The sequence below is a fragment of the Microcaecilia unicolor genome, chromosome 9, assembly GCF_901765095.1.
Source record: "Microcaecilia unicolor chromosome 9, aMicUni1.1, whole genome shotgun sequence".
NCBI classification, from domain to species: domain Eukaryota; kingdom Metazoa; phylum Chordata; class Amphibia; order Gymnophiona; family Siphonopidae; genus Microcaecilia; species Microcaecilia unicolor.
In genome coordinates this window covers 7,116,285-7,177,232 of record NC_044039.1, presented here as the reverse complement: position 1 = coordinate 7,177,232, position 60,948 = coordinate 7,116,285, and the positions used below count along the sequence as shown (strand labels likewise).

The following is a 60,948-nucleotide window of genomic DNA, read 5'->3' as shown; positions in this document are numbered from 1 at the left end:
TTGAACTTGAAGTTATTACTGTACCTGAAGCCTGTCAGATATTCCACCTACATGCTTTCTTGCATTTTTTAAATATTTCATATTACTGATTTTGTTATTAGTTCCAGCAGCTCCAGCACTTGCTAAATCACTTGCGTAAGGCACTTAAAGCTCTTCAAGATGTGCCACCAGACTGTGTGGCCCATCAACAGTTATGAAGTCCTCTCATTTTGCACTTCATCAAATGTGGTTTGTGAAACTTTATTTTGGCCTTTCTGATTTGAAGGTTCATGAGTTTGGTCTGATATTAAGTAGAGTTCAGTACTAGAATTCCTTATAGAATGGACTCCTCGATTATAGTATTTGTCGTCTGTGGTTTATCAAGAATGCTGTGGCACATCTTCTCACATGAGGTAACACCAGCACTTTTGTCATTACATTGGCTGGCACTGAAATATCACATACAATACAAAATCCTTTTACATGTACAAAAGGAGGGTCATTCTATAAAATTTGCCTAAATTTAGGTGCTAAAATGCTGGACACTAAGCATAAATTCTATATTGGCCCTATCAATCAGGTCAGCTCGTTTACTTTTTTGGCTGTGTAACGATCATAGAAATATAACTTTTTATCTACATAACGACTCCTGATGCAGGCACTCTGGCTGAAAAATGGTGTCATATCAAGCCAATATATTTAATGGAATAAACTGTTTGCAACTACTATCGTCTTCCTGGTGTGTCTGGACATCTCCTGTTGACCATGCTACTCAACTTGTTAGCACCTAATTTCAGTCACAAGCACTTACACCATGTCAAAGGCTAGGGTAAACGCTCACGTTTGACCTGTCCATGCCTCCCTCCCAAGTCCAAACCCCATAGTAGTTGCATGCTAAAGGAATTACATGACACAGTTATACAACACCAACTAAGGGCAGCAAATTAATGCCACTTATTATCTGAATGTGCAATTTTTCAAGCCATCTTCAAAAATGTGCACACAAGATAGTAAAATCAGGGGTAAGGCATTTCACTCGTATATTTCATTGTATTTATCTGCTATGATAACTCCGGCCTCTGCTTCACGTGTGGCTTGCTCAAAATATAGGGACCAATTAGCCTTGTCCTCTTCTTCAGTACATCAACTTGAAGGTACAAGACGATCTTGCTTCTCATAGCTAGGTCCTCATTATTGGAATCTTCTTCCACTCGAATTTATGAGGAAATTAAATGGAAATAAATGAAAGTTGCACTGAAGGTCTTATTTATTTCATATGGCATTTGGAACACTGTTGCCTTGATGGTTCAGGTAGTGTGGGGAAGTATTTCTTCTTTTTCTTAAATTTTTTTTTTTTTTTGCTTTATTCTTTCCTTTTTTGATGGATGTAACTCTTTTCTATTTTCTTCTGGTTTTTTAAGTAGAAATTATTGATTATAAACTGCTTTGTTGACCTGATGACACAAAGGGCAGTATATCACAAAATTAAACTATGTTTCTGCTGTATCTTCACCGTGCAAGTGTGGCTCCATTCAAGGCCTTTTGAAAGTATGTTACCGTTTCAGCCCTCATCCCCTACCCTTTTATCACATTTCTCTTGAGCCTGCTTTCTTGAAGTCTCATATTATCACTCTTTGTTCTAGAAGGTCTCTTCCACTGCAAAAGGCTCAACTTCTGTGCATCGTTAATACCTTGTAGGCATTTGAATATCTTGATCATATATCCACAGGTTGTCTAATTTATGACCCATGAGGTAAGCAGCACCAGGTTCTGCTGGAGATAATACTGCTAGAATTAACTGGAATCAGGAAATGATGGGAACTGTTTGTTGGGGTTTCTAATTACTGCTAGATTAATTTATTGCTTGTGAGATAGTGAACATTTTTCCTCCCCCATGCTCACAAGTTTAACAGGTCAAGCAACAGTCACAGCTCAGGTGCAAGATAAGATCAAAGCTTAGCAGCCAACCTCAGTTTGATTTCTATTTTCTTTTAGAGGTTACGGACTCCCCTCATGTGCAGGGCTGGATTAACACTATATCGGGCTCTCGACAAACGTATATTTTTGGACTCCCACTCACTTTTACATCCCCTTATGGGGACATAAACATCTCCATTCACAGTCTTCCTTCCTCTTTTCAGGCTGCACTCCTAAATCACTTCTGCTGAGTGACTTGAGGGAAACTCTAGTGGCTGGTTTTGGGGTGTTGTGGCAGCGACAGGTTGGGATTGAGAGTAGACACTGAGTAAATACATGCTCACAGGCCCTGCCTCCCTCACAGAAGCCAGAAGGAGGATCCACTGTGACCAGGTGACTTGAGAGTCCTTGTACTCAGCGCTGCGTACGCCTTGTAGCGCTATAGAAATGCTAAATAGTAGTAGTAGTAGTACGCATCATCTGCAACCAACCTCTGCAACTTTCCTAGGCTGTTTTAGAGAGATGACTTGGGAGCAGATGATGAGGGAGTGGAGGTCTGTGAAAAAAGGGGAGGGAGAAGAAACAGGTAGTTAGACAGGTAGTGAGGGAAGATCTGGATTAATGGCAACTGGGGAGGGATTGGAGTCATACAGAAAGAGATGAGTTGTGCACATCAACTGCTAAGACTGTAGCCTGTCAGCAGATTACTGGTAATTATAGTGCCAAGGTTCTGTCAGTCCCTCATCTCCCTTAACTGTTCGACAAACCTACCCTGGCTAGGGTTACCATATCTGCCCTAAGAAAAAAGAGGACACATACCCCGTCCCCTGTCACATCCCTTCCTCGCCCCTGCCCCACCCCGTCCCACCCCCTGTGCAAGACTTCAATGGAAGTCTCGTGAGGCTGCCACTTGGACTGTTAGCAGCAATTTTGAAGCAGCACAGGGAGCAAGACAGTCTGTAGGTGTTCCAGTCCCCATCCTTCCCAGTTCCAGGCGTCCCCTCCCTCGAGTTCCAGGACCCCTTCCTCCCTCCCTTCCTTCCTTCGAGTTCCAGGGTCCCCCTCCCTCCCTCCCTTCGAGTTCCAGGGTCCCCCTCCCTTTGAGTTCCGTCCCTGGCCCCAAGAAGCCAAAAGTTGATCATTCTCAGGTGGAGACTAGGCCTCATTTTGACTTGGAGCCATAGAGATGGACCTAGTTTGGCAGGTTTAGTTTAGTTTATTTATATGTGTTCTTGACTTCATTCATAATAAAACAAACAAACCCCCCCCCCCCCCCCCCCCAGCAAAGCACTTCTCTTTCCAAAGGGCCCAGAACAACTGACTGCGGAAGCCTCACAGTAGCCAGGCAGACATTTAATAAAACATTGATTCCACTTATGTAATTTGGCGTTTCAACAGCAACGTTCATCTGGATAGAAAGCTGTCACCCGTGTTCTTCTGAACCATGCATGCCATCCTTCTAAAAGACAACTCTGCATAGGGGAAGCGAAGCCTTTTTCTCCAGTATCAAATATCGGCCATCTTGTGGAATTTTCAAACGCGATAATATCATATTCTCTCACAGAGTCTTCAAAAGAAAATGCAAGTATCTACTGTACCTGGAGTAGATAAAGCATGAAGTCTAAGGCAGAGCAACTCAACATGATTTCCTAAAGAACAATGTGCATTCAGCAGCCCTTAAGGACTCCAGCATCTCATTGGGGATTGTACCTCATGTGCTCCGGTTCCACAAAGCTCTCCCTCTCTCCAGTCGTACCCCTCCCCTACTGGATTGTTGTGTTGTTATGCTGATATGAGTGCTCTCCTGATGTGACTGGTATGTTTTCCTGTAATTTTTATTGTACTTCCTTTCCTTTTTCAATGATGTATTTTTGGATTTTTGTATACCACCTAGATCTGCCAGTTAGCCTGGGCGGTATAGCAAATTTTAATAAATTATAAAATATACTAGAATTTTTTTGTCTACACTGTACACGGACCAACAATTCTTATGTCTTACTTAGGTAATTCCAGTGACACCATCACACATATAAACGGCGAGTGACCGAAATCACTCGCAAATGCGCAGTAAAGACCCTCTCTGTCCTGCCCCCGCGTCAATACATGATGACGGGGGCGGGACAGAGAGGGTCTCTACTGCGCAAGGGGAGGGACGAAACCGCCGTCGCTACCGCTTCCCCCCCCCCCCAAGGTTGCCGCCACCACTCCCCCCATCCGGAGTCGCCGCCGCCACCCACCCTCCACCCGGGCCGGGCCCTCGCTCCGCTATAGAAACAGTGCGGGAATGCAGCACACAGCTGAGCTGAGCTGCCGTTGGCCTTCCTTCCCTGCCTGTGTCCCGGCCTCACCCACAAGAGCGGGACACAGGCAGAAAAGAAGGACAGCAGCTCATCTGAGCTGTGTGCCGCGTTCCCGCGCTGTTTCAATAGCGAAGCGAGGGCCCGGCCCGGGTAGAGGGGTGGCGTCGACTCCAGGGGGGGGCGTAGTGGTGACTTCGGAGGGGCAGCGGCGAGCTCGGCGCCGGCGGGGGCCTTGCAGCAGCGAGGAGAAGGGGCCTTTCAACCCCCCCCCCCGTCCTTTGCTAGCCCGTTTTTACGAGCTCAACGGCTAGTCATATTAAATATGATGTAATGGTGTTTCACGTGAATGATCATCTTTCTCTTCCCAAAGACTGCTTCATAATAACCCATCATGACTTCTACTTCCTAGTATCATCCTTTATCCTTTCCTTTAATGTTTTTAGTCTCATGCATTACACCAACGATCTCTAATACTTCTCATACCTCACATTAACGCTATCTGCTTTTGTCTCACCTAGAATGTAACCCGCACTGAACCCTGGAAAGGGGATATTAGCGGTATACAAGAATTGAATTGAACTGTGCCTTGCCTAAAACCCAGAAAGAGCAGAAATGTCTCATTGTGTTAAACCCTGATGACTTCTTTCAAGTTTAACTTGGGTATGGCTACCATGTTCTCGTCAATCCTTACGACTTAGTAGCTTGGATGTTGTTCACTGTCCTAAGATGGCATCACCTATAGTATACCCATAAAATCAAGAAGCCCTTTCTAAAATGGCCCATTTTGGGTCCCAAATAATACCGGCGGTATAAAATGAGCCAATTACAGAAATCTATGGTGGCTCAGTCAGAACTACAGCAGAGAAGGCTGTTCTAACGTCTGATGGCTGGGCCAGAGGACTCTTCAGCTTGCTTGGTAGAACGGTTGTTGAGAGCACAAGGATCCCTCATTCTAGCCTCAGTTGTGTAGCTAATCGCATCACATTACCAGCTGGAAGATTACGTTCATTTTCCATCATCTTCTGTGAGCACAGCCGCAGACTTGATGGACAGAATACTTTGCTAGGTTGGCATTGCACAGATGCTGCTCCATGTAGTCTTCAGATGCAGTGGCAGAAAGCAGTCAAAGGAAATTTGGGGCATGGGGTAAGTTAGTGACTCCAAATGGGTTGGAGTGAATGCCAATGTCTCTGGCACTGGTATCGATGTTAGCTGTGCTTTGATAGGAGAATAGTATCTCACAGATGGATCTGGACTGGCAAGTTTTCTGGGCATGAAACTATAGTCCTGCAAAGGATTGAGACAAGATAACTGTTAGTCAAATTCAACAAAAGCTCACATCTTCACACGTTGGTTTCCCCTTTAGACATTCTTTTATTTGACCTGTCTCAGCTGTGTGCATTTCTTTCATAAAACAGGGAAACGTCCAAGACACAAACCTCATATGACCATCTTCTCTTTTTCCCGATACAGTTTCATCACCCAGATCTTTTAGTTGTGGACCCCATCAATACTATGGCTACAGAGTGAGACCTTACATCTCCCTTCCCTAGGAACTGGGAATGCTGCCCCTATGCCAAACTCAATCCTAGTTAGAATGAGCCTAGATCAGGAACCCCAGCCCACCTTTGACCACCTCATGGAACTGCCCTTCAGCCTATGTTATGTAAAAATTAGAAACAACTGAAGAATTTCCTTCTAGATTTGAATGTTTAATATGTAAATTACACAATCTCATGCTTTCTAGCCATGACATAACTGTGTTTCAGTCACTTCTAGCTCAACGTAATGCACCTTGGGTTTTTTTCATCATGATGTCATGTTCTTCACACTTACCCTAACATCCGGTTTTGGAGCTGGGACCAAATCTAGTTCTGTGAGGTGCTGAAGGCCTCCAAAACTTCCGAGTTTTTCATATTTCCTCCATTTTGCTCGTCGATTCTGGAACCAAATCTGTTGAGTATGGAGGAGAAAATCCTAAATGAATATATGTGTTTCTGAAAATGTCCCCAGTGGAAATACACCCTGGTACTTGTGGTGGGTAATACTATAACAGAGCCCTGACATGTGCTTAACTTACATAGCAAGTATTTGCAAAGGCAGCGTCCACGGGGCAAAGAACTGGTGGGACATATGTGGGCTCCCACTTACGTGTGTAACTTACAGAACACCGCACCTTCTGCTTTCTTTACAACATTCAACCAACCTGGACCCTGGTTTCTGGGAGGTTGACTTTTGCTGCCAGCCGGTCCCTGGTGTGGATGTCTGGGTAGCGTGTCATCATGAAGACTCTCTCTAGCTCCTGAAGCTGTTCTGTGGTAAACGTTGTGCGAATTCTTCTCTTTGCCTTGTGATCACCTGCAAAGAAAGACAAGAGGCAGTCAGATACAGCAGTTCTAGAAGATGTGGGATCCATATCTCCACACAGGTAAAGAAAGGTATGAGGCAGCCAAGCCCAGTAGCTCTGTAAGAGGCAGTCAGACACAGAGGTTTCATAAGATATGGGGAGCAACATCTGCAATATAAGTAGAGAAAGACTCAAGTCCATAATTCTATAATCTGTCACACAATTTGCACACCCAGTTGGCATGTAGGGAGGTACAATGGCTGCAGTTATGCAGCGCATGGTGCCTATGGAGTAGAGGGTTAACCTAATGGTTAATGCAGCAGCCTGAGGCCCTGGCAAATTGGGTTTGATACCCACTGCAGCTCTTTCTGTTGCTGGGCAAGTCCTTAACCCTCCATTGCCCCAAGTATAAAATAAGTATCTGTATATAATATGTAAAATGCATTATATCAAGTCCCATCCCCTTTTCTCTTTCCTATATGTGCAGTTACATGCACATCATTGCACTTAGACCTTCTCTTATGAAGAATAGCTTCTAAGTGCTCTATCGTGTTACTGCAAGGGGGGTGCACACGGGCGGGGCATTGTCAGGCCATGGGCAAGTCCCAAACTTACACGGGAAGCTTCTAGAATAATGGAAGTTACACACTGTAAGTGCCAATGTTTAGGTTTATGTATTTATGCCTTTTTGAGACCAGGTATAAGTGGTAACGACTAAATGTTGGCGCATAACTGAGGACTTGCGTTACTATTTTAGAACTAAATCTAGCCATGCAGATGCCATCAAAGATTAGCGCCTAGTGCCCACCATTTTGCCACCTACATTTTAGTGACCTCTACTGGTATTTCTACACATAAATTAATAGAATAAGATATGCTCAGAAAAGCGCCGTTCTGTAAAGGCGTCTGACTGCAGTAGCGTGTAGTTGGAAGGTGGGTACACACGTGTATCATTCCTCCCCTCCCCCAGTACGGTAGCCTGTGAGTTGGGCTTCAGGGGAAAAGGGAATGGAGGGGAGTTGGAAGAAGAAGAAGTCCTGACTGCCTATATTTGTAATAAACTCAGTGTCAGACCTTTGAGTTCTTGTACCAAGTAGAGCGCCGCCGAGCCCGGTACTCGGACCTGGTTCTGCTTGGCGGCTGGACAACCCCGGGTTTCACCTGCGCTGACCGCCATTCCCCAGAAGTTGAGCCCCTAGGTGCGGACGTCCTGCAGGGCTTACGAGATGGAGCAGGAAGTGGGGTGATGAACGTGATGGCCAGACAGGCAGCAGGCAAGAGAGTGATCCAGGTACAGGCAGAGTCAGTAGGCAGGCAGCAGACACGAGAGTAATCCAGGTACAGGCAGAGTCAGTAGGCAGGCAGCAGGTCAAGAGAGTAATCCAGGTACAGGCAAGGTCAGGAGGCAGGCAGCAGACACAAGAGTAATCCAGGTACAGGCAGTCAGTAACGAAGAACAAAGTAGAGGAGAAGCACACTACTGAGCAAGTAACACCTACCAAAGTAGAAGCCGAAGCAAGGAGTCTAGGGAGAGCTCAGCTGATAAAGTGCTGGCGTCTGACATCAGCAGGGAGAAGGGGCACAGCCATAGGACAAGAGCAGGGGAAGGAGGAACCGGAAGACCAATAGGAGAGAAGCAAGGGAAGCCAGGCAGAGGAAGAGCAGACCCAGGTGGGTGGAAGCAAAGCAATCAAGGAGCCTGGAAGCCAGGCAGAGAGAGAGAGGGCAGAGCCAGGTGCATGGAAGCAAAGCAATCAAGGAGCCTGCAGCCAGAGAAGAACCACACACACATGGCTCAGGGCTGTGCCAGTCAAGTGTGAGTGTCGACGGGACCCTGCGCAGCCCGAGGACGCCGCTTGTGTTGAGGTAGGGGACATGACACTCAGCTACACATAGTTGAAGAAATTCAACTAAAGGGCCCCATTTCGAGAGGGTCCACTTCAGAAGATCTGGAAGTGGCTACAAGTGGACCCCTTCTTCTGCACTGCACTGCAGGAACTGCCTGGGCAGAATTTAGACCACTAGCTGCAAATCTGCCACCTGAGGTCTTCGTGGGACTGAACTGTTTGTCAATCACCGTGAAGTTGGTCCTAGGTCTTCCTCCTAGTTCTCTGACACTGACAGAATGGATCAGTGTTTGTCTATATTGTGCTACTGAACTCACTTCTATTTCTCACACTTCTTTCTCTCTCCTTCCCAGGTCCACTGCCTTCCCTTTCTCTGTCCCAAACACATCTCCCTTTTTCTCTCCCAGTTTCACTCCATGCATACTCCTTCTCTCGCCCGAGGTTATTTTGCACACTCTCCTGTAGATACTCCATTCACTCTCTCTTTCTATCTTTTCCAGGCTGACTCCATACACTCGAGTAGACATTGCAAACACTGAAGTGTGAACAGATCAAATGATGACTTGTACTTACTACATAGGGGACTGCCTGTCATGAGGTCACTCATCTGCTCTTCCTCCTCTTGTGGTCTCTTCCCATCCAGAGCCTCCCCCATGTCCAGGCAGGGGGTTGACCTTCCTGCCCTTGACCTCTCACAGTAAGGTGGTTGTTTGAGACTAGTCTCATTGATCGAAAGTGCAGGGGCTGCTGGGTGAAACACGTCTGCTGTTAAGCCAACTGGGAATTCCCTCTTGACATCCGAGTCTGTGAAAAAAAGTGTTTGTGCTCAAACTTGAAGGGCAGTTATATCAGGTAAGTATGAAGTTAGGCAGCAATCACAGGTACGCATTTTATAGAATAATAGCACGCACACAGGCGATTGGTACTTATGCGTTAAGCGTTAGGCGGTGTTTTATACTGCATCATTATATTAATTCTTTATCTGCATCCTCTTTCTGCTTGGAAGCCCAGGAGTTCCTAATATAAATCTAATATAAATTGATTTAAATATAAATCAATATATGCATCTAGCTTCTCCTACGTCAGCTCGCAACTGTGGAATGCGCTACCAAAGGCCTTAAAAACAATGCACGACTTAACAGCCTTCTGGAAGTTACTAAAGACCAACCTGTTCAAGAAGACATACTACTACTACTTAACATTTCTAGAGTGCTACTAGGGTTACGCAGCGCTGTACAAATTAACAAATAAGGACGGTCCCTGCTCAGAAGAGCTTACAATCTAAAGGACGAAATGTCAAGTTGGGGTAGTTGAGATTTCCTGAGAAGAGGTGTAGTGATTAGGTGCCGAAGGCGACATTGAAGAGGTGGGCTTTGAGCAATGATTTGAAGATGGGTAGGGAGGGGCCCCGGCGTATGGGCTCAGGGAGTTTGTTCCAAGCATGGAACATATCATATTGAGCCATCATAAATGACCTAACATCAAAACTCTATTAGAACCAGATGAAACCGTATTCTCGACACCTGATTGCATCAATCAATTTGTCACCAATGAACATTAACACATTTGCCCCTTATCTCTTAGGCCTGTCATGAACTGTTTATCCAATCTACTTTAACATTTATGAACTTTAATGTAACAATACTTTGTATTTCTCATTCCGGAAATGGCGATCGCCATCACGGTATAATGTAAGCCACATTGAGCCTGCAAAAAGGTGGGAAAATGTGGGATACAAATGCAACAAATAAATAAATAATCACTGCCTTCCGTTTAGATGCTCAACTCCCTATGCCTCTGAGATATCACCACAAGTAAGAGCTTGACTATGTTTGGAGTGAGGACTTAAGTAGTGAGCTCCTGGGAGACCAGATTAAGAGATGTTTAATTGCTATACAGGGCTGTGAGAGAGTGAGTGGCATAGCAACGGGTGTTCCTAAGAGACCTCCCTCGCTGATGGTGCAGTTAAGCCACCTTACAGCAGGTGGTGCTGTGTCAGGGGTTGAGTCAGGGGGGCGGGATTCAGATCTGGCTGGAGTTTAATGCCCCGAGTCAGTGTAGAGAAAGGGAGGATCTGTGTGAAGGAATCCTCCCAGGATGATCTTATTTATTTCTTTAAAAATTTTTATACCGCACAATCCAAACGTTCTCAGCGGTTTTGCAAGATATCCTATATAATAATTCTCACCTCCAACATTCTGAGGCTGCCTGGAACCGTGGATCATGTTGGAGTAGATAATAGTGATGTCACACAACCCACACCAGATTGGCCAGTAGAAGGGAGAGGGGCGGAGCCACGATACAGGAAGCAGCGAATCAGCACAACACAGACATCCACAACGCTGTATAGGAACACATAAAAGACAGACTCTGCCTGACACAGCTACCTCTCCACATCCCCAACTGCATAAGTACATAAGTAATGCCACACTGGGAAAAGACCAAGGGTCCATCGAGCCCAGCATCCTGTCCACGACAGCGGCCAATCCAGGCCAAGGGCACCTGGCGAGCCTCCCAAACGTACAAACATTCTATACATGCTATTCCTGGAATTGTGGATTTTTCCCAATTCCATTTAGTAGTGGTTTATGGACTTGTCCTTTAGGAAACCGTCTAACCCCTTTTTAAACTCTGCCAAGCTAACCGCCTTCACCATGTTCTCCGGCAATGAATTCCAGAGTTTAATTACATGTTGGGTGAAGAAACATTTTCTCCGATTTGTTTTAAATTTACTACACTGTAGTTTCATCGCATGCCCCCTAGTCCTAGTATTTTTGGAACGCGTGAACAGACGCTTCACATCCACCTGCTCCACTCCACTCATTATTTTATATACCTCTATCATGTCTCCCCTCAGCCGTCTCTTCTCCAAGCTGAAAAGCCCTAGCCTCCTTAGTCTTTCTTCATAGGGAAGTCGTCTCATCCCCGCTATCATTTTAGTCGCTCTTCGCTGCACCTTTTCCAATTCCATTATATCTTTCTTGAGATGCGGCGACCAGAATTGAACACAATACTCAAGGTGCAGTCGCACCATGGAGCGATACAACGGCATTATAACACCCTCACACCTGTTTTCCATACCTTTCCTAATAATACCCAACATTCTATTCGCTTTCCTAGCCGCAGCAGCACACTGAGCAGAAGGTTTCAGTGTATTATCGACGACAACACCCAGATCCCTTTCTTGGTCCGTAACTCCTAACGTGGAACCTTGCATGATGTAGCTATAATTCGGGTTCTTTTTTCCCACATGCATCACCTTGCACTTGCTCACATTAAACGTCATCTGCCATTTAGCCGCCCAGTCTCCCAGTCTTGTAAGGTCCTTCTGTAATTTTTCACAATCCTGTCGCGAGTTAACGACTTTGAATAACTTTGTGTCATCAGCAAATTTAATTACCTCGCTAGTTACTCCCATCTCTAAATCATTTATAAACATATTAAAAAGCAGCGGTCGCAGGGCACCCAGGTTCATACTCCACTGAAACTCTGTTATTTTAAGCATTGAGCCCTCCAGAGACAGAGAAATACCTAGTTTACCTGAATGTGTGTATAAAAATGGTTTTGAGGTACAAAGACGTCCGTTTCTTAAGAATGCAAAAAAAAAAAAAAAAAAAAGTCAAAGCCTCTCATGACCTCTGGACTTGTTCTAATTCACCTTTTTCTAAGTGAATGATCACTTATCCAGTGCCTTGTACTTCTCTGTTAAGACTACAATTTCTGAGAAAAGATGTTCCTGGGTTTAAATATCCCAACCACAGGAGTTTCTAGGTCCTTCAGCACCCTGCCTGGCAGTTTCTGATTTACTTTGGTTCATAACCTTCAACTGATTCACTGCCAGTAGATATCAGACAACAATCTGATTTATTAAAGTTCCATCAGCAAGTGAAATCCATTTTCTTTGCAAATGTATTGTGAGGAAAGATTTGTAATTATGGGTTAAGGAGCACCTTAAATAACTAGTATATTTTGTTGATTTATGTTGTATTTGGTCTTGACTGTTTTTATTTGGGTCAATATTCAACCTGTGGCAGTCAGTGCTTGTTTCGATGGTGGCTGCCAGGTGTTTTAGATGGCGCTGTCTTATGTATTGGTAATATTCAGGCCGGTACCTGGTTGGGACAACCTTCTTGCTGTCTTTTAACTTCATTTGGGCAGTTATCCAGTTAGCAGTCTGAATATCGCCACTAGGCAGGTTCCTCCAGGCCAGGGGCGCAGCCAGACTTCGGCGGGAGGGGGGTCCAGAGCCCGAGGTGAGGGGGCACATTTTAGCCCCCCCCCGGCGCCGGCAACACCTCCTGCCATTGCCGACCCCCCCCGCCGCCGCCACCACCACCACCAACAACAACTTTGACCCCTCCCTGCCGACGACCCTCTCGACCCCCCTCCCGCCGCCAACCCTCCCCCGCCGTCGCCGTTGCCTACCTTTGCTGGCTGGGGACCCCAACCCCCGCCGGCCGAGGTCCTCTTCTTCGTTCTATTTCTGAGTCTGACGTCCTGTGCCAAATCTACTGGGGCCCAGGCCCCCGTGGCCCCACGTAGCTACGCCCCTGCTCCAGGCTCCATCCAGACTCCATCCTCAAACCACCTCAGCACTAACTGGATAATTGGGGCTGAACATCCTGGTATGATCTGCTGTATATTAACATGGTGTTGTGTTTGTTGGTTGTTATACTTTTCATTAGATGTGATTTGTGTGTCTGTTGTTTGGAATTTCTTATATGTATTAAATTGTACGCGCGCCCATTAACGTCATTGAATAACAAGCCAATCAGCACTGATAAGTGGTGATATCCAATTCTCAGCACTAATTGGCCCTAATTAGGGTTTATGTACATATCATTATTATTATTAACATTTGCATAGCGCTACCAGACGCATGCAGCGCTGAACACCTGACATAGAGAGACAGTCCCTGCTCAATAGAGCTTACAATCTAAAAGTAATACAGACAGACAAGACAATTAAGGGCGATGTCAATTAAGATCATTAAGACAATTAAGTCAATTAAGAGAATTAAGTCAATTAAGACATGACAATTAAGGGCGAGGGAAGTACTGGGTGAGAGGGAACAAGGGGAGGCAATTGAGTAGTGGCTAGGAGCCAAAAGCAGTGGTGAAAAGGTGGGTTTTCAGCATAGATTTGAAAACAGGCAGAGATGGAACTAGACGTACAGGCTCAGGAAGTTTATTCCAGGCATAAGGAGCCGCGAGGTAAAAGGAACGAAGTCTGGAGTTAGCAGTGGAGGAGAAGGAGGACGACAAGAGAGATTTGTCCAGTGAGCGGAGTTCACGGGGAGGAATGTAGGGAGAGATGAGAGTGGAGAGGTAATGGGGGGGCTAAAAGCAGCAGTGAAAAGGTGGGTTTTCAGCATAGATTTGAAAACAGGTAGAGATGGAGCTAGACGTATAGGTCCAGGAAGTCTATTCCAGGCATAAGGTGCCGCGAGAGAAAAGGAGAAAAGCCTGGAGTTAGCAGTGGAGGAGAAGGGGGACGACAAGGGAGATTTGTCCAGCGAGCGGAGTTCACGGGGAGGAATGTAGGGAGAGATGAGAGTGGAGAGGTAATGGGGGGGCTAAAAGCAGCAGTGAAAAGGTGGGTTTTCAGCATAGATTTGAAAACAGGTAGAGATGGAGCTAGACGTATAGGTCCAGGAAGTCTATTCCAGGCATAAGGTGCCGCGAGAGAAAAGGAGAAAAGCCTGGAGTTAGCAGTGGAGGAGAAGGGGGACGACAAGAGAGATTTGTCCAGTGAGCAGAGTTCACGGGGAGGAATGTAGGGAGAGATGAGAGTGGAGAGGTAAGGTGGGTTTTCAGCATAGATTTGAAAACAGGTAGAGATGGAGCTAGACGTATAGGTCCAGGAAGTCTATTCCAGGCATAAGGTGCCGCGAGAGAAAAGGAGAAAAGCCTGGAGTTAGCAGTGGAGGAGAAGGGGGACGACAAGGGAGATTTGTCCAGCGAGCGGAGTTCACGGGGAGGAATGTAGGGAGAGATGAGAGTGGAGAGGTAATGGGGGGGCTAAAAGCAGCAGTGAAAAGGTGGGTTTTCAGCATAGATTTGAAAACAGGTAGAGATGGAGCTAGACGTATAGGTCCAGGAAGTCTATTCCAGGCATAAGGTGCCGCGAGAGAAAAGGAGAAAAGCCTGGAGTTAGCAGTGGAGGAGAAGGGGACGACAAGGGAGATTTGTCCAGCGAGCGGAGTTCACGGGGAGGAATGTAGGGAGAGATGAGAGTGGAGAGGTAATGGGGGGGCTAAAAGCAGCAGTGAAAAGGTGGGTTTTCAGCATAGATTTGAAAACAGGTAGAGATGGAGCTAGACGTATAGGTCCAGGAAGTCTATTCCAGGCATAAGGTGCCGCGAGAGAAAAGGAGAAAAGCCTGGAGTTAGCAGTGGAGGAGAAGGGGGACGACAAGGGAGATTTGTCCAGCGAGCGGAGTTCACGGGGAGGAATGTAGGGAGAGATGAGAGTGGAGAGGTAATGGGGGGGCTAAAAGCAGCAGTGAAAAGGTGGGTTTTCAGCATAGATTTGAAAACAGGTAGAGATGGAGCTAGACGTATAGGTCCAGGAAGTCTATTCCAGGCATAAGGTGCCGCGAGAGAAAAGGAGAAAAGCCTGGAGTTAGCAGTGGAGGAGAAGGGGGACGACAAGGGAGATTTGTCCAGCGAGCGGAGTTCACGGGGAGGAATGTAGGGAGAGATGAGAGTGGAGAGGTAATGGGGGGGCTAAAAGCAGCAGTGAAAAGGTGGGTTTTCAGCATAGATTTGAAAACAGGTAGAGATGGAGCTAGACGTATAGGTCCAGGAAGTCTATTCCAGGCATAAGGTGCCGCGAGAGAAAAGGAGAAAAGCCTGGAGTTAGCAGTGGAGGAGAAGGGGGACGACAAGGGAGATTTGTCCAGCGAGCGGAGTTCACGGGGAGGAATGTAGGGAGAGATGAGAGTGGAGAGGTAATGGGGGGGCTAAAAGCAGCAGTGAAAAGGTGGGTTTTCAGCATAGATTTGAAAACAGGTAGAGATGGAGCTAGACGTATAGGTCCAGGAAGTCTATTCCAGGCATAAGGTGCCGCGAGAGAAAAGGAGAAAAGCCTGGAGTTAGCAGTGGAGGAGAAGGGGGACGACAAGGGAGATTTGTCCAGCGAGCGGAGTTCACGGGGAGGAATGTAGGGAGAGATGATAGATCATATTCTATAATGATCTGTGCATAAATCTTAATGCATGTAATGATTTGGGGGCATGGCTAGGGGTGTTTTTAGAGCATTCCGATGGCGTTCCTAAATTTTATGTGTAGGCTCCTACAACTAGGACTATAACTACAACTGTGGAATATAAGTAACTGTGGATTATAGAAAGTTCTTGTCTATTAGTCTCTTGGACAGACACTCAAATTTGTGTGTGCAATTTGTAGTGCTTTTTACAGAATTCGAGGGTTAGCGTGGATCTCGCACCTACTTTTGGGTGCTGGACTTACGTCTGCTGAAACCATGTGTAAATGCCGGCACCCAACTTAGGTGTGCTTAGGCAGTATTCCGTCATTCTGCATGCAACTTTTCAGAACGCCCCTGACACAGCCATGGCTATGCCCCATTTTGGATTGCACGCCAGAAAACGTAGGTGCGGATCTTTGTAGAATTGCGCATAAGTGGGTGCACACGCAACTCCAAGTTAACACCAATCAACACCAATAACTGATTGTTAGAAGCCATTTATTGCTGTTCATTGGCTCGTTGTCCAAGCTAGATGTGCAAGTGTCTTAGGATCGCACCCAAATTTGGGCGTCCTTTATAGAATACGGGGGAAGGGCATTGCATATATTGACTGGGTTTTATAAAGAATAATAAATGAAACATTCAGTCCAGCTGTATAACAGAAGGAAGCCAAACACATATGGGGTAATACTATAACCTACAGTAGGCACTCATTCATATGTCTACATTATGCACATTAATTTGTATGCATAAATGTGCACATACAGGGGTAAGAACCAGCATGATGTCTATCGTTTATCGTTTATTTATTTACTATACCGTTACTTCTTACATAGCAAATCAGAACGGGTTACATTTTTAAAATACAAACAATATATAATAATATCTTTAAAATACAAATAACATAAAAGAAATCCATTTTGTAATAGGACAGCTCTAATAAAAAACTTCCATGCCAAAGAGAACAAAGCAATTTGCAAATACTCGTTTAACTTACATAGCACAAGGGGCAGAATGACAGTGCTATGGACTCCCCCAGGAAGTGAGGGTCATTGGCCCGCCAGGCAATGCCCGCGTCCCCCCTTTTGCAAGCCATCCCCCCCCCCCCCCCCCCGCACTAGTGCACCCTTTCTGGTCCTACCTTGAAGGACCCTGGTGGTCTAACAGCCTTTTCGGGGGCAGGAAAGATCCCCACTCTTTCCTGCCCGATGCCTCTATGTTTTCAAAATGGCTGCCAAGACTTCCTGTGGTAGCCTCGAAGGTCTTGGCAGTCTTGCGAGACTGCCACAGGGAAGTCTCAGCAGCCATTTTGAAAATGCAGCGGCACCGGGAGAAGTAGCAGCAACGGCCAGGAAAGAAGAGTGGGAATCTTTCCTGCCCCCGAAGAGGCCACTAGGCCAGCAGGGCCCCTTAAGCTGAGACTGGAGGGGGCTGTAGTTTCCTGGGGGGAGGGTGGAAGCCTCTGGGCTCTCGGGCACTGCCCGTTGCCTGTATGGTCAGTCCACCACTACATAATACATATTTGCAAGGAGGGCCTGCATGAGGTGAAGTGTGGAAGGGACATAGGTAGGGCAGAATGCTGCAAGTCAGACACGTCCTTGCCGCACCTAAGCCAGCTCTACGGCTGGTATGTGAACACAGAAATGTTAGGCTAGTATATAATGAAACCAAGGTGCCTACTTTCCTTTATAAAACCGGGTCCTACCGCACCCCTTCTAGGCCTCTAATCGAAGGTTTCCAATTAAAGTCTGAAATGACAACATAAGTAGTTTGCACTTACCCCCGGTAGGTTCTGGTGGTGGCACTGCTGCTAGGACAGGAAGGGTCTCATCTTGCTGGCAGTGCCAGGTGAGTCTCTTCACGTCCTTCTGGTGCACTTTTCTGGTGGGTTTCTTCAGAATCTCCTCGATGGAGTAGGAGAGAACAGGCTTTCCTCCTCGCCTGACACCTGCCGCTACGTTGCTCAACTCCACAAGAGCCATTTTGAGAGATCCTCTGCTTTTCACAGCTTTCCCGGCTTGTCATCCAGTTTTGAAACTTTGTTGACAAAAGCTGAGGGAGCCATCCTTAAATTCGTCAATTTTATTAGGGTGGAAAACGAGAGGGCTATGAGGACTTCTCACATCGTCTGCTGCTGTTGGGAACACATCTGTGATTCTGTCCTGCAACTGAATTGGGAGTTTTAAGTGAAAGACAGCCTGTCTGCTAGGCTAGAATATCTCTTTCAGCCAGATAGAAAAGTCAGAAGCACCATGCATGCTTAAGTTAGTGCAAGGAGACCCCTCAACTCTAAAAATCTCTACGCAACTTGGTACCCTCTCACCTGAGATTGGAAACCTCCTTTCAGATATTTAAATGGGGCTAGAAGATTTTATTTTTAGACGCTTTTGGAGACTAGTGGAGTTGCTTGCAGACTGAAGTGCTGGCAGCAGAACCAAGCCAGGGCACTTAACCCATTGTTTCTAGCCTATCCCCCACCCTAATAATGTAAAGCCCTATTTCGTCTCCTACCCGGAACTATTTTATCTCACTTTAATTGTAAATGCTGAGAAGGCAACGCTAATAGGCATATATCACACATGAATAAACCTTGAAACCTCTAAAAATGCTGCAATGCCCAGCCCTCTCCTCACTTTTATCTCTTGAGCTGGTCTCCTCCAAGGTTTGTCGGTCAATCAGTAGCTTGATACGTGTCTGCAGCCTCTCTGAAGTAGAAAGGCTGGGCGAGAAGGCAAGAGGGTTGAGAAAGTAGCTTGGTATGTACTATTTGTTCCAAAAACACTTCTGAGGGTGACAAAAAGGAAAAAAAAATAGCCACCTCCTAACCCCACTAAGGTTATTTTTTTCTCCCCGTAAAATTAAGGGCTACCCTCATGCTGTCCAGAAAATAACCACTGTTTCAAACGAGAGTTTCAGGGTGATTGGGGAGATGCCTTTCATATGTCTAAAAGAGTCGGTCAATTTGGGGATGTGGTTAAGTTATTGTAAAAAACATACTAACTGCCCAAAAATTCCCAATTCTGCAATTGCACATCAGGAAAAAAGGTCATTAATGGCTCACCTTACAATGTGACTGGAAATGGTTAAAATTTCTCCGATCCTTGATTCCCTCTAAAAGAGGAAGTTGGGAATCTGTGATGAATAGCCTACTCACATGGTTTTGGGGTCACCTAAAATGAAAGGCTTATCCCCGGTTTAGCAGGATAAACACTACTCTTTCCCCAAGGAATGCTGTAATTCCTGATAGTGGACTTTAAGAAAGAGTAAGACATCAACATATTTGCTCTCTTTGGTCTTTTTATTTCAAATAAAGAGGAAGCATGCAGAAAAAAATCCTTAGAAAGTTAACAGAAGGTAGCCATCTTGCACTTACTTTATCCCCAATCTCCCCAGTGTGCAGAGGAGGTGGTGAGGCGTGTGGCTCACTGCCGTTGTCCTGTTAGGGGCTGTTGTCCAGGGACCGTCCATCTAGTCCATACCCCAAACCTTCAACTGCCCAGCTACTTCCTTCTAAGACAAGACTTCAAGCTTTCTCATGGAAGTTCTCAGATGCAGTGGTGAAAATGGGATTTCGCCTTCTCTGCCTCCCTTACTCTCCACACACACCCTTTCTGCTCTGTTCCCCTTTATGTCCAGGCTCTTTCTCCTCTGCAAATGAAACTGACAAGCCCTGTGCCCCATAAACCCTCATATGATTGTTGGAAGAGCAGAGGTGCAGCTTTACTGTGTAACCAAAGCATAATAAAAAGCAGCGATAAGATGAAAGACTTTCTCTGTGGTATAGTGGAGGGAGGGAGGCCTGGTGCAGGGTAAGGGGGGGGGGGGGGGGGGGGGGGGGGGGGAGGAACACTGCGTACTTAATGCCAAAGACAAGCCTTGTAAAAGAACATTTAATTAACTGAGTTTATTAATCATCCCTCTAATGTTGAGATAAACAGGCAATACTGGATCTTATCAATCGCTGTAGGAACATGAACTCAAAACAGGAAGCTTGCTTTCTTGTTCGCATGTATTATTATTTTTTTTAATGGGTTTGAATGTTAATGTTCATTAGATGTGGGACATGTTTACTCAAGTGTGGTATATTTTCTGCATGTATGTAAGTGAAAAATCAGTGTGATAAATTCAGGGTGCATGACAAGACGAGCATCTGCGATGCATGTATTGCACAGGGCAGATGTACCAGAAGGGACTTCATTACCCAACACCAGCAGAGAGCATGGGTATAATGCGCCCCCCCCCCCACCCCATGTAGACCTGACCTCCTGATCCAATACCCAGTCTCCCACCACCAGCCCTAGCCCTTCCTGGTCAGCACTTCCCCAATCAAATCGCCCTCACAACACAAGGCAGCCCTGGAAAGAAACTCCACACACTCAACCACCCCAATCGAGCCCCCCCCCCTCCCAAGATTAACACCCCCCTACAGATGATCCCACCAAAGTCCAGCCCTCCCAAAGGAACATCTCCCCCAAGCCAAAGCCCCTCTTACCCTGACCCTCCCCCTAACCTCTGTTCCTCCAGGGTCTTCCCTGGTAGTCTCACGGCCAGGGGAGAACTGGTCTTCCTTTGCTGCCAACCTAGTTCAAAATGATGCCTATGGCCCCTAATGGTATTCTCATGATACTACCCCAAGGGGGCAATCTCCCATATAGTCAGGGGATAGCAGGTGGATCAGGGTATGGGGGGAGTCTTTGACTATGTGGGGGGGGGGCAGGGTGTTTCTTTGACGGAGCTTGGACTTTGGGAGTGTTGTCTGTAAGAGGAGTGTTGATCTGAGGGGGAGGTTGGGAGGTGTGCTAATCTGTCTCATGCATATTAATTATAGTTAGATACTGTGGGAAATACTGAGATAGACAGACTGTTTGCCCTTTAATATGCATACATTAGAAGAGATGTATATGGCTGTGGGGTCACCGGGATAGTTTAGGAAACCCTGCATTAATGAAGGATACAGATGTTAGAAAAGCACCTGGCCATGGAGTTCAGCAAGAACTGGGATTAACATCTGTTGTCACTGCTTTAGTTTTCGATAGCATCTACGTTGTACACATCACTTTATTTATTTATTTATTTATTTATTGCATTTGAATCCCGCATTTTCCCTCCTCTTTGCAGACTCAATGTGGCTTACAATACATCATGAGTAGTGGCAACATTTATGAAAGTATACATTTAGCTTACAGGAGGGTCTTGATAACATGATAATGAAAAAAAACATGCTAGTAACAGAACAAACATATATGGCAAAGCATTTCTGGATATTTGTATAAGAGTTCACATCTGTTGGTCTAGATAAACTAGATAACTCAATGTAAGGCTAGGAGTAGTTCAAATTCCAGAACTATTCTAACTAGCTTATCTTCTCCAGTTACTGTTCCCCGCAGGTAAAGATGCATCCGGTGGGGAGGGGGAGGGAGTTGATGCGCTGGGGGGGGGGGGGGGAATCGGCTTTCGATTATACCGACTTGGCCGGGTTCAAGAGATCGCCGGCCATCTCCCGATTTGTGTCGGAAGGTGGCCGGCGATCACTTTCGAAAATGAGCAGGATACGTAGTAACATAATCTAATTTTATACCAGAGGCAATAGAAGGTTAAGTGATTTGTCCAAGATCAGAAGAAGGAGCAGTGAGATTTGAATTAGGCGTCCTGAGTTCTCAGCCCACTGCTCTAACCATTAGGCTACTCTACCTTCCTTAAGATTTTTTCAGAAAAGACCAATTCCAGTCAGGAAGACTGCAAGAAGGGGTCAATGGATCAGTGGCAGAGCCACAAGGGTCCTCAGGGGGCCTTGGCCCCCTCATATTGTGGCACTGGGTGTCTGCTGAAATGGCTGGTGGGGATCCCCAAATCCCCAGTCCCACCAATTGAAGAGGCTTTCCACAGGCATTCTGTCTGCCACCTCAGTTTTTGCAAAATTCAGCATGTGTGCAGAGTGAGGGGGAGATGCCTGCTCCATGAATGCTCAGTTTTCATGCATGCATGTGGGCAAGGGTAGTCCGGCGCAGGGGTGGCAGCCCATAGAAAGTGCCACTGACAGACAGAATAGTGGTGGAGAACCTCTTTGGCTGGCAGGTCTTGGGGAGTCCCGCCAGTAGCAAAAGGTATTTGGGATGGTGATGGTCTGGCTGCGTGGCTGCAAAGGACTGATGTGATAGAGACTGAGGAACCTTTCATCCTGGGTCCCATTGTTCTTCAGCTCTCACACCCTCCTCCCTTTTCTCCCCCCACCCCCCTATATTTTTTATTGAGATAACAATCCCAGACAAGAGTAAAAGGGACCCAAGGGCATTTCAGCACTCTTATCTGTTACTGTTGTGTAAACAGAATCTCTCCCTATCCGGGCTGGAGTCCTGAAAAGAGTAACCTGCCGCTTCTTCATTCCGAGGTGTTCCCTTTCTTTCCCTCTTATCTGGTTTTACACATAGTTCGAGAGGACAGAGAGGCTTTTCAGATGGTTTAGAGGTAGCCATGGATATATACTAGCCATGGATTTGTCACAGTATTGACAGCAAATAACTTAGGTGGTTTTAATGTATCCCCCCCCCCCCCCCCCTCAAAAGTACTCACAGAAATTTGTGCCCGCTTTTTCTTTGGTTACATTTTTTAGAGGAAAAAACCATGCATAGTTTTCTCTCCTGACCTAACTCTGCCCTGGGGGTGTAAGAATGCACATGGTTGTTATACGCACCTATGTTTACAAGAATCAAGCAGCCTATGTCTGTGTGTGCCTCTTCTCCCTCCCTCTTATAATTTTGAAATGACTAGATCGAGCTGCATCAAGTCATTGGGAGGGGAATTCATTGGACTTTCCAGGGAGGTCAGACTGGCAGCGAAGTTGGCACTTTTTCCATAACAAGTGAGAGAGCTTTACATGGATGCTACCTAGTTCTACTGGTTTACATTTTGATTTTCACGAGGATTCCCTGTTTCTAATATTCCCTTCCTGGTGCCTCCACAGAACTCATTGCCAGAGGATGGGGTAACAGCAGTTAGCGTATCTGGGTTTAAAAAAATGTTTGGACAAGTTCCTGGAGGAAAAGTCCACAGTTTGCTATTGGGATAGACATGGGGAAGCCACTGCTGTCCTTGGGATTGATAGCATGGAACGTTACTACTGTTTGGGATTCCAGAATGTTGCTACTGTTTGGGATTCCGGAATGCTGACACAATTTGGGATTCTGCCAGGTACCTGTGACCTGGACTGGCCACTGTTGGAAGCAGGATACTGGGCTAGATGGATCATCGGTCTGATCCAGTATGGCTATTCTTATGTTCTTAATTATCCTTGCTGTACTTACAGTTGGGGGCAATCCTTTATTATAGGTGCGAACACTTATATGTCCATTACATGCGTAAATGTTTATAACAATGGCATATATGGACATGTTTGCAAGGGGTGTACACATAGAGCCTGGGCAGGGCTCCTACTTACAGGCAAACCTTACAGAATACCTGGAATTATGTGTGTATCTCCATCCAGGACAAAATCTCAGCCTGCTTGTCCGACATTGCTGCTTGGATGTCTCAACGCCATCTAAAGTTCAACATGTCCAAAACTGAACTTCTCGTTTTCCCCCCTAAACCCACCTCCCCTCTTCCCCCTTTCTCTATCTCTGTTAATGGCTTTCACATCTTCCCTGTCTCCTCGGCTCGTAACCTTGGAGTTATCTTTGATTCCTCTCTCTCCTTCTCTGCGCATATTCAACAGAAAGCCAAAACCTGTGGTTTCTTTATCTACAATATTAGCAAAGTTCGCCCTTTCCTTTCTGAATACGCTGCCAGAACCCTTATCCACACCCTTGTCACCTCTCGTTTGGACTATTGCAATTTACTTCTCACTGGTCTTCCGCTCAGCCATCTCTCTCCTCTCCAATCTGTCCAAAATTCTGTGGCACGACTTATTTTCCGCCAGAATCGTTATACCCACACTAGCCCGCTCCTCAAGTCACTTCACTGGCTCCCTGTCCGCTTCCGCATTCAGTTTAAACTTCTCATACTGGCCTTTAAATGCATAGGTGCCTGGACCCTTATAGAATCACTTGTTTATGAGCATCAGTGCATGATATATGCAAGAGGCTCTGAGGAACATCCTTCCCTTGAGTAACTAGCCTGATTTGGGGAGAAAGAAAAGAGAGAAAACACTTTTGGCTTTCAGAGCCCCCAAATTTAAAACCTAGGTGACTTCACTACTTTGGCTAGCTCTCATCAGGGGAGACCCTCCCCCACCCCGAATAACACAACTTGCTGGACATAGGCAAGTGATTCCCCATCCAAACAGTCAATGATATTGAGAATCACTGAGGGTAACCTGACAGAAATTGCACGTGCAAAGAAGGTCATATTCTGGATTTGTGCACACAATTTAATTACTTAACAAGTCAACTAACAATGATAATTGCCACTTAACAGCAGCCAGATTGGTATATGGTAAGAAACGATTTGTAAGCGCTAAACCCCTCCGTGAAAAGCTGCCAATCAAAGAACGGATCTCCTTCAAAATCTGCACCTTGGTCCATATAATCATCTACGGCGTAGTCCTAGGATACTGTTACCAATCGTAATGGCAAATGCCTTTACGGTTACTTGTAAGCCACATTGAGCCTGCAAATAGGTGGGAAAATGTGGGGTATAAATTTAACCAATAAATAAATAAATTATTGACTCTAATTGATGTTAATTAGAATTTATGTGCACAATTTGCTAAGCCTATTCTATAAAGTGGTGCGTGTAAATTCTAATGTGCGCTGACAAGAAGGAGGCGTGGCCATGGGCATGGAATGGGCAGGCCATGGGCTTTCTGAAAATTTATGCGCAGGGTTATAGAATACACCTGCTCTGTGCTTAACTTAGGTACCGGTATTTACGCCAGGTTTTACTTGGCGTAAATGGATGCATCTAGAGGTAGGCACACGCATGGCTGCAAGGCATATTCTATAAACTTGCTACATGTATTCTGGGCGCAGTTTATAGAATATGCCTAGGGGGAAGTTTTTTCAGTGCAGATTTTTCAGGCACCATATATAGAACCTAGTCCTATATGTTAACTTACTGGGAAACTTTGTGACGTCCTTCACATTTAGAAAGATGGATGATAGAAAGCTGAACTCATATGTATATTATTATCCACGGTGAATCTCCGAATTATATGCTCAATCTGATTGACCTTCCCACCAGAAACATGTCTGAAACTTCGCAAACTTACCTCAACCTACATTACCCCAATTGCAAAGGACTCAAGTACAAAACCTACTATGGATCCAACTTCTCCTTCTTGGGCAGCCAACTTTGGAATGCCCTCCCAGACCCATCCGATCAATCAGCGACTATCTACCCTTCCGGAAATCACTAAAAACCCATCTATTCAAGCAAGCCTACCCAAATGACCCAATCTAATCCCATGAACCCATCTACCCAACACATATCCAGAAGACAACGACAATGACTCAGACTTCATCTTCCACCAAATTTCCCTATGCTTTTTCCGTGTCCCATCCCCCTCCCGCCCCCTCTACCCCTCCTCCATTGCTCATCTACCCATTGCTCATACCTCTCCTACTCCTTTCACCTTTCCCTATCTCTACCTACCTATCTCTTATTTACTCTGATATAATTAACTTATATTTTCTCTGTCAATACTCTCTAATCCATATTATTATGTAAGCTGCATTGAACCTGCTTTAAGTGGGAAAGCGCGGGGTACAAATGTAATAATAAATAAATAAATATCTAAACATATTTGCTTTTAAACCTAAGAGACCAGCCAGGCACTTTTGAGTTCATACTTTTATCTGGACTCTCATTATTATTATTTCCATTTGGACACTTGTTAGTGATTTTTTTTGTTTTTTTAAAATTTTTGTATACCAATAAATTGTTTCCACCTTTTATCCACTGGCATCCCTTCATTTTAAGTGGACTAGAGGGCCATTGGCCCACCCCTACTTCTTTTGGTGTTTTGCACACATGAAAGAAACGTACAATCAGAATTTAAGAGATACCCCCCTTCCTCCTTCCCCTCCCCCACACAACACCTTTGCCCTTTGTTTCCTGGCCAGCCAGGGCCAGTTACACCTTCTAACATGCTTTGCAGACTTTCCAAACACTTTTCTGAGATTGGTTTTAACTCTAAGGAATTTAAAGCACTCATTCACTGCACAAATTTATCTACAATCTGTTTACTATGGTAACCATAAAATAACAAGGAAGGACACATAATCCAGGCAGTTAACCAAGTCTTAGAGCTAACACCCACAGCATTTCTCTTGCACTCATTAATAGGATTGCACAGATAGGAGCGGCAGGTCATTTTAAGGATCTCCAGCTGCCTTCTATTACCTAAGTGGTTTAGATAACCTCCTCCAGCTTCCTGATTAATTAATGGACTCGGGGACCCTATCACAGTTCCCATCTGTAGTTCCACCATCACCTATCACAGGAGCTCTTGCAAAGAGATCTGTAATGGTCCAAGCATCTGTCTTTGGCACATCTGGGATCTAGAGTGATCTGGATCTTTAGGGGGGGGGGGGAGAGGAGTGATGGCCACAATAGCTCAGCATCCTTCTTGTCTCCCCCTCCCAACCCCCTTTATTTCAAGAAGAGAAAATAACATTTGCCAACAGGTGCCTTACCAGGCAGGTTATATGGGCCATACTGTCCTTTATCTGCTATGTTACTACAGTATGTTGCGTAACTATATTATCTGTGTATTTTCAATGTTCTACAGATAAAATCTGGCCATTTAACTCCTATAATAAGGGTCTGGCATTGGGAAGCAGTGACAGCGGAGCAGCTAGTGAACTTTCTAGCGGTAGCATTTAGCTGCTAAATGGATACGTTATGCATTCAACTTTAAGCCTGCTGAATGGAACTTGCATAAGCACCATTTAAGTAATCGTGGTGAGAAATCTAAAAGTAAGCAGAGCCAATGACACTAGGTAGAGCTGCCAAGTTACCCAGTTCCAGCAGGAAGACATTTGGCCAGTCCCAGTATTCAACCTGCATCTCAAAGCGCTGGGGTGTTTGTAGTTCCTGATTCAACACATTAAGATCAGTTCTGAAAGTCTGAAAGGACAAGATTGCCAGAAAAGCAGGTGTAGCAGGCTGCCAAAATGTGCTTTTCTTTGCAGTTGTAGCAAGAACATTCTGGGCTCCTGCTCCAGACAGGTGTCAATCAAATCAGCAGCTAGTCGGTTATGTCGGGCGATATAACCGGCTATCTTTAAGCCACTAATCAGCTATATTTAGTGCCAGATAGCCAACCATCAGTTGCTGAATATTGCTGGATAGCCGTCTAAGTGCCATTTTTGGAAGGTGCCTAAAGGAGAGCTCATCAGGCAAGACCATTTCCAAGAGAACCAAGTAGAGTAAAGTTGATGCTAGTTATACACTCAACACAAGAGCATGTCAAAGACCCAAATGATAGGAGGTAGAACCCCAGCCCCGGGTGCATCTTGCTTTTCTAGCCCAGAGAGGGTATGTGGTGAATGGAGAGAAACGTTAGGTCCCAGAAAGGAACAAAGTGACTTGCCCAGACGAGAACATTTTCATGTACCTTTCTGACTCCACATGAAACGTTCTTCTCTATAACTCCTGTTACTCTGTCTTATCTTCCACCCACTTCTGTCTATTAAGATGTTTTAATGTGTATTGTAAGCAGTGCGATTTTTTTCTAGCGAAAAAAGGTTCCGGTACTCAAATGCCAGGCCACCCTTCAGGAGTGGGGTGATCACTGAGGGACCCACCCCACAATAACCAGGCCCCCTACAACTAGTCACAGAATCTATGACAAGGCAGAATTGGTTTGTAGAGCCTGAGATCTTTCATTAAAACTTGGGGACCATGGGTCAATTTTAGCAGACAATAGAAAAGGTGCCGGTGCTCAGTACCCTCAAGTACCCCCTCAAAAAAAGCCCTGATTGTAAGTAGCATACTATGCCATACTATCCACCTTATAATTGAAAGAGAAAAACGCCTAGATTTCGACCCAAATCGGGAGATAGACGTTTATCTCACAAAAACGAATAAATCGGTATAATGGAAAGCCAATTTTGGACGTTTTCAACTGCACTCCATCGCGGAAGCATACAAAGTTGACAGGGGCGTGTCAGAGGCGTGGCGAAGGTGGAACTGGGGCGTGGTTATCGGCCGAGGAGAGATGGGCGCCTTTCGCCGATAATGGACAAAAAGTATGCATTTGTAGCTAGAATTTAGGGCACTTTTCCTGGACCCTGTTTTTTCACGAATAAGGCCCCAAAAAGTGCCCTAAATGATCAGATTACCACCAGAGGGAATCGGGGATGACCTCCCCTGACTCCCCCAGTGGTCACTAACCTCCTCCCACCACAAAAAATGATGTTTCACAACTTTTTATTTTCACCCTCAAATGTCATACCCACCTCCCTGGCAGCAGTATGCAGGTCCCTGGAGCAGTTGTTAGGGGGTGCAGTGGACTTCAGGCAGGTGGACCCAGGCCCATCCCCCTCTACCTGTTACAGTTGTGCTGCTTAATGCTTAGTCGTCCAACCCCCCCAAACCCACTGTATCCACATGTAGGTGCCCCCCTTCACCCCTTAGGGCTATAGTAATGGTGTAGACTTGTGGGCAGTGGGTTTTGAGAGGGATTTGGGGGGCTCAACACACAAGGGAAGGGTGCTATGCACCTGGGAGCTCTTTTACCTTTTTTTTTGTTTTTGTAAAAGTGCCTCCTAGGGTGCCCGGTTGGTGTCCTGGCATGTGAGGGGGACCAGTGCACTACGACTCCTGGCCCCTCCCACGAACAAATGCCTTGGAGTTATTCGTTTTTGAGCCGGGCGCTTTCATTTTCCATTATCGCTGAAAAGCAAAAACGCCCAGCTCACAAATTGTCGAATAAAACATGGACGTCTATTTTTTTCGAAAATACAGTTCGGTCCGCCCCTTCACGGACCCGTTCTCGGAGATAAATGCCCATGGAGATAGACGTTTTCGTTCGATTATGCCCCTCCACGTACACTTATTTGAGGTTTGTTTTTTTTCTGTTGATATTGTCTATTGCTTATGTTCAAATGGTTTGTCTCACTTCCCAACTTAGCTGCACTTATGCATGTACGAGGGAAAAGTCTCAACTGCTATGGCAATAAATCATGTTTGTTTGATTGCACTTAGAAAAAGTCTACGGTCCCGTTTCGATTGCCTTCATCAGGGAACCCAGCGACATAGAGGTCTCAACAACATTGCTCCTAAAACAAACAGAATATATATTTTTTATTATTATTAACGATAGTCGCGTCTCACACTGAAACTGCAAACATGACCAAAAAAACATCGTTTTTTTTTTCCCAGTCAAAGGCAAAGAAGCACGAGAGCTGAATGATCTTGTATAAATTTATTCCTCGCACATGTGTCATGTCCACATACCTTAATCTTAGTTGCAAATGTTATAAAGTGCTGCTAAGTTGGGAAGTGAGACAATCTATTGTTATTAGCAGTAGAAATCTGGCGTTGGAAATTATGTTCAAATGGACCTTGTTGTACACTGGCTTGGGGGAATTTCTTTAAAAAGGCAGTAAATAAGCGCTAATAAATAAAATGATACAGAGTTGACTGTGCAACGTGAAAAGAGCAGGAGCAAGAAGGCGAGCAAGGGTGAGGAGTCAGGGGACTGCCAACAGTCCTTGCAACAAGGAGACCCTTCCAGAGAAGCAGAGAAGGAGGGGAGGCGACTGGAAGCTGAGAGATGCGGCAGCGACAGCACAACAGGAAGAAGGCCAAGGAAAAGTAGACTACTGCGAGGTGAACAATTTTGATACTTGTTGCCATCATATGACTTTGGTTTTCTGGACTCTGTTGTCTTTCTTTTTGTTCTGCTTCTGTATAGTTTCTGCTCCTGGGGAGGACCTAATAAATGGGCGTTTTTTGCACTAATCTTTTTTGGTCTCCTTTAGTATGTTTTCCAGTGTGGGTTGCGTGTGCCTGTCCGGAGATTATCCAGAGAATATTTAGCCTGCTAAAGGTGCTCCTTATCTTTGTTCTGTCTGTACGGCAAGAGAGTGGTGGGGGGAGATTTTGAGGTTTTAGTCACAAACATCAAATGTGCCCACCGTTGGAGTCACTCTCAGTCTCAATAAATCAGGGGACCAGCTACACTCCCCTTTTTTTGCCTTGCACTCTGCCTTACCTCTCACACTCTTTTCCTCTACTCTATAGTCCTTGCCTTCCTCCAATCTCTTCCACATCATACTCTCTCCCCCTCTTTCTCCTTGCTGCTCCCCTCTCTCAGATCCCTCTCCCTCTTTCCCAATTTACTCTTTGATGTTCTAAATATAAGGTGATTTGCACGTCCTTTCAGCTCACCGTGGGAGATGTTCTTTGTTTCAGCATGACCATTTGGTTTGGCACTTTTCCCCTTCCCTCCTTATGTTTTATTTTGGTAGAACAAACACTTGGTATTGGTTACCCTTATGTGTCCTGTCTTCTAATCTCTCTATTATATATAGAGAAAGACCCCTTGATATTCAAAAGCATTTGACTGGTCAGGATTGGCACCTGGCCGGTTAAATGCCCCATAACTGGCTAGCCACAAATTTTCAGTGAGACATGGCCAGCCATGACCCACAGAAAATTTGCGGTTAGTGGCTAGCAACTAGCTGGTTATATCATGTGATAGAACAGGCTATCTGCCGATTTTTAGGGCATCACTGGCTTTTTGACGGCCATAGACTTCCCACAGTAGTCTCGCGGGTCTCAACTGTCTCATGAGACTTCCGCAGGGTGTCTCAGCCACCATTTTTAAAGTACAGTGGTGCCAGGCAGGGGGAATAGCGGCAGCACAATGGAGAGGAAAAAACCTGTTCCCCCTGCAGAGGTCACTAGGTCACCAGTGGCACACCTTTAAAGGTAGGACTGGGGAGGGCTGTAGTGTGTGACGGGCATCTGGGCTGAACCTCTGGGCCTTCGGGCATTGCCTAGTTGCCCGAATGGTCAGTCTGCCCCTACATTGGTCACCTCTAGAACATCAGACTTAGTTTACAGTTCTTTGCTTTGTTTTCCAGGTTCTTCTCTGGGTTGGGAGCCACATTTGCAGATTTATGAACCCCAGAAGCATTTCTGCTCTGCTGGTTCAGGGGGCTGGTACAGGTGAGGATGCCATGTTTTTTGGGAGTATTTCTGCAGTTTTGGAAAGAGATGTGGTAGCCATGTTAGTCCAATCTTAAAGGTTATCAATAGAAATCAAACAAAATAAAACATGGAAAAGAAAATAAGATGATACCTTTTTTATTGGACATAACTTAATACATTTCTTGATTAGCTTTCAAAGGTTGCCCTTCTTCGTCAATTTTGGAATAAACTCCTGGAGGATTTGAAACTTAATGTGGATTATGAGTTTTAACTTGGTTGAATGGGAAGTATTTTAACTATTAATTGATTTTGTTGACTTTTGGGGTTGTTGGGAGAATTTGGTTGTATTGGGGGGGGGGGGGGAAGTGTGGAAGGGGGGATGGAAATTCTCTGTACCTCACTCTATACAGTTTCTCACTGAAAATGGCGGGTTATAAATCACTGTATTAAATGAAATTAAATAAGAAAAGGATCTTTTGCCTCCTTTAATGATAAGCTCAGTTGGGTCCTTGGTTCTGGTGTAACTCACGGACCAAGGAAAAAGTGAGGAGTGAAAATGTGGAGGTCTGTGACCACTGTGGGGTGCCCTGGGAGAGAGGACACTGTCTGTGTGAAATTGGGAAGGCCTGTGAGCAGTGTGAGGCGCACCAAGGAGAGGATTGTTACTCTGGAGAAGTGCTGCAGGGGGAGTATTTTTCCAGTGGAAGATTTAGACCCCACGTCCTAACCCTGCTCATGCTCTGCCTTATTGTGTGGATGCCTCCCCCCCCCCCCCCCCCCCCACCCACCACTCCCTCTGTAGCACCTTCTCTGCCAGTTCTGTGACCTTTAATAGCTTAAAATCTCACAGTTGGCTCTTCCTGCTTGAGAAGTGTTAGCTGTGAGGTCTGAAGCTACTTGTGGTCAAGTGGCTCCCAAGCCTCCCATCTTCTGCGGGAGAACCCTGATTTGGGGTGGGAGATGGCCCTCCAATGCGGGAGTGTCACACTCAGTGTGGGAGTTATGGTCAGTTGAGGAAACGTGGGTAAACAGCTGGCATTCTAATTTGCTGGAGCAGCGATCCAAGGAAGGTTGAAATACTGCAAGAGTTTCTCCAAATGTCAACTTTAATGGAAGCAGGATCCAACCTGGCCAAGTTTTGGAAAAACCTACATCAGGGGTCACACAGGAATTGGACCAGAGCTTTTTCTGTGCAGGTATTGCAGTACATACATCGAATCTGTGAATGTATTGTGGAAACCTATGTGACCCCTGATGAAGGTTTTTCCGAAACTTGGCCAGGTTGGGGGGTCCTGTTTCCATTAAAGTTGACATTTGGAGAAACTCTTGCAGTGTTTGTCCTACCTTGGATCACTGCTGCTGTTTGGTTGTCTGTTCTGCTTCCGCAGTTGTTTGTATTTTAATTTGCTTCCCAGCAGTGATAACCCACTTGTTTTTTTTTTTCTTTTATTGGTTGCGATTCTACACCGCCTTTCGGGCTGGAGAGATGCCACATAACTCTGCCTGAAACATTCAGAGTTCATTTGTTCAGATTCCAGAAAGACACTCTCGTGACCCCTCTGTCCTTCAGAGGGAAGGTCTGAGCCTTTAGGGAGGTGGTTTTAGAACTGCATATCTGTAAATGTACATGCATACCTTTTCAGGCAACAGAGAATTTCCAAATGAACGAATGCACACCCTTCAGCTTTGAAATTTACCTCCAGAGATGAACATCTGCTCTGTACTGTTCACACATTGCAGGGTTAATTTATGCACATACAAGCGAATCTTTAAAAGCATGTGCATAAATACAAACCTCTCCCCTCCCCGCCCCCAGGGACGCCTGTTCTCAGTCCGGATAAAGGTGGATATGTACAGACCGCACAGGCACAATGGACATAACAGCCTGTTTCTGTGTGGAAAGCAGTGTTTCACCTGCAGAGCTGCTCTTGAAAATGACTGTTTCTTTTGGATAACTTCACTTGTATAAAATAAAAAAATAATCATTTTTTATTTCCTTGGGCACGTAGTGAGCAAAACTCTGATTCACCTTTCTGGACTTGAGGGCACTGTGCCCTTTTCTAGTTAGAAAAAAGTCATTTTCCTTAGAGGGATTTTCCTTTGTTCGTGGATTTATTTCTTTTCCTAACATAATCATCCTAAGCCTGTCTGGTCTCCTTTTTTTCTTTTCTATTAAAATAATAGAAAAGAAAAAGTTTGCAGCCAGAGGTGAACATTTTCAGGCAGGGGGATGGGGTATTTTGGATTTAGCTCTCTGCCTTTTCAGCTGCAGTTCAAGGTGAATTATGTTTGGATACAGACTGCAACTGGGAGCATGAAAACAATAAGCTCAAGATTTAATTTGAAAATCCTGCTGGAAAGGAAAGCAAAATCCAGTTTCCTTCTGGATCACAATACATTTGTCACTTATGGACCTTTTGCTTCCTTGCAGACACCTCCTTTCATCATTCTGCCCCTAGGGAGCAGCCCAGATTTACTGATGAGAATCATTCTCTCAGCTTCGCCTCCTGCTGTATTAACATGACCCAGTGTCACATGCTGCATAAGGCACTTCATACAGGAGATGCCTGGTACTGGCCAGTCCAGCCTCCGGACGTCTTGGGCTGTTGTGAGTTTTTCCTCATTTGTTCCGCCTTCGGATTATCTGCTGAAATCTATTAGGTGGCTTCCTACATTCTCTCAGCTGTTTGTCGCACTTCCCAGATCTGAGAAATATCAAATATAAGACCATTTTTTTCTGGTCTATTTTCTTATCAATCTGCTTATCGGCGGAATTCTTTATCAACCGAGCTTAAAAAAATATCAAATTATAGGCAGTTCAGAAGATGGTTAAAAAACCTCTCTCTTCAGGAAATTTGTCAATAATACATGAAATTTTATTTTTTTTTATTACATTTGTACCCTGTGCTTTCCCACTCATGGCAGGCTCAATGTGGCTTACATGGGGCAATGGAGGGTTAAGTGACTTGCCCAGAGTCACAAGGAGCTGCCTGTGCTGGGAATTGAACTCAGTTCTTCAGTTCCCCAGGATCAAAGTCCACCACCCTAACCACTAGGCCACTCCTCCACTGTTGCTACTATTTGAGATTCTATATGGAATGTTGCTATTCCACTAGCAACATTCCATGTAGAAGTCGGCCCTTGCAGATCACCAATGTGGCCGCGCAGGCTTCTGCGAGTCTGACGTCCTGCGCAGCCTTCTACATGGAATGTTGCTAGTGGAATAGCAACATTCCATGTAGAATCTCCAATAGTAGCAACATTCCATGTAGAATCTCCAATAGTATCTATTTTATTTTTGTTACATTTGTACCCTGTGCTTTCCCACTCATGGCAGGCTCAATGTGGCTTACATGGGGCAATGGAGGGTTAACTGACTTGCCCAGAGTCACAAGGAGCTGCCTGTGCCGGGAATCAAACTCAGTTCCTCAGGACCAAAGTCCACCACCCTAACCACTAGGCCACTCCTCCACTGTTGCTACTATTTGAGATTCTACATGGAATGTTGCTATTCCACTAGCAACATTCCATGTAGAAGTCGGCCCTTGCAGATCACCAATGTGGCCGCGCAGGCTCCTGCGAGTCTGACGTCCTGCGCAGCCTTCTACATGGAATGTTGCTAGTGGAATAGCAACATTCCATGTAGAATCTCCAATAGTAGCAACATTCCATGTAGAATCTCCAATAGTATCTATTTTATTTTTGTTACATTTGTACCCTGCGCTTTGCCACTCATGGCAGGCTCAATGCGGCTTACATGGGGCAATGGAGGGTTAAGTGACTTGCCCAGAGTCACAAGGAGCTGCCTGTGCCTGAAGTGGGAATCAAACTCAGTTCCTCAGGACCAAAGTCCACCACCCTAACCACTAGGCCACTCCTCTACTGTTGCTACTATTTGAGATTCTACATGGAATGTTGCTATTCCACTAGCAACATTCCATGTAGAAGTCGGCCCTTGCAGATCACCAATGTGGCCGCGCAGGCTTCTGCTTCTGTGAGTCTGACATCCTGCACGTACGTGCAGGACGTCAGACTCACAGAAACAGAAGCCTGTGCAGCCTTCTACATGGAAGGTTGCTAGTGGAATAGCAACATTCCATGTAGAATCTCCAATAGTAGCAACATTCCATGTAGAATCTCCAATACTAGCAACATTCCATGTAGAATCTCCAATAGTAGCAACATTCCATGTAGAATCTTCAATAGTATCTATTTTATTTTTGTTACATTTGTACCCTGCGCTTTCCCACTCATGGCAGGCTCAATGCGGCTTACTTGGGGCAATGGAGGGTTAAGTGACTTGCCCAGAGTCACAAGGAGCTGCCTGTGCCGGGAATTGAACTCAGTTCTTCAGTTCCCCAGGACCAAAGTCCACCACCCTAACCACTAGGCCACTCCTCCACTCTACATTTTTATTTGTGATACTGTGTAAAGTCCTAGGTATACCAAGCTTCTGTACTGTTAACCACACATAACTCTTACTTGGAAAGTGTAGATATAAATATCCATTTTATTGTATTGTATTAAAAAGGACTCAGTGTTACTGCTGGCCATCTGCAGCTGCTGGGCAGAAGAAAGGGCTCTTGATCATTTTTGCTCTTTTTCCAATTACTAGCTCTTCCATAGTTTTCCCCAACAATCTTCATTGTCCCAAAGGTTCTTCCAAGACTGAACTGTTTCTCTTTTGTCAAGTTGCTCATAGTTTCTGCTTGTTTCTCCACTGATGTTCTGGTAGAAGCTCCTCCGATTTGACTGGAACTGTTAGTTCCGCCTGTATTGGATGATTCTAGTCTCGTATGGGGCGATTTTCTTTGAAGAGGCTGTTATTCGCTACTTTGTCATTTCCAAAGCTTTGCTGGTCTTCCTAGTGTCTAGGTCAGAGATGGACAACCACAGTCTTCGAGAGCCACAACCCAGTCAGTCAGTCAAGAGTTCCACAATCAAGACGCATGAAATTGATCGGTGTGTACTGTTTCCATTGTTTGCAAATAGATCATCTCATACATATTCATTGTGGGAATCTTGAAAATCCAACTAGGTTGTGGCCTTGAGGACTTTGGTTGCCCACCTCTGGTCTAGAAGGTACCTTTTAACCAGTTCTTCCTTGCATTGGTTTGTTTTTCAGTGTCTATCCTTTCATGTCTTTCATCTGATCTCAACTTTCTGATCTCATTTTCCAGTCAAATTTTCCACTTTGATGATACACTGGAGTTTTTCTTATCAAGCTGTTTGAGTTCATATCCCAGTACCTCTCCACTCTTGTCTCTCCCTACGCCCCCCCCTCGGGTACTCCGTTCTGTAGATAAATCTCTCTTATCTGTCCCCTTCTCCTCTACCGCAAATTCCAGACTCCGTTCCTTTGATCTCGCTGCACCTCACGCCTGGAATAGACTTCCCGAGCCTGTATGTCTGGCCCAGTCTTTGGCCGTTTTCAAGTCCAAACTAAAAGCCCACCTCTTTATCCTAACCACTACTCACTTGCCCGGTCCTTTTATCCCCACCTCTTTATTCCCTTGCCTCTTAGTTGTTCTGTCTGTTTACCTTAGTTGTTCTGTCTGTTTGTCTGTCCTATTTAGATTGTAAGCTCTTTGAGCAGGGACTGTCTTTTCGTGTATGGTGTACAGCGCTGTGTATGCCTTGTAGCGCTATAGAAATGATAAGTAGATAGATAGTGTGCTGAGCTTAAGATCAACCCTTCCTTTAATACTAAATTATTTTAATATATTTCCATTGTCTGTCACCTCAGATTTCTGAGAGCTCATTTGCTGCTCAATCTGTAATTAATTAAGTTGAATTTGAATAACTGCATCCCGTGGTGCCATCCTGTATATGCATGAGAGGGCAGCTGCTCCTGCTGTTGTACCCCTGGCAGACAGCAGAGGGCACCATAGGAATAGACACTGGCCTTGCATGTGAGCAGGGGGGAAGGTGTCTGCTTTGGAAGAATCAATCACTTCAGGGGCTTTCAGAGTCCTGCTGGAGATCTGCTGATTTAGCTGGAGAAATGCTCAGTGCAGATATGCTGCCAGCTTCTCCACGCAGTCATGAGATTTTGATCCAGGCCTGGAGCTTTATCTCTTGTTCCACAGAGATGCCAAGTTACTCATTTGCAGGCTGGAAATTTTGGGGCTTGCAGCATTGATTTCAATTGGACAAGATCAGGCACTACAAATCCCACACTGTTTTGGAACATAGGTTTAAATGCAGGACTGGTCAAACGAGTCTCTAGTCTGGAACTGGGTAACTTGGCATCTCTGGGGCCAGGATGTTCTACTTTGTAATGAGGGTTAAAACACCAGAACTGAAATTATTCTGTAGAATGACAGGTTAATTTAGAAACCTGCATGCATATCAGTTCATTGCAGAAAGCATGACACTGAGATGTGAACCATAGCGCGTACATCTGAAAAAGGACTAGTACAGAGCTGGATTCAGCCTCTAGACTAAAGCAGAAGTGGCATATCCTCTTTCAGTGTGTTCTACCGCTCTCTGTGCAATCAGTAGGCCTCACTGGACTTTCCGCAATGATCCTTCGCAAAATAAGTCATGATTTTACTGAAAGCACAGGGAGGTACTGAATGATGGACACAAAAAACCCTCGCTCTATAACAGGTCATGTAAATTTAAACACCATTTGTGCACTTAAATTGATAGATACTGTCATTCACGCAGAAGTGCAGGCTTATATACAGTAAACAGCAGTGATAATGCTTAACCGCTATCTGTAGTACTGATAAGTTCTTATATTCTGCAACAACCTTACAGTTCAGTGCGCAGATCACGTGTATTAAACAGTTCAGACAGACCTGAAGAATCAATAATCAATCCTAAAAATAGTGGTTCCCAAACCTGGTCCTGGAGGCACCCCAGCCAGTCAGGTTTTCATGAGAGAGATTTGCATGCACTGCCTCCAATGACTGGCTGGGGTGCCTCCAGGACCAGGTTTGGGAACCAGAACATTCCAACTTCTCACAAATCATAATGTCATTCTAAACAGATAAAAGGTATTTATTGAAAAGATATGTTTTAAAATTTTTCCTAAAATCCATGTAGTCTGGAATTATTCAAATCTTAGCCAGAACAGAGTTCTAGACTTGTACTGCTAAATATTGGAAAGTAGTTGAAAATATGCTGCTTAGAGTGTATTCCTCTGGGGCAGGGGAGTCCAGACTTAGTCCTGGAGGGCTGCAGTTCAGTCGGGTATTCAGGATTTCCTCAATGAATATGGATGAGATATATTTTGCATGCACGGTCTCCATTGTATGCAAATAGATCTCATACATACTCATTGAGGAAATCTTGAAAACCCGACCTGGCGAGGGCCAAGGTTGGACACCCGTGCTGTAGGGCTAGAAAACTGTAAAACAGTGGCGTACCAAGGGGGGGGGCTTGCCCCGGGTGCACTGGGGGGTGCCGCGGTGCGCGCCTGCTCCGAATTCACTAAACTTCTTTGCTCGTTCACTGCAGCTCCCTCTGCCCCGGAACAGATTACTTCCCCGGCGTGCACCCGGGGGGGGGGGGGGTCATTTCACCGGGGGGGGGGAGGTGTAATTTAGTGGGGGGGTGCTGCACCCGGGGGGGGGGGGGGCGCATCAGCGCTCCACTCCGGGTGCCATCCAGGCAAGGAACGCCACTGCTGTAACACAAAAGGATTTCTGGTAGAAGTATTGCTTATATGAGACAAAAGACGAACAGAATCTTTCATGTATATTGGAGCCTCACTGTACCATATTTTAAAAACAAAAATACGCAATTTAAAATGTCTAAAATGGGTTAGTGCACAATTGAAAGGGGGCATTCACAGGAGAGGGGCAGAGAAACGTCATAGGTGTGGCTGACATTTACGGGACAGCTTATAGAATATGTAAATTATATGCATAAAAGCCGTATTTTGGTTCACCCATTTATGCCAGCTATAGACCCAGGATAAATGCACGCACCTGTATCCAGGTGCGCCAATGCCAGTTTATGCTAACATTATATAAGAACACTTTGGTACATAATTTTGGCATCCTCTAGAGCCCTGGAGACTGGATGGCTTTTAGGATAGGCACTGGGCTAGAAAGACTGTTATCTGTTGGTCAATGGGCCTGGATGGCTTATAGGATAGGCACTGGGATAGAAAGACTGTTATCTGTAGGTCAATGAGCCTGGATGGCTTTTAAGATAGGCACTGGGCTAGAAAGACTGTTATCTGTAGGTCAAAGGGCCTGGATGGCTTGTAGGATAGCCACTGGGCTAGAAAGATTGTTATCTGTTGGTCAATGGGCCTGGATGGCTTTTAGGATAGGCACTGGGCTAGAAAGACTGTTATCTGTAGGTCAAAGGGCCTGGATGGCTTGTAGGATAGCCACTGGGCTAGAAAGATTGTTATCTGTTGGTCAATGGGCCTGGATGGCTTGTAGGATAGGCACTGGGATAGAAAGACTGTTATCTGTAGGTCAATGGGCCTGGATGGCTTGTAGGATAGCCACTGGGCTAGAAAGATTGTTATCTGTTGGTCAATGGGCCTAGATGGCTTATAGGATAGGCACTGGGATAGAAAGACTGTTATCTGTAGGTCAATGGGCCTGGATGGCTTTTAGGATAGGCACTGGGCTAGAAAGACTGTTATCTGTAGGTCAAAGGGCCTGGATGGCTTGTAGGATAGCCACTGGGCTAGAAAGATTGTTATCTGTTGGTCAATGGGCCTGGATGGCTTGTAGGATAGGCACTGGGCTAGAAAGACTGTTATCTGTAGGTCAATGGGCCTGGATGGCTTGTAGGATAGGCACTGGGATAGAAAGACTGTTATCTGTAGGTTAATGGGCCTGGATGGCTTGTGGGATGGCAACAGGGGTTGGAAGCCTGTTTAATCTAAGATACTGGGGACTGAAGGGCAAATGTGATACTATGGTATGCTAAAATGCTTCTAGCCTGCCTTTTCCCCACTATAGTATATTTAAGGTGGATAACAAATATAGCAGATACATAAAAAGAAACCCCCAAAAATAATCGTTCTATAACTTCATAACATTTCTTAAACAGATAACGTTTCAATAGTTTCCGAAGACTAATATAGGTAGAAATGAGACTATCATTTCCAAATTTTCACTGCACAAGAAGGGAAAGATTTCTCATAAATTGACCTGTACCTTAGACCTTTAATAGTAGGAAAAGTCAAAAGCAACCAGGCAGAATTTCAGCTGGTAAAAGAGGATCCTAGTAATGAAACCCAGGGAGCAAAAACCCCAGGCGCCTGGCCAAATAGAAATTTATATACCAAGCGACAAATCTTAAACTCAACTCATGCTGCCATGGGAAGCCAATAAAGCTTCATCAACAGAGGGATAGCATGAACAAATTTTGTGGTAGTCCTGTGAGACTTCCGAGTTCCACAAGACTATACAGGAGGTCTTGGCAGCCATTTTGAAAACACAGCGGTGCCGGGCAGAGCAGCAGCAGCAGGCAGGAAAACGTAGGGATCCTTCCTGCCCCAGAAGAGGCCCTTCAAGGTAGAACTAGGGAGGGCACACCAGTATGCGGGAGGGTGGGGCAGTGGTGGGCAGATGGGAGGGGCCCAATGACCTTTCCTGGCCGGGTACCCAGAGCACTGTCAGTCCGCCCCTGCTCCTTTGAAATTTAAGCAAGATTCTTAAATGTAAGGAGTTCCAATAATCTAAAAAAGACAAAATCACCATCAACCTAAAATGGCCTTGAAGAAAATAAGAATGAACTGATTTCAATTGCCTAAGTTTAAAGAAACTCTTTTGCATTATGATACTGATCTGAGGCTCCATTGAGAAGCATCCCTGGAACCCTAGAGGTGGTCTCAACCTTCAAAGATATTCCATCTGTAGAGGAGACTGTTTTGGGGATCCAGTCTTGGTTAGGGTTAAACCAAGGCTTAGTTTTATCTGTGTTTAATTTAAGATGAACACTTAGGGGTCCTTTTTACTAAGGGGTGCTAATGAATTTAGCACTCACTGATGATTAGCGTATGCTAAATGATAGGATGCCCATTTCCTATGGATATTTTAGCATGTAGTACGTGCAAAATCTATTAGCGCACCTTAGTAAAAGGACCCCTTGGAGACCAATTTCTTATCTTCTCAACAGCTTTACTAATAACTGAAGATGAGAAAGATGAATTAAATTCAATAGGAACTAAAACAAAACTGTTGTCAGCATGGGAAAGAATTAATTCTCCATGATTAAAAAGTACTCATAAAAAGATTATAAAGAAGAGGAGAAATGGAGATCCTTGCGGGGCATCATCCTTAAAATCCTGGTAGTTTCTATTTTTCAAAAAAATAACTTCAAACCGGTTCAAAACTCAACCTGAGCTCCCCAATTCAGAAAATTTACAAAGCGATATTTCATGGTTTACAGTGTCAAACGCTGCTGAGATATCAAATTGCAACCAAACAAGCTTGGAGCCCCTTTACCCAATAATTTCCGATGGTAAAGCAGGGCAGTGGAGACTGAAGAGCTGGTGTGACAGGCACAAGAATCAGAGCCTGTCACCTTTTGAAATCTGTTCACTTCTGTTTTCTTAAATCCGGCATTTCTGTGCAACAATTTGGGGAAACAGAATATTCTCAAAGTCCAGACCTGGTTAAGTCAGGGGGTGCTGTGTACAAATCAGTGGCGTAGCCACAGGTGGGCCTGGGTGGGCCGGGGCCCACCCACTTTGGACTCAGGCCCACCCAAAATTGTGATACTCTTGCTGTGGCTGGTGGGGATCCCCAAACCTTGCCAGCTGAAGGTTTTCTCTCCTTGGGCACCCAGCACTCTTCCAAATGTCAACCAGAAGCACTTGCCTTGAACTGACACTGAGACTGGCTCTTTTGCACATGCTCAGTTTTCACACATGCAAAAGCACTGAGCATGCACAGCCTGCCAGCAACAGCATTAGTTTGAGGCAAGTGCTGCCGGTTGCCATTTGGAAGAGTGCTGGCTGCTCGTGGAGGAGGAGGAAATCTTCATCTGGCAGGGTTTGGGGATCCCCGCCAGCTCAAGTATTTAATATTTGGGGTTTGTGGGCAGGGAGTGGTGGAGAGAGGAGCAAACCAGAGGGGTACCAGAGAGGGCAAATTCCATGCCCACCCACCTTGGGCTCAGGCCCACCCAAAATTGGCCATCTGGCTACGCCCCTGGTACCAATGGACATTTTCAGAACACTGGATATCAATGAAATGCTTTGATGTCCCCATTCATACCTCCGACCCACCCCCATCCTCCCACCCTGTCAGACTGTCATAGTAATGCTTGAATGTTTTCACTTATATACACTGTCAGCTACCACATTTGCTTATTTCCGATCTGAGGAAGAAGGGCAACCTTCGAAAGCTAATCAAGAAATGTATTAAGTTATGTCCAATAAAAAAGGTATCATCTTATTTTCTTTTCCATGTTTTATTTTGTTTGATTTCTATTGATAACCTTAAGAGTGGACTAACACGGCTACCACACCTCTCTACAGAACACTGGAAAAAGGAAACCTTGCAAGACATTATATAAATAAATGAATAAATTAATGCTTCCTTCTGCCATCCCACCAAAACATTCCTTTTAATGAGATCATAAAGGAATGCTTGAGTGGACACCTGAGATCATCCACAGCTTCAGTGAAACGGGGAGGAGGCCAGGATTGAAAACCTTGTTTTAATGGCTGCCAATAACAGCCTCAAATTACACGTCCCCCCCCCCCCCCCCAACCCCCCTGCTGAGACTTTATAACAACACAATAGAATGAAAAGAAATCAATATTCTTTAGAGCACTTTTGTTCTTCTCCTTCAAGGCCAGAACCTGTCAAGCCTTTTCCCAGGTGCTACAGCTCTAAGCACAGATGCTGTGTCAGGGCCCATATTAAAGGAATTTGTTAATGGAACATCAAAGATCATCCATTTCTGTCAGGCTGTAATGTCAAAGACTGCATTTAATCCCTACTCGCCTCTTTTATGATTTTCTTCCATTTACCCATTTCATGAACTGCAATTTTCTCATTTGGCCATATATTCATGGGTGTAACAAGCTGATCTGTGCAGTGCTGGCCTCTCTGAGTGTTTTGCAGAACTGCTGTAGCTTGGAAGGAGTGGAATGTACATAAGTAATGTCATACTGGGAAAAAAACAAAGGTCCATCGGCAAAAATTTTAAAAAGGCAATTTTTTTACAGGCGCGCTGAAAATGGATCAGCGCGCGTCCAAAACCCACGCCTACACTACCGCAAGCCTTTGTAAAAGGACTCCATAGCATTTTGCCTTCCTATTAGTGTTGGGTTATAATAGCCAATACAGATTGTGTAGGATTCGGTCAAGTGAAGATGTTGATTAAAGTCCTCTGTCATTCATCTTTAGGTACATAAGTAATGCCATACTGGGAAAAGACCAAAGGTCCATCGAGCCCAGCATCCTGTCCCCAACAGCGGCCAATCCAGGTCAAGGGCACCTGGCAAGCTACCCAAACGTACAAACATTTTATACAAGTTATTCCCAAAATTGTGGATTTTCCCCAAGTCCATTTAGTAGCGGTCTATGGGCTTGTCCTTTAGGAAACTGTCCAACCCCTTTTTAAACTCTGCTAAGCTAACCACCTTCACCACTTTCTCCGGCAACGAATTCCAGAGTTTAATTATACGTTGGGTGAAGAAACATTTTCTCCTATTTGTTTTAAATTTACTACACTGTAGTTTCATCGCATGCCCCCTAGTCCTAGTATTTTTGGAAAGCGTGAACAGACGCTTCACATCCACCTGTTCCACTCCACTCATTATTTTATATACCTCTATCATGTTTCCCCTCAGCCGTCTCTTCTCCAAGCTGAAAAGCCCTAGCCTCCTTAGTCTAGAGCAAAGAAGATTATAAAATCCTGGAGAAATTCAAACAGGACAACAATAAAGATCCTTTTGAATCAAAATGAGGGACTGTTCCTCCCTCCCTCACTCTCTCCAAAATATTGAAATCTGCTCAGTGTGTGGTGGTGCCCAAAATAGCAAACAGGATGCTAGGAATTATTAGTAAAGGGATGGTAAATAAGACAAAGAATACTATAATTCCTCTGTATCACTCCATGATGCGACCTCACCTTTAGTATTGCATTCAATTCTGGTCACCATATCTCAAAAAATATGAAGTTGAATTAGAAAAGGTGCAAAGAAGAGTGACCAGCATGATAAAGGAGATGGAACTCCTCCCATATGAGGAAAGGCTAAAGAGGTTACGGCTCTTCAGCTTGGAAAAGAGACGGCTGAGGGGGGATATGATCAGTGCCGTAGCGAGGGCTAATGACACCCGGGGCGGGTCGCCGCTGTGCACCCCCCCCGGGTGCAGCACGGCGTGACTCCCCCTCTGCGGCGCACCCCCCCGACCGCATTCTTACCTGCAGGAGGGCCGATCCGCCCCGAGTGCACGTCACTCGGAGCTGCGTCAGCCCCGCTGGTTCCCTGCTCTCTCTGCCCCGGAACAGGAAGTAACCTGCTCCGGGGCAGAGAGAGCAGGGAACCAGCGGGGCCGGCACCCCCCGAGCGCGTGCACCCGGGGCGGACAGCCCCTCCCGCCCCCCCCCCCTTCCTACGCCACTGGATATGATTGAGGTCTACAAAATCCTGAGTGATGTAGAACAAAGAGAAGTAAATCGATTTTTTTTTTTACTCGTTCAAAAAGTACAAAGACTAGGGGACACTGATGAGGTTACATGGAAATACTTAATAATTAATAGGAGGAAATATTTTTCTCTCAAAGAATAGTTAAGTTGTAGAACTCGTTAAAGTGGAGCTGAATGATACAGTCAAGTAGCCTGCATTCAAAGGGAATTTGGGTTGAACTACTTGCGGTTTCCATAGCCAAACTCAAGGTAAGTTAGTTTTACAGATACAGTTAGTAGGTCCCTAAACAAGGTGGCTTACAATCTAAGTTGAACTTGAGGTGATGTGACTTGTCCAACATGATCACAGACAGCAGCAGGGGGAGAAGCAGGAATTGAACCCTGGTTGCTTTGGTTCTCAGCTTGCTGCGTGACTGCTGGACCATTTCTCCTGGAGAAGGGAGGGTCCTTGGTAGGGAGGGGTTGATCATAGATTGAAAGTGAAAGGACTGGTTGCAGACTGAGGATTTGATGGAGGAGATAATTGGATGGAGGTAAAAAATGAGGAGCCGGGTAGGAGTGGTGTCACTGGAAGAAGTCGTGGATTTGGAGGAGGAGAGAACATGAGCAGTTTCTGCCTAGGTGATCTAAAAAAGAAAGGAAGAAAGAGTGGCAAAGGCTAAAGCAAGGAGAGAGGAATCATTACCTCTCGCCTTGACTACTGCAACCTTCTCCTTACTGGCCTCCCACTTTGCCATCTATCCCCCCTTCAGTCTATTCAGAACTCGGTTGCACGTCTTATCTTCCGCTTGGACCGATATGCTCATATCACCCCTCTCCTCAAGTCACTTCACTGGCTTCCGATCAGGTACCGCATACAGTTCAAGCTTCTCCTACTAACCTTCAAATGCACTCGATCTGCAGCCCCTCCTTACCTCTCTACCCTCATCTCCCCTTACGTTCCTACCCGTAACCTCTGCTCTCAAGACAAATCCCTCCTTTCAGTACCCTTCTCCACCACTGCCAACTCCAGGCTCCGCCCTTTCTGCCTCGCCTCACCCCATGCTTGGAATAAACTCCCTGAGCCCATACGCCAGGCCCCCTCCCTGCCCATCTTCAAATCCTTGCTCAAAGCCCACCTCTTCAATGTCGCCTTCGGCACCTAACCACTATACCTGTACTCAGGAAATCTAGACTGCCACAACTTGACATTTCGTCCTTTAGACTGTAAGCTCTTTGAGCAGGGATTGTCCTTCTTTGTTAAACTGTACAGCGCTGCATAACCCTAGTAGCGCTCTAGAAATGTTAAGTAGTAGTAGTAAGTGAGGGAGACGGAGAGGTGCTATTAATCTTGTGAACCTTGTCATGGAGGCAGTCAGCGTCGTCGTGTGGGTGGAGACGGAGACATGAATTTCCCTGGCACTTAGAATCAACCTCATTTCTACACAATATTTAATTTACAGTAGTAGAGTTAAATACTGCCTGTTCTTTCTAGATGAATTTCCTAACACTTTATGATGTGTTAATCAAATACATATTAGTTGGCCCTTGTGTGGGCTAAGTCCCGATTGTGAGATTCTGGGGGAAATGGATGTTCTCCTGGATAACTTACTTTATCTGCTGCTGTATATTTGTGCTGTGTTGTCATTGGTTATCTATTTGCATTGAGTTGGTGAATTGATTACTGATGCAAAGCTGTTTACACCAAGGGCACTTTATTATGAAATAATGATGTTTGTATATACCAATGATACATCCTCCGAGGAAGTGATTAGCTGAGGTACTATGGGAGTTTCTATTGTGTTTCAATAAACATTGTATTTTTCACTTACAGCTACTAATCTAAATCTCTGCTTAGCTTCTTCACAAATGTCAGAAGCAGCTTTTTCTGAAGTTATTCCTGCATATAGAAAGGGAGAGGAAACAGAGGAGTCCAATACGTGGCTTGAAGCTTGGTGTAAAGAAGAAGGTTTCAGGTACATAGGAGCATGGGGTAATACATGGAAAAATAACAGGCTGTACTGTAATGATGGACTTCATCTTTCTGTGGCAGGAAACAGGATCCATGGGGAAAAATTCAGACAATATGTTTCTAGACATTTAAACTACATAAGTACATAAGAATTGCCATACTGGGAAAGACTATAAGTACAAAACATTTTATACTGCTTATCCCAGAAATAGTGGATTTGCCCGAAGTCCATTTAATAACGGTCTATAGACTTTTCCTTGATTAGCTTTCGAAGGTTGCCCTTCTTCGTCAGATCGGAAATAAGCAAATGTGCTAGCTGACAGTGTATATAAGTGAAAACATTCAAGCATTACTATGACAGTCTGACAGGGTGGGAGGATGGAGGTGGGTCGGAGGTATGAATGGGGACATCAAAGCATATCATTGATATTCTAACAGGATGGGTGTGGATAGGTGAGGGGTGGGGTGATCAACAGAGACATACAGCTTTATGGTTTATAATCCTTGTTAAGTCCTTTCTGTTGGGTGATAACCTTAAGAGTGGACTAACACGGCTACCACACTCCTCTACTTAAAATGGTTTCTATAGCCAAACTCAAGGTAAGTTAGTTTTACAGATACAGTTAGTAGGTCTCTAAACAAGGTGGCTTACAATCTAAGTTGAACTTGAGATGATTTGACTTGTCCAACATGATCACAGACAGCAGCAGGGGGAGAAGCAGGAATTGAAGCCTGGTTGCTTTGGTTCTCAGCTTGCGGCATTATCTGCCGTCATCTGCTATGTTACTATAAGTACATAAGTATTGCCATACTGGGAAAGACCAAAGGTCCATCAAGCCCAGCATCCTGTTTCCAAAAGCGGCCAATCCAGATCACAAATACCTGGCAAGATCCCCAAAAAAGTACAAAACATTTTATACTGCTTATCCCAGAAATAGTGGATTTTTCCCAAGTCCATTTAATAACGCTCTATGGACTTTTCCTTTAGGAAGCCGTCCAAACCTGTTTTTTTAAACTCCGCTAAGCTAACCGCCTTTACCACATTCTCTGGCAACGAATTCCAGAGTTTAATTACACATTGAGTGAAGAAAAATTTCTTGTGAGAGATGCTCTTCTTGCTCTCTATGCCTGGGCTGAAATATTGGAAACAGATGTTTGCAGCTGCCTATTGGGAACTGAAAATGCCTAAAAAGCTGAGGAATAGATGTATTATCGTACATGCTCACCTTGGTGTTGCATCACCCCAGGTAGTCCTAGACATTTTTTATTGCTTGGTTTGATAGTTTTCTCCTGCTTCTGTGGGCTTCCAGCTCAGTCACAGCTTTGCTTTTCTTGGTGGTTGGCATTTTGAGGCTTAATTAACAACTAGCTAGGTAGTTGACCTGCTCGTCAAAGGAAAGGAAGGCTTGTGCATTCGCTACGATTGTGTGGGTATCTGCCCCCTTCATAGCTTCTCTTATTGGTGCTAGTGTTCTATCCGCACTGGGTTTTCAGAGCATGAGGACACTAAGGCGGTGGTGATTTTCCAGAACCACTGAGTGCAGGGCAGAGACACCCTATGCACATCCTAGAAAGGAAGCTCCTTTCATTCTGGGTGGGACTTCCTTTTCCTCTTGCAGCAAAAGTCATCAGCAGTACATAACCACTCACTAAGGGCAATTTTATAAATATGCTCCTGCATTTATGCATCCCTTGTGCACATAAATGTCGGGAAAAATATCTATTAGATGCATAAGTGGCTTATGCGCTACTCTATAAGGGCACGCATAAGTGCTGTAGTGCATAACTGCAAGGGAGTGAACATGTGGGAGCAGCATGGGTGGGACATGGGCATGTCTCCCACTGATGCATGTAACATACAGAATACTGCAAGTTGTGCACACACATAATTACATTCTATTTTTTAATGGAATCTGGGCGCATAATTACATTCTATTTTTTAATGGAATCTAGACGCCCATAGTTGCATTCTATTGTTTAACAGAATCTAGACGCCCAAAGTTACATTCTATTGTTTAATGGAATCTGTGGTGGAAATGAAAACGGTAACGGAATTCAAACATGCGTGGGATAAACATAAAGGAATCCTGTGCCGAAGGAATGGATCCTCAGAAGCTTAGTCAAGATTGGGAGGCGGGGCTGGTGGTTGCGAGGCGGGGATAGTGCTGGGCAGACTTGTACGGTCTGTGCCCTGAAGAGCACAGGTACAAATCAAAGTAGGGTATACACAAAAAGCAGCAAATATGAGTTATCTTGTTGGGCAGACTGGATGGACCGTGCAGGTCTTTTTCTGCCGTCATCTACTATGTTACTATGTTACTATTGTTTAATGGAATCTGGATGCTCATAATTACATTCTATTGTTTAACGGAATCTAGACGCCCATAGTTACATTCTATTGTTTAACGGAATCTGGGCGCCCAGATGCTGTTAGAGAATAGATGCTCGGATGTAACAAAAGAGAGGGAACAAAGTACAAACTAAAGTCCAAACAAAAAAAACAGCACCACGGGCCTTTAAAAATGGAACACAGTTCTTTAATGAATGAGCCTTGACAAAAAGACCCGACACGGGCCGTGTTTCGGTGACTAGCACCTGCATCAGGGGTCACAGTGATGACGTGGAAAACTTGGGGAATAACTCGAATATATTCCTCTACAATATATTATTCCTTACCCCACGTCTCATGTAGTAAAAGCTACAAAGCACCAAGGCACTTTCACTTTCTGTATCAAAATGATTTTTGTAGAGGAATATATTCGAGTTATTCCCCAAGTTTTCCACGTCATCACTGTGACCCCTGACGCAGGTGCTAGTCACCGAAACACGGCCCGTGTCGGGTCTTTTTGTCAAGGCTCATTCATTAAAGAACTGTGTTCCATTTTTAAAGGCCCGTGGTGCTGTTTTTTTTGTTTAGAGAATAGATGCTCCCCATGCTGCATTGATACTAAGAAGGCACCCACTTATAGGACTGGCCCCACAGTCCCTTATGCGAACTGGGTATCTTGGACCCTTTGCCTGACTGCTAGGTGTCATTGAGTGATGGCTGAGACTCCCTTCTCCAGAGGCTGTGAGCACTGTCTCCACAGCACCCCCAACTGGTCAGTGGAAGGCAGAATTCTAACCTTGTACACTGGAACAAAAGCTGCCACTTGGCAGTGCCGAACATGTGCCAGATGAACCCCCAGGCTAAGCTGGGACCCAGCCTTTACAGCCTGATGCTGACGTGCTGTTTGTATTCCTTTTATGAGGGTCACACCTTACTTCTAAAAAGCTTCTTGTTGTTACATTTCTTAGTGGGATATGCATCTCATTAAATATTGAACACTACATCCTCTGTTCCTCAAGGTTTAATGAGATCCTTAAATCATGCTCCCTCCTCTGGTCTGCAGAAAAAGCAGTGTCAACTTAGTCTAGAGAAATCAGAGGAACAAAGAGTCTTATACAGGTCCCAGGAGCAGCTCAATGTAGTATGATTGTTAGGATGTGGTGGAGGTGGCATGGGAGTAGGGGTGGGAAATGGTGGATGGGTTGGCTGGGTAGGACAGGGTGTGGGGCAAGGGAAAAGGCGAGTGGTGTTATGTAAATGGCTCTTGGTTGCAATTATTATTGTGTCTGTAAACCACATCAGGTCTGGAGATAGAGGACATCAATAAAGCAAAAATCAATAAAAGACCACTGAACACCAGTGATGCCACCTTTCGAACCTGTAAAACAGAAAAATTCCCTTCAGTATTCAGCCGGTGATGGTAACTTTTTTTTTTTTGAAACGCCAGCTGCCTAGGCTTTTCACATCCAGCTATTCAGTGCTGGATCCGGATTCTGGCCGGTGTTGAATATCCGGGTATAGGTTGGCTGCGTTCTGGCAATATTCAGGCCTTTACATGGAGAGGTAGCAGATAAAAAGAGCCTTTTTGCTTTCCTAACTTTACCTGGACAGTTATCTGGTTAGTGGACTGAATAGTGGTGCTAACCAGATAACTCCCAGCTCTACCCAAGCTCTGCCCCGAACCTCCCAGGCACTACCTGGATAGTTGCCAGCTGGTCCAACTGGATGTTCAGCAACATTATCCAGATATTGTTACTGAAAATCTGGGTATGGAGGTGGTCAGCAGGACTTATCATATGACTACCACTAGGCAGGGTGGGGGTGGGATCTTGTGAGATGAAAGGAGTTGGATTGGGGGGGGGGGGGTATTGAGCAGGGCTGCCAAGATACTCGGCCGGGCCCGGGGCAAGGCTGCCCCGCCTTCGCCCCCTGTCGCTCTCCCTGCCGCTCCCTGCTGCTGCCGTCCCCCGTTGCTCCCCGCCGTTGCAGTCCGCGGTCTTACCTGCCTGCCTCCATGGCTCCGAGCCCCTAAATTCAAGGTTGCAGTCACAGATCGCCTCTTTTCTGGCCTTCCCTTCCTGTGTCCCACCCTTGTCCGATGTAACTTCCGGTTTGATCAAGCTCTGCACTGAAGGATTGCGTTTGCTCAATCTGAATATCCATCAATTTTGTGTTAAGAGGACCATACAAGGTTGCAGTACATCGTTTTTTTTTCACATTATTTCGTTCTTCATAATACTGCCGCATGTGGTCAGTTATTTCTTGTGACCCCTGACGCAGGTGCTGGGCACCGAAACACAGACCGTGTCGGGTCCATTTAAGTATTGTTTCATCAACGTATACCATTGAAGACTTGACCCTTTTTCTTTGGAGACCCTTGGTGCTTTTTGTTGTGTCTGTTGGCTTTTGCTATGCTTTGCTCCCTCTCTCTGTTATACTAATGCTAGAGACACACATAGGAATAGCGTTAGAGTGCGCTAAAAATGCTAGCGTGCCTACAGCATGGCTTAGTAAACAGGGCCCCGAGTTTCGATCCGTAGAGCAAAAACAAACCAAAAGTGACTAACTGATACCTTTCCACTGCACTTAGTATTATTATGATTTCTATTTATTTCCTTTTATTTCACACTTTTTCATTGGTAGCTCAAGGTGAGTAACTTAAAACACATCTTATGACTAGTTTTTAGAAGTTGTGCTGTTCTTCTTCGGAGTCTGTAGAAGAGAAATTCAGAATTTGTCGGCCGGTTGCTTATTACTCTTCTTGCGTCCTAGAAATTTCTCCTGGACAATCTTCTAACATGGAAGAAAGAGACATTCTCTTCCCTTCTTTCTCTGAATCTGCCTTTTAAGTGAGTCCAGTTTATCCTACATGTGCTGGCAATGAGAATTTAACATGACCAACCACGGTATGATGGGTAACCATGACCCAGACGTGATGATCTCAAAAAACAACAAGACAAGTGATCCGCAAACTCCAATGAGGGAATAAGATGAGCAGATCAACGATAGGTCCAAAACATTCTTTATTGAAGAGTCATGATCAGATAAAAAGCCCGACACAGGCCGTGTTTTGCCCATGACCCAGACAGAACATGGTGGCAGAACATCTCCATGCAACTTCCAACACAAACTCGGCCCTCTGATGTGGGATTACATGCCCTTCATTTTCATCATCGTCATCCAATCTCTGTCTTGCCTGGCAACCATGAGCTATTTTAAGATAACTTTCTGGTTCTGTCTTCCTCAGCAGTTCAGAAGCATATTTTCAATTTTCCTCCCCTCTGTGAGGTCGGGTGCTGCAGCAACCCAGCGAATCTAATGAGCTACACAAGCAATTAATGTTTATAATGGAATCTGCCATTGCTTGTTTGCATTGGGGTGCAAAGAAGTGATAAAATAAAGCTTTGGCAATTAAGAACTAATTATAATTCTCTCCCTTTCCACTTTGCTTCTAATTGAGCATGTGTGCTCTTTAAATGATTGTGCTGGAGTTTATTCCTGAGGAAGGATGTCACTATGAGGGAGACAGGATAATACCTAGACCTCCGCCTCACTTGGAGAACTTTATTTTCAAAACTTAGGGGTCCAATATGTAAAACAGTTTAATTAAGCAGGAGAGGCTTAAGTGACTTGCCCAGAGTCACCGGCAGCTGCAGTGGGAATTGGGCCCAGTTCCCCAGGATCCAGATCTGCTGCACTAACCACTGGGCTACTCCTCCACAGCTAGGGTTACCAATATGTCCGGATTTACCCAGACATGTCCTCTTTTTGAGGGCATGTCCGGGCAACCGGACGGGTTTTGCCAATCTGCCCTTTTGTCCGGATTTCTGGGCAAATGGGCAGATTGCTAGCCTCCCCTCCCCTTACTTACTAGTGCCCTGGTGGTCTAGTGACCTCTTCCGCCTTCGGGGCAGGAAAGAGCCCCCTCTTTCCTGCCCGGAGTGCTGCCCTGCATGCATCCTTCCTGTTCCTGATCCTCAACGTCGATTCAAAATGGCCGCCGAGAGTTGAAGTGACCTCGCGAGACTTCAACTCTCGGCGGCCATTTTGAATCGGCGCAGAGGATCAGGAACAGGAAGGATGCATGCAGGGCAGCGCTCCGGGCAGGAAAGAGGGGGCTCTTTCCTGCCCCGAAGAGGTCACTAGACCACCAGGGCAGTAGTAAGCTAAGGGGAGAGGGGGCGACGGGGTATGTGACGGGGGGGGAATGTGACAGGGGGGCGGAGCGAGGGTGTGAAAGGGGGCGGGCAGGTGTGTGGTGGGGGCAGGGCATGTGTCCTTTTGGGGGGACAAATTGCGGTAACCCTATCCACAGCACACACACCCCTGCAATATAGGACGTACAGGTTCTGCTGTTGCAAAATGACAATTTGGAGGCTTTTGGCAGAGTGCAACCCTTGAGTGCTAGCTATAAAGGACAGAAGTTTGTCTAAAGGAACGGTGTCACCTTTATTTCACGCTGGCCCAATTCTTTATTGGAGATTTTAGGGAAATGAAAGCTCTTCTATAGAGGAATTTACAGGGATTTCTTTCCAGCTGCCGGCTTACTGCATCTGGTTTTGAGAAGTCTCGGGGCTTGGGAACTGATCTTTCTGAATAACCTGAACAATCCCTTTTTCTTGGGGATTCTGAACCGATTTGATTTTCAACAAACTAAAGCGTAATGAAGGCTTTTTTTTTTCATTACCCTTCCATGTCTGATTTATTGTTAGTGTCAATTGAGATAAATTGGAACCATTAGAAGGCAAAACCTTTGGTTCTCATCCAGAACCCGGTTAACATTTCAGCAGGATCCTGGCTTATCATGTTCTAAGTAGTTTTAATAAAGGAAAAAGGATAAATATTCAAAAAGAGCCACAGGACTTGAGATATGACTAAACCGATTACTATCACTGCTCCTAAATATGATAACAATTGGATAAAACCAGTATTTTAAGGAGCAGGTCTCTGCCAGTGAAACTTAGTCTGCAGCTAACATGATTCATTTGGTTTGATTTTCGTTACTGGAAATAACTGACTCGAATGATAATTGCTCAGAAAGAGCACAGCATAAATTTTTATAAATAAGATACATACAAATAAGTAACCAGTCTTCCAGATAAATATTAAAATCAAACTTTCCTGCAGGTAGGACATAGCAACGTGTTAACGATTAGCTTTAGTAGAAGTCTATGGATGAGATGAGCACCTCTGGATACATGAATGTGCCAGACGGGAACTTTCGGCTATTCTGGTGAGTTACACAGACCGTGTAGGAGAACCCAGGTGTCCAGAGGCATGTTGTTTTTATAAGAACCTCAGTACGAATATCTGAGTACATCGATGCATTAGATAAGAACTTATGATATGCTGCAGTGCATAAGTACATAAGCATTGCCATACTGGGACAGACCAAACGTCCATCAAGCCCAGCATCCTGTTTCCAACAGTGGCCAATCCAGGTCACAAATACCTTGCAAGATCCTGAAAAAGTTCAATACATTTTATGCTGCTTATTCCAGAAATAAGCAGTGGGTTTTCCCCAAGTCAATTTAATAATGGTCTATGGACTTTTCTTTTAGGAAGCTGTCCAAACCTTTTTAAAACCCCGCTAAGCTAACCGCTTTTACCACATTCTCTGGCAACGTATTCCAGAGTTTAATTGCACATTGAGTGAAGAAACATTTTCTCTGATTCATTTTAAATTTACTACTTTGTAGCTTCATCGCATGCCCCCTAGACCTAGTATTTTTGGAAAGAGTAAACAGACGCTTCACATCTACCCATTCCACTCCACTCATTATTTTATAGACCTCTATCACATCTCCCTTCAGCCGTCTTTTCTCCAAGCTGAAGAGCCCTAACCACTTTAGCCTCTCCACACAGGGAACTCGTCCCATCCCCTTTATCATTTTCATCGCCCTTCTCTGAGCCATTTCTAATTCCACTATATCTTTTTTCAGATGTGGTGACCAGAATTGAACACAATATTCGAGGTGCGGTTGCACCATGGAGCGATAAAGTGCTAAGTGCATGCCATCCCTTTGTCTTTCCACCCACTCTGGGCACTCTCGGCCCATTCTTTTTTTCTCCCCCCAGGCACTCTCTCCCATTCTTTCTGCAGGTTCTCACCCCTTTCTCCTCTCTCTTTTCTCTAGGGTATCACCCCTTTTTCCCTCTCACCCCAAGTACTCTCTCCCCTTTCCTCCCTGCTGGACACCTTCTCCCTTTCTAGGCACCATTGTGGCCAGCAGCTGTTCCTCGACATTGGGAGCATCAGCTTCTCCAGTGGCTCTGGACCTGCCCCAACATTACCAGTGGGATTGCTGGGTCTTGCCATTACATCAGTTAGGCGAGGTCAGGGATGGGGCTAAGATTAGGTGAACCAGGTGGTCACCTAGAGTGCCAAAATTTAGGAGGTGACAGAAAGTGATCCCCCAAATGCCCCTGCAATCTACAACTCCACCTGCCCCTCTGCCATTGTTGCTGCCACACTGTTGACACATCCCCTCTGGAAAAGGTACAGAGAAGGCCGACGAAAATGATAAAGGGGATAGAACAATTTCCCTATGAGGAAAAGCTAGAATGTCTAGGGCTCTTCATCTTGGAGAAAAGCTGGAGGGAGATATGCTGAGGTCTATAAAATACTGAGTGGAGTGGAACAGGTAGATGTGAATCGCTTGTTTACTCTTTGCTAGGACTAGGGGGCATGAAATGAAGCTACAAAGTAGCAAATTTAAAACAAATCAGAGAAAATATTTCTTCACTCTGGAAATCATTGTGGTAAAAGCAGTTAGCTTAACAGGGTTTAAAAAGGGTTTGGCTAATTTCCTAAAAGAAAAGTCCATAAGCCATTATTAAGATGGACTTGGGAAAATCTACTGCGTATTCTAGGATAAGCAGCCTAAAATCTGTTTTACTGTTCTGGGATCTTACCAGGTGCTTGTGACCTGGATTGGCCACTGGATTGGAAACAGGATACTGGGCTTGATGGACCTTCCGTCTGTTCCAGTATGGCAATGATTATGTTCTTATGTTTTTATCTGCACCGGTGACAATGACAATAGAAAAGAATAGAAGGCAATGCAAGGTCTCTGAACCCCTGCATGATGCCCTCTCCTCAAGTCACTTTATTGGCTCCCTAACCATTTCCGCATACAGTTTAAACTTCTCTTATTGACGTACAAGTGCTTTCACTCTGCAGCTCCTCAGTACCTCTTCACTCTTATCTCTCCCCACACTCCTCCCCAGGAACTTTGTTCATCGGGTAAAACTCTCTTTTCTGCACCCTTCTCCTCCACTGCCAACTCCAGACTCCGTTCGTTTTAGTTTGCTGCAACACACGCCTGGAATAGAGTTCCTGAATCAGTACATCAAACTCCATCTCTGGCCATCTTCAAATCTAGGCTTTTTGAGGCTGCTTTTAATTCCTAATCCCTATTCACTTGTTCAGTACCCATGTCTGTTTTATCATTCCCACCTTAGTAATTCTCTTATCCCTTATTTGTCCTGCTTGTCTGTCCTGATTAGATTGTAAGCTCTGTTGAGCAACAGGGCTGCCGAGAGGGGGGGCGGGGGGGGGGGGGACAAAATTCCCCGGGCATGGGCCTCCAAGGGGGGCCCGGCGCCGCAGTCCCACCCGCCCGCCCTCGGCTCCGTCGACTGTCCGCCACCGGGCTGGACCCCCTCTATTCAAACACAGCGCCTCACCACCTCACTCCGTGTGAAAGCGCAGCAGCGACAGTCTGCAGATTGCCTCCCTTTGGCCCTTCCCTCCCTGTGTCACGCCCTCGTCTGACGTAACTTCCGCGAGGGCAGGACACAGGGAGGGAAGGCCCAAAGGGAGGTGATCTGCAGACTGCCGCTGCTGCGCTTTCACACGGAGCGAGATGAGGTGCTGTGATTTGAATTCAGGGGGCCCGGTGGTGGACAGAGGGGGCGGGTGGAGGGGGCAATGTCCCGGGAACAGCCTTGCCCCGGGCCCGGCCCAGTCTCTTGGCGGCCCTGTTGAGCAGGGACTGTCTCTTACATGTTCAGTGCTGTGTAAGTCTAGTAGCACTATAGAAACAGTAAGTAGTAGTAATAGTAAGTCCCATGGTTGCCTCTTCTCTCTAGCAGATAGGGGAAGCAACGGAAAATATTACGCCATCTTCTGGTGAAGGGTCCGTCTGTGTGGAAGGAGCAAGATGCAGCAGGTGACTCAATTTTTCCTTTACACCTATTTCCATTCTGAAAGAACACCATTCTCCACTTGTTGACTCATGCATTACTTCATAACCACTGTTGGCCTCTTTTGCTCTGGTGGATTAGTTGTACTTGTCTGTTTCACCTAGGCAGTCACTTAGTGTATTATACCTACACTGACTACATAGTTTGTTACCTTTAGATTGTAAGCTCTCTTGAGCAGTCACTGTCCTTCCCCTTGTCTAAACTTGTACAGCGCTGCGTAACCCTGGCAGCGCTATAGAAATGCTAAGTAGTAGTAGTAGTAGTACCTGGAATGTAGATAACCCTCCGACAAAATCAGTATTTATTAGTTGGGACCAGAGCTGGGACCAGAATCTTCCGGGAGGCCAATAAGCAGGCTTTCCAGACTCGCTCCTTTTATCCATCCTCGCAGCAAGCCAAAGTAGTCCAAGGCTGATGTTCTGAACCAGCTAAAGTCACTTGTTTAAGCAGTCAAAATACAAGGCGGCAGAGGCAGTAACAATATCATGGGGGACATTAACACATGGGCCTGAATAAAACTAGTGGAAATGTCCTCAAAAGGTGCTACGTGAAATTTGCACCTCCTACACAGTAAAATCGTGGATTGAGCTGCAGTAACTTGTCCAGCTTTTCATTCACGAGCACACAAATGTGGAATGCACTACCACGTAGCTTAAGAACAGCCTACGAACTAACTAACTTTCGTAAATCTCTGAAGACATATCTCTTCAACGAAGCATACCACAACCTCCAATAACTTTAACTAGAACACATTACCACGCAACCTCCATTTTGATTGATCTCTTTCTATGCCTAATTTTATCATGTCAACCTATTCTCTACGTAACCCCAATTGTAATGTCTACTCTGGAATGGCGAATGCCATGACGGAGTTTTGTAAGCCACATTGAGCCTGCAAATAGGTGGGAAAATGTGGGATACGAATGCAGCAAATAAGTAACTGCAAATTGCCCTGCATTTTAGTAGAAGGGGTCTCAAAATGGATCTTTCTTTGCTTCCGTCCTTGACCTGTACGGTGGTGGGGCCATCATTCTTTGTTTACATGTCAGCTTGGAGAAGAGACGGCTGAGGGGAGACATGATAGAGGTATATAAAATAATGAGTGGTGTGGAACAGGTGGATGCGAAGCGTCTGTTCACGCTTTCCAAAAATACTAGGACTAGGGGGCATGCGATGAAACTACAGTGTAGTAAATTTAAAACAAATCGGAGAAAATTTCTCTTCACCCAACGTGTAATTAAACTCTGGAATTCGTTGCCGGAGAAAGTGGTGAAGGCGGTTAGCTTGGCAGAGTTTAAAAAGGGGTTGGACGGTTTCCTAAAGGACAAGTCCATAAACCACTACTAAACGGACTTGGAAAAATCCACAATTCCAGGAATAACATGTATAGAATGTTTGTACATTTGGGAAGCTTGCCAGGTGCTCTTGGCTTGGATTGGCCGCTGTCGTGGACAGGATGCTGGGCTCGATGGACCCTTGGTCTTTTCCCAGTGTGGCATTACTTATGTACTTATGTTTCAGTGTCTCTATCTATTTGTTTCTCGAATGGCTTTGTGTGTTGTTCTGTATGTCAGCATGTGGGTGTTTCTTTAGCCTGCCACTGGACTTGTGTGTTGGGCATCAGTATATGACTTTTTCTGAGTGTCATTGTGAGCAGTACTTTATAAGCAGAAATAAATGCAGGTTTATAAAGAAAAAAAAATCAATTTTTGCATGAAGGGAGAGTGGCAGGACTGAACCGTAGAAGTGTTTATTAAAGGTGATATAATTGACAGTACTTTGCAAACACTTTGCCGTCTTTTCTTCCACTCTGCATTCTGTTTCCATGGTTTCCCAGTTGAGAAGAAATGATACATTTTATTTATTTATATTGTACCCTAAGCTACCTGAATGGCATGAAAATATGCCATTAAGCACTTTAGAAAAGATTTTGCTTTCAAGGCGGTTGGGATTTAAAATATGCTGAAAAGGAGAACAGAAAACTTTTCATACCGGGGCTGCCGAACTGCTTGACAAGGGAGAAACTGTCTTTCATACTAGAGGCAGTGGTCTAGCTACGTGGGGCCAGGGGGGGCCTAGGCCCCCCGTAGATATGGCCCTGGACCCCCCCTGCCGACGACCCTCTCGACCTCCCCTCCCGCCGTCGCCTGCCTTTGCTGGCCAGCCGAGGTCCTCTTCTTCCCGCAAAAGGCTTCCTTCTGTTTCAGCTGATCTGCAAGGCTTCATTCTGTGAGTCTGATGTCCTGCACATTGTACCTGCAGGATGTCAGAAACAGAAGGAAGCCTTTTGCGGGAAGAAGAGGACCTCGGTTGGCGGGGGTTGGGGTCCCCGCCAGCAAAGGTAGGAGACGGTGGGTTGGCGGTGGGAGGTGGGATCGAGAGGGTCGTTGGCGGGGGGGGGGGCAAAGTTGGTGGTGGCGGCAGCAGCGGGGTCGGCAATGGGGGGGGGGTGAGTGTGGGCAATGGCGGGGGGGGGGGGGGGGTCGGCGGCACCAAGGGTGGGTAAAATGGGCTCTGGACCCCCTTCCCACTGAAGTCTGGCTACGCCTCTGATTTATGGACATTGACACTGAATATTTGTGAATAACTTAACTGCAGTGGCTGGTGTTTAAAAGAAATGCTGATGATGTCTGCTGAATATCAGGCCTGGCTGGAGTGGTTGTGTCTTTTCCCGTCTGTTTCATTCCCCAAAGCGCTTCAACACATTGTGCACTCCAGTGGTTCCCAAACCTGGCCTTGGAGGCTCCCCCAGCCTGTCAGGTTTTCAGGATATCCACAATGAATATTCATGAGAGTGATTTGCATACCAAGGAAGCAGTGCATGCAAATCTCTCTCCTGAATATTCATTGTGGATATCCTGAAAACCTTAGTGGCTGGGGGGGGGGGGGGGGGGGGCTCTGGGACCAGATTTGGGAACCGCTGGTGTCCTCATTTTCTGTTTGTGTCTGTATCTAACTCGTGATTTTTCTCTTGGAAAATATTCGAGCCATTTAGAACATTTGTACACCCCTCCCCAAACTGGATCCATAACTATATTCAGCACATTTAACTGGTTCACATCCTAAAACCGTTCAATATCTTTCCAACTGTTATTTCATCTTCGGATCAATTCTGAGCAGCTCTGGATTGATATTTCGCCTTGAAGAGCTAAGCCCTCATCACGTCAGATTGTACAGCAGCAGGGAGACTAATTAATTGGCCAAGCGATGAAATGGACCTCACTGTGAACAACAGAACACGAAAATGTAGATTATGAAAGTAGGAATCATGGGGTAGAGCCTGAGAAGAGGAAAGGAAAAATAAAAACAGACATTAAAATACGCATTGCATAAATCATGCTGTACAGATGCACCGTATACCACTGTGGTAAATGATGGCTGTAGGGATATCTAATATAAAAATTCGCACCTCCAACGTTCTGAAGCTGACTCCGTGGCAGTGTGGCAGTGAAGCCGTGTAGTGTTCATAGGGTTTGTAATCGCCCGGCCCTCGCGGGAACTCTGTATAGTTGCCAGGGAAACAAACGTGACGTCAGAAGGAGAAGGGACCAACCACAGGCAATCGCAATCGCTGTCAGTGCCCTGCTCTCTGAGGGCGGGGAAGGCTGTATGGTAACGCGATGTCAGAAGGAGAAGGGACCAACCACAGGCAATCGCACTTGCTCTCACTGCCCCGCCCTCAGAGGGAAGGGAAGGCTGCATAGTAACGCCACGACCAGAGAACAGAGGACCACGGTGGCGGGAAGCACACAAAACCGCCTGATAGGACTCTCATTTTCTAGAAAGTTGAACTCCGAGGTACGGACAGTGCACTACAAATGCTGGCCCCTACCATGACCAAATGCCTTGGATTTGGCCAGGTTTGAGATGGCCGGCATCGGTTTCCATTATCGGCGAAAACCGATGCCAGCCACCTCAAACCCGGCCATCTCTGACATTTGGCTGGCCCCAACCGTATTATCGAAACGAAAGATGGCCGGCCATCTTTTTCGATAATACGGTTCGGGACCGCTCTTTGCGGCCCACGTGCATCTCTCTCTTCCACTCTCTGAAAATGAACTCCAAGGTATAGACATCAAAGGAGGAGGCAAGTGGAGAGCCCTTAAAAAACATTAATGGCAGAAGGTCATTACCTTGCTAGCGCCCGTTTCATTTCAATGAGAAACGGGCTTTTTT

At 45.5% G+C, this 60,948-nt stretch overlaps 1 protein-coding gene across 1 annotated transcript; it reads right to left on the bottom strand.

Moving 5' to 3' along the window:
• Nucleotides 1-4,968: 4,968 nt before the first annotated feature.
• Nucleotides 4,969-17,649, bottom strand: LOC115478112 (intestine-specific homeobox-like). The gene is made up of 5 exons (XM_030215361.1): nucleotides 17,379-17,649; nucleotides 8,964-9,194; nucleotides 6,403-6,554; nucleotides 6,033-6,149; nucleotides 4,969-5,483 (listed from the first exon to the last, which is right to left on the bottom strand). Exons 1-5 carry the CDS (start codon nucleotides 17,578-17,580, stop codon nucleotides 5,259-5,261), a joined length of 927 nt encoding a protein of 308 aa, XP_030071221.1. The 5' UTR covers nucleotides 17,581-17,649; the 3' UTR covers nucleotides 4,969-5,258.
• Nucleotides 17,650-60,948: the final 43,299 nt, after the last annotated feature.

Excerpts from the sequence above, each read along its gene's own strand:
- LOC115478112 (XM_030215361.1), bottom strand. The coding sequence starts at position 17,580 with ATGGCTCTTGTGGAGTTGAGCAACGTAGCGGCAGGTGTCAGGCGAGGA. Across the intron at positions 9,195-17,378 it reads ACCACCAGAACCTACCGGGG|ACTCGGATGTCAAGAGGGAA; the intron begins GTAAGTGCAAAC and ends TTTTTTTCACAG. Across the intron at positions 6,555-8,963 it reads GACAGGCAGTCCCCTATGTA|GTGATCACAAGGCAAAGAGA; the intron begins GTAAGTACAAGT and ends CTTTCTTTGCAG.